General features: G+C 37.4%; 4 protein-coding genes across 7 annotated transcripts; 2 read left to right on the top strand and 2 right to left on the bottom strand.

Annotated features, from left to right (window-relative positions):
* Positions 1 to 5,869: 5,869 nt before the first annotated feature.
* On the bottom strand, positions 5,870 to 34,106 carry LOC308691833 (cilia- and flagella-associated protein 91-like; the record flags this gene model as incomplete). The annotated part of the gene is made up of 17 exons (XM_081367396.1): positions 5,870 to 5,964; positions 9,681 to 9,772; positions 12,612 to 12,760; positions 13,770 to 13,991; positions 14,724 to 14,870; positions 14,959 to 15,030; positions 17,184 to 17,297; positions 17,392 to 17,525; positions 18,096 to 18,278; positions 27,812 to 27,969; positions 28,304 to 28,481; positions 29,058 to 29,242; positions 29,743 to 29,799; positions 29,962 to 30,039; positions 30,801 to 30,958; positions 33,793 to 33,869; positions 34,019 to 34,106. The coding sequence occupies 17 exons, from the start codon at positions 34,104 to 34,106 to the stop codon at positions 5,870 to 5,872; spliced, it is 2,187 nt and encodes a 728-aa protein (XP_081223522.1).
* A 12,634-nt stretch (positions 34,107 to 46,740) lies between these two features.
* LOC308692334 (uncharacterized protein) lies at positions 46,741 to 54,288 on the top strand. 4 transcript variants are annotated; one of them, XR_014030329.1, is made up of 8 exons: positions 46,754 to 47,181; positions 48,124 to 48,189; positions 50,018 to 50,320; positions 50,606 to 50,875; positions 51,666 to 51,777; positions 51,909 to 51,972; positions 52,095 to 53,718; positions 53,969 to 54,288. XR_014030329.1 is itself a non-coding variant. In XM_081368261.1 (7 exons), exons 1-7 carry the CDS (start codon positions 47,112 to 47,114, stop codon positions 52,185 to 52,187), a joined length of 978 nt encoding a protein of 325 aa, XP_081224387.1. In that variant the 5' UTR covers positions 46,741 to 47,111; the 3' UTR covers positions 52,188 to 54,212. The 4 variants fall into 4 exon arrangements, 2 of the variants coding, with proteins under 2 accessions (XP_081224387.1, XP_081224388.1); XM_081368261.1 differs by having other exon boundaries at positions 46,741 to 47,181; positions 52,095 to 54,212; XR_014030328.1 differs by lacking the exon at positions 48,124 to 48,189 and having other exon boundaries at positions 46,752 to 47,181.
* Positions 54,203 to 62,064, bottom strand: LOC308692337 (uncharacterized protein). Its single transcript, XM_081368265.1, has 4 exons — positions 61,786 to 62,064; positions 61,544 to 61,566; positions 61,205 to 61,245; positions 54,203 to 55,588 (listed from the first exon to the last, which is right to left on the bottom strand). Exons 1-4 carry the CDS (start codon positions 61,809 to 61,811, stop codon positions 55,409 to 55,411), a joined length of 270 nt encoding a protein of 89 aa, XP_081224391.1. The 5' UTR covers positions 61,812 to 62,064; the 3' UTR covers positions 54,203 to 55,408.
* On the top strand, positions 61,982 to 70,729 carry LOC308692335 (uncharacterized protein). Its single transcript, XM_081368263.1, has 5 exons — positions 61,982 to 62,908; positions 66,411 to 66,716; positions 67,583 to 67,639; positions 68,288 to 68,410; positions 69,220 to 70,729. Exons 1-5 carry the CDS (start codon positions 62,857 to 62,859, stop codon positions 69,249 to 69,251), a joined length of 570 nt encoding a protein of 189 aa, XP_081224389.1. The 5' UTR covers positions 61,982 to 62,856; the 3' UTR covers positions 69,252 to 70,729.
* Positions 70,730 to 72,089: the final 1,360 nt, after the last annotated feature.

Genomic DNA, 72,089 nt, shown 5'->3' with positions numbered 1-72,089 from the left:
TGACAGGCAAACCAATAATAATTTAAAGACATACACACATACAAAAGATAAGAGGAATAAAATGGATTAAAATGACTAAGACAACATGTAAACCTATTAAAACTCTAATATACATAAAATCAATATAATATATAGAGTGGTTAAAATATGTGTCATGTGTGACAGTGTCACACGTGTATACCAAAGTCGTATACACTTATAGTCAAGTCCCAAAATAGATAAATAGCCCTGGATAAGATGCAGTAGGCATTTTTGAGGAAAAGTACTTCAAGTGTTGTTTCTATATGATTTTTAGGTGCTGAATCCATTTTTGCCGTATAACAAGTTGTAAACATTACTGTTTTGGCATAAACAATAAAAACAAAATGGCTGCCAAAAAAACAAAAACAAAAAAAACGTTTTAATGCATTTATTGCAGTTTAAACATTAAACATTAGAACTAAACTATGCATTCTCAGAATATTTAAACATGTAAACAATGAAAAACAACATTAACATGAAAGGGACAGTTTTTAATGGCTGCTGGAATTATGCCAAGGTACCAAGGTACACTGGGAAGCATATATCAGTGGAAATATGCAATTATGCCCAGCCCGAAGGGGGGGATTTGGAATACACATGACCCCAGGGGGCTGCATATTGAGAATCACTGGGGTGTCCAGCCGTAGGTGGAATATTTCAAACCCAGGGGTGGCAAGGTGGCTTGCCGAGGGAAAGACACATGCTCAGAGAGGCTTACAGTGGACTACACACGTGGGGGTCGCCCAGAGGCCGTGTTAGGTGTCACCCAGCCTGCAGCTCTACAGATGTCTGTTAGCGAGGCGCCATGCGCTAGAGCCCAAGAGGATGCCACACTCCAGGTGGAGTGGGCCGTCACACCAAGGGGGCATGGTCGACCTTGCTGCTGGTAAGCCAAAGCAATGGCATCCACTATCCAGTGAGACAACCTTTGCTTGGCTTGCCTTTCCCTTCAGCTTCCCACCATGACAGACAAAGAGCTGGTCTGAAGTCCTGAAACAATGCATTCTGTCAACGTAAGCATGGAGGGTGCGTACTGGACAGAGCAGTGCCAAGGCTGGGTCTGCCTCCTCCCAGGGCAGCGCTTGCAGGTTCACCACCTGGTCTTGAAAGGGTGTGGTGGGAACCTTGGGCACATATCCAGGCCGGGGTCTCAGGATCACGTAAGAGTTAGCCGGTCCAAATTCCTGGCACGCTTCGTCAACCGAAAATGCCTGCAGGTCCCCTACCCTCTTGATGGAGGCCAATGCAACCAGGAGCACTGTCTCAATTGACAGGAACTTAAGCTCCACTGATTGCAGAGGCTCAAAGGGAGCACACTGCAGAGCAGTTAAAACCACTGAGAGGTCCCAAGAGGGAACGAGAGGAGGGCGAGGAGGATTCAGTCTCCTCGCTCTTCTCAGGAAATTGATGATCAGGTCGTGCTTTCCAATGGACTTACCATCAACTGCATCATGATGTGTTGCAATGGCGGCACCATACACTTTCAGGGTGGAGGGAGACAACCTTCGCTCCAAACCTTCTTGCAGAAGGAAGGAAAGCGCGACACTGATCGGGGTTCTTTCGTGGGTTCTTGAAGTTTAGAAGAACACCAGTTGACGTTCCACTTCAACGCATAGGCATGTCTCGTGGACGATGCTCTAGCGGAAGTGATGGTAGCCACCACCGCTGGTGGTAGGGTACTCAAACCTGCCTCGTCCCGTCCAGGAACCACACATGGAGGTTTCAAAGATCGGGACGAGGGTGCCATAGGGTGCCCCGTCCCTGAGAAAGCAGGTCCTTCCTCAGGGGAATTGGCCAGGGAGGTGCGGTTGTGCAAATTCGGGGCAACCAAAATTACCTGCTCCTCGTCCTCCCTGATCTTGCGCAAAGTCTGCGCAAGAAGGCTCACTGGGGGAAACGCATACTTGCAGAGGCCCCGCGGCCAGCTGTGCGCCAGTGCATCCGTGCCGAGCGTGCCCTCGGTCAGAGAATAAAACAGGTCGCAGTGGGACGAGTCGTGGGAGGCAAACAGATCTACCTGTGCGTCCCCGAACTGATCCCAAATCAGCTGAACCGACTGGGGATGGAGTCTCCATTCTCCAGCGAGAGGCCGAAACCGAGACAGATCAGCTGCACGGTTCAGGTCTCCCGGGATATAAATGGCTCGAAGCAACCTCAGATGCTTCTGACTCCATATGAGGAGGTGGCGGGCGAGTTGCGATATGCGGCGGGAGCGCAGACCACCTTGTCGGTTGATGTACGCTACTGTGGCGGTATTGTCTGATCGGACTAATACGTGTTGACCCCTGAGCAACGCACAGAAGCGGTGCAGGGCGAGACGTACAGCCTGCAACTCGAGGCAATTGACATGCCAAAGACGCTGGGGTCTTGTCCAGGAGCCCGCGGCAGCATGTCCATTGCACATGGCGCCCTAGCCCATTGTGGAGGCATCTGTTGATACAACAACATGCCAGGAAACTCGTTCTATGGGCACTCCAGCCCATAGAAAACTGAGGTTCATCCACTGGGTGAAGGTCTGACGGCAGGTCGAAGTCACTGGGACTCGGAGCATGCCGTGTTGCCATTAGCAGTGACAAGTTAGCAGTGACTGCGCGCGCTCGCTCGTAAGCTGCGCGCACATGGCGACCGAGTCGATTTCCATACCGAGAAAAGAGATCCTTTGCATGGAGCAGAGTTTGCTCTTCTCCCAGTTGACCCGAAGGCCCAGACAAGCTAGGTGCCAGAGCACTAGATCCCTGTGTTCGCAAACCTTGTCTCGAGAGTGAGCTAGGATCAGCCAGTCGTCGAGAGGAACAAGGGCTGCCTCGACAACCTTCGTGAAGACGCGAGGAGACAGGGCTAGCCCGAAAGAGAGAACCGCGTACTGGTATGCCTGCCCCTCGAATTGTGTATATTGGTATGCCTATATATATATTGGTATGCCTCATTTGCATATGTAAACATGACATTTCAGAAAACTTGTAATACAAAAAATGTCTGTCTCTATGTAAGTGAAAAACTGGAAAGGTTTTATGGTGATATCTATAACTTAAAAATTTTACCCTATCCACCTGTAGTGTTTCGGCTGTGAATAATGCACCTATTGTTTCAATAACAATTACAAGAAAATGGGACCCTTATTTCAATGTTATACGGTGGATCCTTATTTAGGAGACATTGAACTTCCTAAAAATGTGGTATAACAACTTTTCCTCAAAAATGCCTACAGGGTTACACAATCTTAAAGATTCGGACCTGACTATTAGAGACGGTCCCTAAATGTGTGAATGTCCAACGTCAAGCCAACTTTATGCCAGTCTATCACAGCGAAACGCTCAGCATTAAACTTTGCACGTTATTCTGCGTCCATCTGCTTGCCTGCGAGTTTGGTCATTTATATCACTGTATTAATACATTAAGCTTTGTTAAGCGTTTTATATGTCCAGCAGGGGAATCCTGAAGTATTGAGGGAAACCCTAATAGCCTGCATGCAGCACATCGCCACAATATAAAGTTAAGGGAACAAAACAATCAAGAGAAATATGGCAACCTCAAAAATGTAACATTGGATCTATTAATATCCAATTACTACTAAATGTAACATTGGATTGTAGCCTACATCTGCATCGGGGAATATCATTATAATCTTGTTCACGGTAGAGAAAGATGCATATAGGCTACACAGGAAGAGAACAACCGTCATAATAATCACAAATACACTTACATTGCTGTAAATTAGTTTTATGAATGAATGGCTTACTCTAACTGTTGCTGGTCTTCGTCAACAACACGCGCTTTTGCACCACCTGCTGGTGGGGTTGACTAACAGCAGATGGAGAGTATGCTCGGCAATCTACTGCTTTTCCTGCAGTTCCTGGATGTCAACGTAGTATTTTCTGTTGAATTTGAACCACTGAATTTGTGGAAGCGAATTTTCAAAGCGACATAAAATGGATCGAAAATTGCCTGTTGAATATTATAGGTTGCATTTTTAAACAGTTTGAATATTTTGGAAGTGAAATATGAAAGGTGAATATGGATTATTGAAATTTTAATAATGAAAATGTGTTTGAAATGTTTTTAATTGAAATATTCACACCTTAAATATTCAACCATGTTGAATTTGAGCCCATAAAAATGCAAGCCCTAAAAATACAATGCATTAAAATGCAAACATGGTTAATGCAATGCCTATTTTTTTTTTCAAGTAGTGCAATTCAACAGACTTTTTTGTTTTCAAAAACATTTGGCATTATTTTACTTCCATGTGATGGGAATACTGTTTCAAACCAGGTTTAATGAAATTGATGGCATATAGTACAAATTTTATACTTTATGAAGAGTCCTGAAACAAACAGTGAGACAGAAGAGGGCAAACGCTGTAAGCAGCTGTGAGCCCGTTCTCATCCTAGGGCGTCATATATTGGCGCTTTTGACATTTCGTCTACATCGAACGCACATGGCACCCTTTAGCGTCAATATGAGACGCAGATAGAAATGGGCCAGAAGGCGCCTCCTAGCGGTCTAACCCTACACCAGACCTAAACCTACCCATAACCGAACAAAGCTCTGTGCGTGTCATATTGACGCTAAAGGGTGCCATGTGCGTTCGATGTAGACCTTAACCGCTCATTTGAAACGCCCTGCAAACGTCAACAAAGAAAGTCAACGACGGGGTCGCGCAGATTATGATATAACATAAATATATATTGGACTACATTCATATTTTAATTTTTATTATTATGTTATATATTTACAATTATATTGCACTATTTTACAACTACCTAAAATAAAATCACTTTACTTCACAAACTAGCTAAGCTGGCTGCATTCACTGAGGTAAATTATAATCATCAAAAATAGTATATGTAATATTCACAACAATAACCGTTAAAAATACTGTCATTTGTATAATAATGGCGAAATGTATGAATACTTACACACATACGTAAACTCCTCCATAGTTAGTTATGACCGTTCTGACTTCCTGTGAAGTGATGTATCGATGTTGCCTTATTCCCTATGCCGTGAGCAGTGCCCTTCGAACTGAACATGTTCGCTCCCTTCGGATTGGAATCTCACTTAAGATGGCGGAATACCCTGTGAAGTCCACTTCGCAGTCCACTTACGGTCAAATGGAATGCTCCCTAAGAATGGCCTTCTCAGCTGCCATAGTTGCAACTCTTGCGTCATCAGAACAGTGTGTTCAACGCATCACCGTTTCTGTTTAAAAAACGTTGTGCAACGTTTTGTCGGGGCTGAACGCAACCCTGGTGTGTGCTGTGGCTGAAACGGCCAGAGACACAATCTGAGTGGAAATTTGTAATGTCTAAATTCCCTGATGTGGGCAAAATACAAATATAAAATATGGGTGTTTGAAAATATATGTCAATTGGCAAATGTATTAAGTTGGGCTAGAGTCAAAAGAAAGTAAAATGAAACTATGATAAAAGTTGATGAGAGTGCAGAGTACCAGTCCTGAATGCCTCAGAGTCTCAATGTCAGTTATAAGCTGCTATCTGAGCCTGTGCCATAAGTGTTAATAAGCTATTTATAGTGAAGCACAGCGTTTCAGTTGAAAATCATAGACATGGAGATGTTAAAAGAAATCATGCAACAGGCAGTTCAGATTTGATACATTTATAGGACAATTTGTATTTAAATGTTTTAAAAGTAAAATTCAATGACTTTAAAGAAGTCTTTAAAATAATAATACAGACCTTAAATGATAGAAGTGATGTTTTTGACTAGTTTATTTTAGGACCAGTAACTTCTTTGTATTATCTTAGTCTCCACCAGGATACAGGGCCTATGGCTCCGGCTACAGACGGATGACTTAGCGCCCTCTATTGGCCAGCCGCCCCTGGTCTCAGGGCGATGGGGGCTGGGAGGCCGCAGAAGATCCTGGACTGCAACAAATAATTGAACGGGCTGCTTGTAGATGCCTTCTCTGGCTCTGGCGAACTAAAAGAAAATGAGCAAAGTTTGCATTTTTGTTGCATTTTTGTCAAGTGGGTTTCAACTAGTGGGCCGCAACCAGAGATTGGCTCTTATGTCTGTTCTGATAGAGTGGTGAGACAGAACACATCTAGTTTACATTTAGAATTTATATTCGGCTAAAATCTTGTAAGGATATTTTACAGAAATTAGTATTAACCTATATTTATACTAATATATATTATATTATATTAGTACTATTATAGGGTTAAATATAACAGGCATGATGATTTGGCACAAATTCATCTGTCACTTGGTAAAAGCAGCCAAATTAGACCGATGCCAAAGGTTGTGTAACATTCCCTTATCCTCAAACTATGAACAAAGGTTTGTACCACAAAGTATTTTTTGTGAGGAATTACTGGTTGTAGAAATTAATAGTTTAATTATTTAAACGGCTTAAAGATATTTAATAATTATTATTACATGGCTTGGTTGAATTCCAATGTAGAATGCGGTCTGTTATTTCTTGATAACAGACCGCTGCAAAGTATAACCATAGACAGCATAGTTCGAATTACAGGGGGTACTGTCCCCCAAAGGGACAGAAATATCAGTTTTGGGGGGGGTCAGATAATTTTTCTGATATTGTGAAAAAATATAATTACAGTTACAATACAAGTCAACTCCTATTTTCACTGTAGGAACATTTTAATGTAAAGCGATTTCAGACACCCCTATTGTGGACCGTACCATTTTTAACCACCGTGGCTAGAAGCAACGGATATAGAGAATGACTTCAACTTCTCAAGCAAGTGTCAACGTTGAATGACAAAACGCTAGTTTCATAAATTATCATTCTTTTCAACATTCCTTATTTGTATATTCAAAAATATTTAAAATAATCTAATTTAATACAGTTATAATTTTGGATTATTTATTTTTAATAGTGGATTCGGGTGACTCAAAGTGCACCAGATTAATGAATTTATCTTTAAAATGCACAAAAAAATGTATGGGGGGAGGGGAGGGGAGGGGGGGGGGTTAGGCTATATGATGATCTACAAAAAAATACACATTTAATTATCTTATTATTAAAATACATTATTATGATAGAAGAAGTGAAGGAGCAGTACCCCCCAATTATGGTGGGGTAATTCGCACTCTGATAGACAGTGAGTATAACCAGAGCCCATCTACGGAGAGCCTGCCCACTCCCTATTAAGTCCTTTTTTACCGAATTTTGGTTGTAGTTCCAACAGAGCTCCACTGGGGGCGATTGCCCATGAATGCAAAATGAATGGGAGTCTATGGGGCTAGACGGCTAAATTTGTCTCTTTCACCCGATTGCGGTTGAGAAATCTCAGATTGGATTGTAGGTTTTGCAAGTTCAACATGGGTTATAGGTCGAAAGTTGAATGAACGAGTACTTATGTCCTTTCTATTTCTTACAAGTTGAGTTGTTGTTGCCCATAACACGCTAGCATTCTGCTAATGAACGCTGATTGGTCAGTGAAGGACTGATTACGACCAGAGATACCGTTTGATTAGCCTAGAAATCTAGACGCACCCTAGCGGCATCAAAATGTATTTTGCAGCCAGGTCAGTCTAGCAACTCTCCATAGACTTTCGAGCTGCAAAAACCTAAATTGGGTCAGGCCAATCACGTCGCGTATAGAGTAGGCGGGGTGGGCTTAACATATGACGACAGAGTTGCGACGGTTACCTGCTGCTACTTGAAAACAAAGAATGACGGCTGCTGGAGAACAGTCTTTCGAAACGGCTTTGGCCGCGATTCTGGAGGACTTGGAGTTAAGTTTTTCTTTGAACCCTAACCCTAACGCAGTCATTCTTAAAAAAAGGAAGATGTGTTTGTTGTTTTGCCGGCCAGATATGGCAAAAGTTGAATCTATCAACTAAGCTCGGCTGTTGGGAAAACGTTCTGGTTGGTTGAAGCGCTGTCCTATTGCGTGCAGAGGGAATTTGAAAGACAGCCGTTTATCCCGCCCCTCGGATTGAGCGTGTCTATGGTGAGTTGCCAGACCTAACATCTTGATGTAGGTCTGGCTTGCCAGGCTACTGTTTGATGGCATCGTGGCATCCGAAGCAGGACCAGAAAAAAACAAACCAAAAACTCTTCTAGCACGTGTGTTTACCTGTGTCAGCTGTGTTGTCGATGCCTCGAGGGAAAAGAAAGTGCAGAGCTCGAAAGCACCAAAGTGACTGAAGGATTGCCGTAAAGCAGTATCTCTGGTCGTACGATGTGTATGACGTCATTGACATTTTAAAAGACTTTTTAAAGCAAATAAGTGACTCTAAAAAATCTAACACCCAGCAATGTGTAATTTCTTTGCATCTCCTTTCGAATGCAACATTAAAAAAACTAGACAAAAAATTATATCCTGAGAAAAGTGGATTTTGATGGATATAGCACCATAGACCTCCATTCATTCTGCACTCGTCCTGTGAGCGCCCTCATATGGAATCAGAGTGGAACTGCAATCAGAAGCCGGAAGTGTACTGAGAGTGAAACTTCTCGCTTTGTTAGACATTCTCTGGTATAACACACCGTTGCCATGAAAAACAGAGCGTTGCTATGGACGCGGAACGGACTATTTTCTTTAGCGGAAGCAATACAATCGTTTTTAAATCAGTAAACTCCTTTTTAAAACAATATTTTGTGTCAAATTATTTATTTATTTTGTAGGTAGCCATGTAATAAGCCGGATAATGTACAGGACCGTACACACGCTCGGGGTTGTTCAGCCTGTTTTTCGCTATAACAACCGCCTCGGTATACATTATCCCTTACTTATTACACTTACTATTATTTTGGAATGATTCATCTAAATTCATTAAAAAATTTGATTTTAAGGACATTTTGTTTATTTTTGTACAATAAACCTTTTTGATTGTGTTGGGTCGCCACTTGATATCCAACGGGTTCTAAAGCAAATACCACTGTTAGATCAGTATGTTAAATAGTGATAAAATCTCAAAATATTTATGTCATGTGGTTTCAAGTAAAAGTCAGCCTAATAATAGAGTGGGTGTGCCACTTCTGTGTTGTATTATAACAGCACCATTCAACAATTAATTGTTTTTTTCACAATTAATTAGAACACTTTCATGTTCCTTTCTGATAATTTATGTAGCTTTTTTGTTGTTTATGAAGGCTGACAGTCATGGTCACAAGTTCACAACCCACTTTTACTGGCAAATTAAAAACTAACCATGGTAAATTGCAAGTATAATTAATTGAATATTTAGAGGCCACAGGCCACATAGCACGACTGTGATACACACACATACTGATAATGTCAAATTCACAGGTCACTAAAAAGTCAAGCTTAACAAATACTGGTCAGGTGACAATTTATGCATGAAAAAGATCTGCATGAGGCTTTTCAAATCTTTTTAAGACATTCATGGAGTGCACTACACTTAGCAGTATTAATGCCAATAAACTGATTAATTTTATTATTCATATTATAAAAAAAAGTTATAAGTGTTGACGCTAAGATGTTTTCAGGTAGCAATGACACCCCTTTAAAGTCCTCGTAATAAGCTTGAAACATACAGTATAGCATGACTTGAATTTTGGTTCATTCTGTTCCTTAAATCCTTTTAATGCTTTCTTTAAATGGCATGAGGGGGAGAAGACAATGACATTGAGGACTAATTTGGCTTGGCCTGTAATAGTTTGTTATTTTACTGATTATCTGCCTGATTGAATAACCCACCTCTTTCTCTGACATCTTTCTTCTGGACCTCTGGAATGAGGAATCTGTAGACGAGTTCTGCCACAATCTCTTCTGACTGCTGACTGCTCCTCCTGCACGTATACACAGACCAAGAAAGACACAACACAGGCCGATTAGAGCTGATTCGTTTGGTTTGTGACAAAGAAAATGCTCTAAAACAATCAATGCTGGCAGTCTCACCGAAGGAAACACAACAATGATCTCTGTAACTTGGTTATTCAATGTTTATTAGTTTATTTATATGACTGCAAATACACAGTATCTGATTCTAGTGATTTCCCACAGCTGTGCTGTCACATCTGACATCCATAATTTATTATTTATTGAGGGAAGGAATAAGTGGACATAGATGTTTTTCATACATTACATATTTCTTAGGCTGTAACTGTGTTTCTCTGCATTTTGCCTTGAAGTATAAGAGAGTTTTTGAACAGGCTGAACACAATGGGTGGAAGTCACCCTGCTGAGTCTGACAAATCTAAGCATGGCGTTGTATATTTTATTTTTATTTATTTATTATATTTTATTTTTATTATTGTATATTAGCTTCCGCCATAACTAAACACTTAAAGAGAGTATGAATGAAGAGATTGTGGTTAAAGTAATAGTAAAATAAAACAAAATGTTTGCGTCTATTCTCAACTGTATGGAAGTAAAATAATGTCAAATGTTTTTGAAAAGCCTGTTGAATTGCACTACTTGGAAAAAAAAAATTGCATCGCATTAACCATGTTTGCATTTTAATGCATTGTATTTTTAGGGCTTGCATTTTTATGGGCTGAAATTCAACATGGTTGAATATTTAAACTGTGAATATTTCAATTAAAATCAATAATCAATATTCACCTTTCATATTTCACTTCCAAAATATTCAAACTGTTTAAAAATACAACCTATAATACTCAACAGGCAATTTTCGGTCCATTTTATTTTGCTTTGCAAATTCGCTTCCACAAATTCAGTGGTTCAAATTCGACAGTAAATTCAACGGAACTGCAGGAAAAGCAGTAGATTACCGAGCATACTCTCAATCTGCTGTTAGTCAACCCAACCAGCAGGAGGTGCAAAAGCGCTGTTGTTGACGAAGACTAGCAACAGTTAGAACAAGCCATTCATTCATAAAATGAAAATGATTACCTGTGTCAGTATCATAGAGGTCAGTATGCGGAAAAGACGATAAAGACACAAAAGCTGTGTTTATGTTTCATTCAATAACTTCATTGTTACTTTTCCTGTGTAGCCTACATGTCATCAGCTTTCTCTACCATGAACAGGATTATAATCGGTTTCCCTCAATACCTCATCATACTCAAGGATTACCCTTCTGTCGGGACAAAACGCTTAACGTAGCTTTATGGACTAATACAGTGATATAAAAGACCAAACTCACACCTTATTGGGGATGTAGGCTGTAGGCTTATATAGGCCACAGGTAAGCATGGACTAATATGAACTTAATGCGCAAAGATACATGCAGAGCGTTTCGTGATATACTGGCACAAAATCAATACTTGATCAATTAATACTAACACTTTCTTTTCTCCTCTCTCTCTCTCTCTCTCTCTCTATGTATATATATATATATATAGTATAGTATACGTATATATATATATATATATATATATATATATATATATATATATATATATATAGTATAGTATACGTATATATATATATATATATATATATATATATATATAGTATATATACTATACTATATATATACTATATATAGTATAGTATATATAGTATATATAATTAGTCCATTAAGCTACGTTAAGCATTTTATATGTCCAGCAGGGGAATCCTTAAGTATTGAAGGAAACCCTAATAGCCTGCATGCAGCACATCGTCACAATATAAAGTTAAGGCAACTAACCAAGAGAAATATATGTCAACCTCAAAATGTAACATTGGATCTGTATATCCGCATCGGGGAATAACATTATAATCTTGTTCACGGTAGAGAAAGATGCATGTAGGCTACACAGAGAAAGTAACCGTGAAGACACTGAATTTAACATAAAACCGCCGTCATAATAATCACAAATACACTTACATTGCTGTTAAATGAGTTTTATGAATGAATGGCTTGCTCTAACTGTTGCTCTGTCTTCGTCAACAACAAGCGCTTTTGCACCACCTGCTGGTGGGGTTGACTAACAGCAGATTGAGAGTATGCTCAGTAATCTACTGCTTTTCCTGCAGTTCCGTTGAATTTACTGTCGAATGTGAACCACTGAATTTGTGGAAGCGAATTTGCAAAGCGAAATAAAATGGACCGAAAATTGCCTGTTGAATATTATAGGTTGTATTTTTAAACAGTTTGAATATTTTGGAAGTGAAATATGAAAGGTGAATATGGATTATTGAATTTTTAATAATGGAAATGTGTTTGAAATGTTTTTAATTGAAATACTCACAGCTTAAATATTCAACCATGTTGAATTTCAGCCCATAAAAATGCAAGCCCTAAAAATTCAATGCATTAAAATGCAAGCATGGTTAATGTGATGCATATTTTTTTCAAGTAGTGCAATTCAACAGTCTTTTTGTTTCAAAAACATTTGACATTATTTTACTTCCATACAACTGATTCATCCTTGGCAGCTCACCAGTGATCTTGAATCTAATAAAACCTCTGACGTATTCAAGCACCAGTGACAAACATGTCTTGAATGTCAGAATCTTGTCAATATACTGAAATCTAAAGGTGCATTTATTTATTTTATTCCTTTTCTTTAGTGCAGTGAAGTGTTCTGTTTTGACAGTTTGAAAAATTTTTACCGTGCTGAAAAGACCAGCATGATTATAAGAGTTTGTGGTTCATTGCAATCAATAAGCAATTTGGTTGTGAGATTTTCAAACTGGTTTAATTGGATGTCATAGCATTCGAGACTAGAAACGTACGTCTCCTCCATGGCATAGGTGATGTTGTCCAGCTCCTCAGCCTTACGGTGTATCTCCTCTCTGGCCTGGGCATCAGCTGTCTGGTTAGTGGAGCCCAGGATGACATCCTCCAGGTACATGTTTACTGTGTCCTGGTGCACCTTGACCACCTGATACCAAAAGATATACAGATTTGCTAATTGATGTTAGAAACATGCTAACATTGTTAATGCTAGACACGTGTTAAATCATGTTAGAAAAAGCAAACAATAATGCTAAATCATGTTAGCAACATGTTAAAACATGCTTGCAATGTTAAATCATGCAAGCAACAAATGGTAAAACACGGTAGCAATGTGTTAATTCATAGTAGAAACATGCTTGCAATGCTAAAACATGTTAGCAGTTTGCTAATTCATGCTAGAATCTATCTAAGATCATTATCACTTTTCTTTAATTTGGCTAGCTGTAGTTTTCATGTTGAAATAGAATATTATGTGACTTTTGTGCTTCGTGACATTTTGAAAAGCCGTGCATGAACCGCACAGTATCATCTCTCATCACACGAGCAGTAGTGCCGACAGTGAAAGTCCATTTCTGATTTTATAGTTGTTTAAACGTACGTCTTGAAGTGTTTTAATTAGTTATACATATATTTTTTTTTTTTAAATCCTTATTTTAGATATTTTAGATATCTTTTTCTGACTGAAGATTGAAGGTTTTGCCTTCTTGACGAACTATTTTATTCCTGTGACGCAAAGATGAATTTTCAGCACCATTACTCCAGTCTTGTCACATGATCCTTCAGAAATCGTTCTAATATGTTGATTTGTTGCTCAAGAAACATTTCCTATTATTATCAATGTTGAAAACAGTTGTGTTGCTTATTTTTTTTTTATTTTTTTTTTGGTGCTAACGATGAAACATTTTCTTTTTAAGGTATATTTGATGAATAGAAAGTTCAAAAGAACAGCATTTACTTGAAACAGAAGATTTTGTAACATTAAAAAAAATGTACAGTCACTTTTGATAAATTTTATGTGTCCTTGCTGCATTAAAATATTAATTTCTTTCAAAAACCCAAACCCATACTTTTGAATGGTCGTGTATGTTCAAGGGATTTTGTCGGGTAGAAATAAGAGCACATTTATTGTCCACTGACACTGATGTTCAAGTGACCTGTTTAAATATCTCATCCTCCTCTCTGCGTCTCCTTTCCTCTATCTGCCGCCTTCCACTCTCCTCAGCCTCACGAATACGCCGGTCTCTCTCAGCCAATAGCGTAAAGGCGTGGATTCGCCTTTCCTCCTGCAGCCGGACCAACTCTTTAGACAAAAAGTCCAGCATGTCCACGATCACTCCCCCAGACAGGCCAGCAACACAGGACTCAATCTGAGACACCTGAGAGAAAGACAGAAGGAATAAGAAGAATCTAATCAGTTTCATAATTGAGTTACTATAGCTTATTATAGTCAATTCTTGCATCATTGTTTTGTTCACAGTGATTGTTTCTTTTAGACCGTGAAACAAATTATTTAAAGGTTCAAACTTTTTTTTGTCCTGAGATTACACTGTTTAAAAAAATTTTTTTTTATAAATATATAAATTAATTTTATATTATTAATATAATTTAATAATTATTATTAATTTTAATTTTATAATTTAAAATAGACTTAAATGTAAGCACCATTCCCTACATTTACATGAAATGTATGCTATGATGCACTTTTTCACAAGTTATCAATCAATTTATTCTAAAATATTCTCCACAAATGGTTAAGATCAGACTGTAATGATCAGAGACTTTGTTAAAAATAGCTTACAGTAGTTTTAATAATTTTCACTGATGGGTGGAGGGAGAAATTTTGAGCTCCGAAAATTAAATACAAATATATGAATATTGTTTACATAGCTGGAAAATCTGAAACTTCATGACATGACCCATGAGAAGCCATGAAAGCCTGAAAAGATCAGTGGTATATGTTAGCAGAGGTGATGTTGTGAATGTCTCAAAACAAAGCCATATTGTGATAGTACTGAGATAAATATGTAGTTTTATCTGTCAAAGTTCTCATGGTACAGTAGGTGTTTATTATCATACAGTATCTGAATCATTTATATCTCCGGTCTTACTCTGTCAGACTGGATGTCTCTCTGTCTCTGCAAGGCGAGTGTGGCCTGTTTTTCCGCCTCCTTTTTGTCCTGTTCCTCCTTCTGCAGTGCGTGCGTGGTACGCAGTTCTTGGATCAGTTCCAATCGTTTCTCCTTTTCCTCGAACATCTGACACGCAACAGACGTCATTATCCATTCACATCAACAACTACACAAGACATCCGTTAAAAAACACGCTCCCCCCACTGAGCCTTACCTGATTCTGGGTGGATCTTCCTCTGAGCACTTTCTGCAGAAAGATGATGGCCAGTTCCTTTTCCTCATCTCCCTGTTATAGATATTGATGTCCCAGAATGATAAATGAGACATACAAACAGAATGACATAATAAATGATACAAAGACCCAATTCAAAAGTTTGGGTCCAGTAAGATGTTTAATGATTTTAAAAGAAGTCTCTTATGCTCACCAATGCTGCATTTATTATTTATTTATTAAATAATACAGTAAAAACTGCAATAGTATGAAATGTTATTACATTTTAAATTAGTTGATTTATATTTAATATATTAAACTGTAATTTATGCCTGTGATGGTAAATCTTAATTTCCAGCATCATTACTCCAGTCTTCAGTGTCACATGATCCTTCATAAATCGTTCTCATATGCTGATTTGCTGCTTAAGAAACTTTTCAAAAGAATAACATTTGTTTAAAATAGAAATCTTTTTTTAACATTAGAAATGTCTTTACTGTCACTTACAGTATGATCAATTTGACAACATGTGTCGTTGCTGAAAAAAGTATTGATTTCCTTAAAAAAATTTCATATACTGTACCAGTTTTGAACGGTATAGTATCTTCAGGTCACTTTGGTTCTATTAAGACCTTTGACCACATTGTGAAAAAAAAAAAAAAAAAACACTTTAGAACACTTTTTTAAAGAGTACTTATTACAGAAATAATATACTTTAAAATAATTTCTGAAACTGAATGTAATGTTTTGCGGAACTTGCATGTTAATTGCAATTACATGATGATGTATTATAGTTCAAATTTATATTAAATGCAATTAGTTGAACTTTAGAGTGCTTTTGACACTAAAGTAGGACTTAAGTAAATCTTTATATGTAATTTCATAATTCTATTGTCTTTGAAATATGGTAAAAAAAAAAAAGAAAAAAAGAAAAACAGTTAAAGTGCATTGCCGAATGTACTGACAAGCATTTATGGTAAACTAAAATGCTTTATGCTTAATGCTTTAATCATCAATTTAGTAATTTCTATTTAACCTTGTATGTCATGTATTTAAATATATTTATACCATGGTCTGGGTGAATACTCGATTCTGATTGGCTGCAGGGTGTCGATTAAAAAGTGATAGAGGACACCTAGTAAAGGAGTTCTGGTGAAACTGACTGTTTACCGTTCGAAATTAATAAATAAATGCGCTGGCTACATCAGCTGTGAGTAACCATAGCAACAGGCAATCAAAGTATCCATTTACAATTTATTGTATCAAAACAAAACTGAAGGGTTCTACGAGCTGAGCGGACTATAAATATCTCCGAAACCAAGTTATTGTTTGCAAAAACTTTAGATTTCGATTGTAAAACTAATTAAAATATAAACTAATGTTTTAAAAATGTGTTATTTGGCAAGTGACCATGGTATAGCGGGTTGATGCCCTTCGAGGTGTCCATTGTCAGGTATTAATGGACTTATATTAATTTAAACTGTTTAATCTTAAAATATGTCAGTGCCATTGTTTTGTTACAAAATGTACACCAGTAATGTTTTTTAGAACCCGTTTATAAAAGCTGTCCAAATAACTGTCTATAAATCTGTCTATAAATAACTGTCCAAACTGAACTAAGGCATAATCCTGGTTTAATCTTAGCCATGTCTGTGGAACCAGGCCGGTTGCATAAACTTCTAAGACTAATCTTACAAGTCAGTCATCAATCTTTTTTCAATTTTTTTTAAAGATTTTTTCAATCTTTTTTAAGTCAGGTCCATAAAATCTTAGATTGGTCTAATTTGATCCCCAAAATTAAGACAGATTACCCATAACTAACTTCTAGTTGGTCATACTACAGTCTTAACATAATGGCTGTGTTTATGCAACTGGCCCCTGGCCATAGAAATGTAAATGTAATATAAAATAACACATTACAGTTAAAATTCTAATCAAGTACTTTAGTATGTGCTTTAGTATGTTAGTCAACAAATCTAAATAAGTGTACTTCATTAAAGCACAACAAAAGATTATTAAAACATCATAAAATACACTAGAGTAAAACTTTTAATTTGACATTATCATGAAAACCATGAAGGAACACTCAAGTAGTGAGTTTAGAGAATCACATAGATGTCCTTGTACCTAAAGCTATCCAAACCGCCCGTATTCAGACATGTTTTGACTTGCAAACTGCACGTCAGAAGGAAGACCTGAATTGTCTAGAGCATGAACGTGGGCTGTACCTCAGGGGGCTCATCCACCGCAGGGGTTAGGGGTCGTGGAGCAGGTTTTTCCTTCTTAAAGAGGAACCGCAGAGGCTTCTTTTCCACCCTGCAGACCTTTTTCTCTTTCAGAGCCTAGTGGGAAAGGAGAGCTCAGGGTGATATCTGCCACTTCATTTTCTCTTCCCACAGAGTGAGTAAGTGTGAAAAGCACCCAGCAGCTCATTACCTGATGAGTCTTCATGAGCTCTAGATCTCTGCGGTCTGAGCGTGTGATGAAGCCTTTAGTCTCTTTAGGTCTTGCTACTTTAATTTGGGGCTCGATGACGGATGGAGAAAGACCTGCCTCCAGTTCTAACAGACCTAAGAAACACAGAGATGATACTGCAGGTCTTTATCCCTTATTTTAAACGAGATAAAAGAATTTTTCGGAAAAAGAAGTCAATGGTGTGCCTGGCAGTGTGCTGTGTGTGAAAAGATCCAACCCCTAAGTCTCTATAACATTTTGATCTGGAGAGATTTTGTTATTTTATTTTTACCCTTTTTTTATCCACCAGGTGAACACTGTTAGCCTAGAAATCATTGTAATTGCTTAGAAAAGTAATAGCTCATCTTTTCTCAATGAGACATATGATTTGATTTGGAAGAAGAAAATCAAAAAATCAAAAAATAAATAAAAAAAAGAAAAAGGAAGAAAGAAAGTGATTTGGAAGAATTAATTGATTAAAGAAAAAAGATTTTTTAATTTAAAAAAGAAAAAAAAAGAAAGGAAATCTTCAAACTTCAAAAAAATTTAACAAAGAATGATATGAAAATAAAAAAATATCAGTGTATATGTGAATAAATTGATAAGACATAATTAACACGAAACGTTAGTGTGTCCTGAAGAGTCAGAAGGAAATCAACCTAGCTGATGTGCAAGCAGAAGCAGACCTTGATACGTGCTGAGAAAGGGACTCTTCACCACATAGCGATTGGAATTTCGCTTGGGGATCTGGCCAGTCCGAGACAGAGGAGCGTATGTCTGAGACCCATAATCAGAATAATCCTTTATAATATCACGTCTCTCCAGCTTTCCCTCCACATTCTTGCACTTTGCCAGAAGCTTCCGCATTGCTGTGAGAAACAGAAAGACGTTAGTTCAAATTATGTCAGTTTTTAAATGCTTATTTTTATAAATGAGGGTAATCTGATTTAAACACATAATCTGATTTAAACCCCAAAAATGTCCTGACAGCTCTCAATACATGCTATGCTTTATTTAGTTTTAAATAAGTGATTTTGGGAATGATGACTTTTTATCCTGACTCATGAAAATAGATAGATCTTCTGGAAGGGGAGGTGGAGTGTTAATTTATGTTAAAGACAGCATTAAGTGTGAACGTCTCATGTTTAATTCCGCTAATGATTTAGAATTTGTGGGGTTGAAAATGATTCTATCTTCTCAAATGTCTTTTATTGTTCTATGTGTATATAGGCCCCCTTCAGCTAATAATACATTCTATGATCAACTTACAGGACTTTTAAAAGAATGTAATCTTAACAAAGAAATAATTCTTATGGGTGATTTTAACCTAAATTCGGAAGATAAATTAAAGAGGAAAAAATTGAAAATTATTGCAGATAAATTTAATCTAAATCAGTTAATTAAAGGGCCAACTAGAATTGCTAAATCTTCTAAGACCCAGATAGATTTAATATTTGCTAATAAACCAGAAAGGATAATTAAGAGTTATAATTTGATCACTGGGTTATCTGATCACAATTTAACCTTAGTTGCACGGAAACTAACGAAAAACAGATTTAAAAATAATATAGTAACCTCTAATGTTTTTCATTGTATACCAAAAGGAAAATTATTAGCATTCGATGTGGAAATAGCTGATCTAAAGTGGAATGATATTTTATCTTCCAAGGATATAGATTATGGTTGTAATACATTTTATAATAGAATTAAGTCTGTAAGAGATAAATTTACTATTAGTGTTCAGAAAAAATTCAAACGTAAGAATGTTTTACCGTGGTTCAATGAGAGTTTATGGAAGCTAATGAAGAATAGGGATTCATTATTAAAGAAAGCTATTAAGACTGGAAGAGACACTGATAGGCTTTGTTACAATGGTCTGCGAAACAAAGTTATTCGAGAGCTGAGAGTAGCCAAATCCAATTATTATCTTCATCTAATGAATGAGGCTAAAGGTAATGGTAAGCTAATTTGGAAAAACATAAATTCTCTTTTACGAAAGGAACCAAATCTTATAGGTGATGTTAAACTTAAAGTTAAGGGAAAGCTAATTGAAGATGATTGTGCCATTGCTACTATTTTTAATAATTTTTTTATTGACTCCGTTAAAGAATTAGGGGATACATTTTCAAGAAGGGAAATAAATATTAATCCAATTGAGGATGTATGTAAAAGTTTTAATCTAATCAAGACAAATGAAACGCAAGTTAATAAAGTTATTAGCTCATTGAAAAATTCAAAATGTAAAGATGTTTATGATTTGGATACTATGTTTGTTAAAACTCACAAAGATAGTTTAACCCCGGTCATCACTCATTTAATTAATTTGTCATTTGAAGGTAGTGTTTTTCCTACTGCATGGAAAAAAGCCATTGTTACTCCTATTTTTAAATCTGGAGACCATTATCAAGTTAGTAACTACAGACCCATCAGCATACTGCCAGTACTCTCAAAGGTTGCAGAGAAGATTGTTTTTGAACAGCTGACATCCCATCTTAATACCATTGAGGCTGGCCTACATTGTATGCAGTTTGGTTTCAGAGTAAATCATTCTACCGAAACAGCTACTTTACATTTAATAGAGCAAATAAAATCTAAAGTTGACAAAGGAGGATTTGTAGGGGCTATATTTTTAGATCTACGTAAAGCCTTTGATACCGTTAATCATACAGTTCTCCTTTCTAAATTGTCTACATTTCAATTTTCACCTGAAGCTTTAGCATGGGTATCTTCATACTTATTAAATAGAGAACAATGTGTAAAAATTAAAGGGGTTAAGTCCTGTGATTTGCATTATACAATGGGTGTACCCCAAGGATCAGTACTAGGTCCTTTACTATTTAGTTTGTATATCAATGATCTTCCGCAACAGTGTGAAGGGATACAAGCACAAATGTATGCTGATGACACTGTTATTTTTACACATGCGAAAACAGCAGAACTAGCAGCTGAAAAGTTAAATGCTGCTACAGAAAAGATTACACAGTGGCTGGAACAGTCATGTCTTAGCTTAAACATCAGTAAAACTAAAGGAATTTTTTTCTCTAAAACAAACGTTAAATCTCCTGATGTTGATATATGTATAAATGGTGAAAAGATAAAAATAGTAAATGAGCTCAATTATCTTGGTATAATATTGGACTCAAATCTCAGATTTAAAAAACATGTAAAGAAAATGGTGAGGAATATTAAAGATAATATGGCAAACTTTAGACAAATTAGACCATGTCTTTCTTTTGATGTAGCTAAGGCTTTTATGCATGCTACAATCTTCTCTCATATGTCTTACTGTTTGACATGTTGGGATCAAGCTGGTGAAACTGTTATTAAACCCTTAAAATCTTTATATAAACAGACAATAAAAATTTTAGATAAAAAACCTAACCATTTTCATTCCTGTAGGATCATAAAGAAATATAATTTTTTTGACTTTGACAATTTTAGACTTTATTCAAATCTGTGTATGGTTCATAAAATCTTAAACGGTCTGGCTCCTTCTGTATTACGTGACTTTATTCATCTTCGCTGTGAAACCTCTGTAAGATCTACCAGACTATCACTTATGAGTAATTGTCTGGTTCCCTTTCGTCGTTCCGCATTTGGGTTATCATCTTACGCAGTGAAAGCCACTAATCAGTGGAATGCTCTACCAGAGGACATAAAAGGGTGTAGAGCTCATGGCCCTTTTAAATTTAAGTTAAAATCATTTTTAAAATTGAACCAATTATGTAACCATTGAGATTGTTGTAGTTAAATTAATTGACTGATTCATTTATTTATGTTTTTTATGGCCCTGACAGTACGTGTCGTGTGTATGTATGAATTTATTTATTGTATGTGAACATAGTAGGTATTGTCTGTGTAATGTTGTGTTAGCGTTGACCTGCCTGGGGGACTACGGATGAAAAATAGCCTTTGGCTAAATCCGGCACAATACATGAAATGGAAATTTTATGTTAAAAATTGTACATGGTCCCTTCATAAAAAAAAAAAAAAAAAACAACAACAAAAAAAACAGAATAAAAGTCTAGTGCTAGTACAGTTTTCCCCATTCAATATGACTATACAAAAACAACAATAATAATTTTGTTATTTTGTTAATAATATGTTATTATTATTATTATTTACAGAATATTTTATTATTTAAATTATAACAATTAAAACAGTAAAGAAATACACTGCTGGCAAAAAAAAAAGAAAAAGAAAAAAAAGTTCGCAAATACTAAATAGGCAAATACTTCAGTCAATTATTGGATCATTATTGCAGTGATTATTATGTTTCTAGCATGTTATATGTTTGGCAACAGGTCTTCTTACCCTAATTGAAGGAGAGTGTATCTTTTTATTTCATAAACAACCATATAGGAAGACACATCATGGCCATATTCCAGGATGACAATGTCAAGATTCATCAGGCTCAAATTGTGAAAGAATGGCAGAGGGAGCATGAAGAGTCATTTTCACACATGAATTGGCAGCTCTGAGTCCAGTTGAAGTGTGAACCGTAGCGGGGTCCCGGGTCATGCTCCCTCATAAGGTTTATTACACACATGCAAAGTTGGTTGAGAGCATAACTGCAATAAAGTAATATAGTTGGGGGCCTTAAGCACATAAATGGGTAATTTCGCGCAAATTCATCTAAAAGCGCCAAATTTGGCACAGATGTAGCTCAGGTCATACCGAAATGATTTAGCTAGGGCGCCGGAGCCAGCGACCCTCGGGGCCAAGATGGCGGCCAAATCCAATATGGCCGCCGCCCGAAAAGGGTTCCGGCTTTAACTTTTGAACCACATGAGTTACAAATACAAACTTGATATGTTTTTCAGCTTAATTGATCATGAGAAACACATAGGAATGTTTATATTTATGACCCAGTATATCTGGACCCCTTGATCCTCCAATTCCAATATGGCCGCTGTCCAAAAAAGCAGTTTGGGCTGTAGTATGGGGCCTTACACACCATTGTTCGCGCAAATGCATCTACAAGCACCAAATTTGGCACAGATGTAGCTGAGGGGATACTGAAATGATTTAGCCAGGGCGCCCGAGCCAATGGTCCCTGAGATCAAGATGGCGGCCAAATCCAATATGGCCGCCGCCTAAAAGGGTTTCGGCTATAGCTTTTGAGCCAGATGAGATACAAATACAAACTTGATGTCTATTTTACCTTCTTTGACCATGGGAAACCCATAGGAATACTTACATTTATGATTGGGTATATCAGGACCCCCCAATAACCCTAAATTCAATATGGCTGCTGTCCGAAAAACGGTTTTGGCTACAAATTTTGAACCAAATGCGCTACAAATGAGGATGTGGTGTCTATTTTATGTTTATTGACCACAGGAAGTCCATTGGCATATTTATATTTATGCTTGTGTAAGTCTGGAACCTGTATTCTTTTCAAGACTGTGGTTGAAAATCCTTTTTTTTTACCACAACTTTGAAGGTTATTCTCAATGTTGATTCATTTCCTTATAAAAGTGAAATGGTTTTCAGTTTACCACAGGTGAATACATTTCAAAGTGTAATCATATAAGAAAGAATAAGACACAAGTATTATTGCAAGGCAATATTTATATTATATCAAATTGTTAAAATAATAATATAGTCAATTTTTCCAAAACTCTTAAAGGTTTGCTTAGCATAACAAAAAAACAGCAATAAAATAAAAAACAACAGTGAATTATCATTATCACTCACAATCACTGGATCTCTCATTGTCTTCACCATCATTGTTTGTACAAGCACCCTCACATGCACATATAGAAGTGCAACGAACTACGGCTTTACAGCACTTACAGTGCCCTCTACATGCTGTCTTGCAGCCACAGTGGAGGAGAATGGTGCAGGCTTTACTGGCGTCTCCGAGATTAGTCCAGTAAGGTTCCCAAGTCTTGCTCGTAGAGTCCCGAAACCATCCCCATGCATTGAACTCTGGGATATCTTGCTGGACAGCGGTTGCCTGATTCCAGTAGAAGCTGGCCTGCAGCAGTGCTCTTTTGATGTGCTGAATCAATGCAGCTTGGGTGGGTGGCAGGTTCTCGAAAGACTTGGTACCATTCGAGAAAAGGTGATGTCTAGCTTCATCTACACGGCTGGAACCACAGCTCTTGCTGTACATGATGGTGACCATACGCTCCAGTCTTTGGACATGGACGTCATTGTTGATCTGTTCAGGCTCCAAGGTGAGGGTAACCAGAGATTCTGTGAGATCTGGTGTTGCCTCCCAAGCTGCCCATGCACTCTTTTTCCCATGGCACAGAAAGGGTGAGGTTGTGTCACAGCCTGTTAAAGCGTGGAAGAGTGGTAAGGCTAGTGACTTCTGGGGACCAAGATCCTTGCCGTCCTTCGGATGAGAAGTAAAACCGAGGTCCTGACTCTCTGTGGTCATTAAAAATCCCATGGCATTTCTCATAAAGAGTAGGGGTGTAACCCTGGTGTCCTGGCCACATTCCACACATTGGCCCTTACCAATCATGGCCTCCTAATAATCCCCTTACATTGAATTGGCTCTATCACTCTCTCTCCTCTCTCCACCTATAGCTGGTGTGTGGTGAGCGCACTGGCGCCGTTGTTCTGTGGCTGCCGTCGCATCATCCAAGTGGATGCTGCACACTGGTGGTGGTTGAGGAGAGACCCCTGATATGATTGTAAAGCGCTTTGGGTGTACAGTAGTACATATGAAAGCGCTATATAAATGCCTCATTCTATTCTATTCTATTCTTGCTGATTTCATGAGCAGGAATGTCCCTATAGTTTTTTCCACCTGCAAAGCCGATCCAGAGCTCTGTGAGGCCGAGTGTGTTGAAGAAGCGGATGGCAAGGATGACAACATCGCTGTCGACAGTCTGGACAAATGCCTTTTTATGGCCATTGGCCCCAGCATGTGCAAGATGCAGGATTATTCTAGTGCTTCTGGATGATTACAAGGCTGAAGGGCAGACATGTCATACCCTGGTCTGTTGGAGAGTACAGCATCTTTCTTGGTGGAAAGGAGGAGTTTACCTGACATGCCATGCTTGGTTATCTCTTCACTGATATATCCAAATAGTTAAATATATAACAATATATCCAGTATATACTGTATATAATAGATATATCCAGTTACATTTTGGAATTGGAGTTCTCCTATCTCCTTTAGTTCTTGATCCGGTTCCTCTGCGTTGGTGAGTTTGTGTTTTGAGGTTCTCCTCTGGATATGTGTCAAACACAATATCCAGTCACGTGACAGATTCATAGCTCATGTGTGACCTCACAAACCCAGCAATATTGGTGTTAACGTAGTCATGGAATGTTTTTTTAAGTAGTTGGCCGGACCATTTGGACCATGAGCTATGAATCTGTCACATGAGCTCATCATGTACAGCAAGACCTGTGTTTCAAGCCGTGTAGATGAAGCTAGACATCAGTCTCTCGAGAACCTGCCACCCACCCAAGCTGCATTGATTCAGCACATCAAAAGAGCACTGCTGCAGGCCAGCTTCTACTGGAATCAGGCAACCGCTGTCCAGCAAGATATCCCAGAGTTTAATGCATGGGGATGGTTTCGGGACTCTACGAGAAAGACTTGGGAACCTTACTGGACTAATCTCGGAGACGCCAGTAAAGCCTGCACCATTCTCCTTCACTGTGGCTGCAAGACAGCATGTAGAGGGCACTGTAAGTGCTGTAAAGCCGGAGTTCGTTGCACTTCTATATGTGCATGTGAGGGTTCTTGTACAAACAATGATGGTGAAGACAATGAGAGATCCAGTGATTGTGAGTGATAATGATAATTCATGTGAGAGACCATGAGAATTCACTGTTGTTTATGTTATTGCTGTTTTTTTGTTATGCTTAGCAAACCTTTAAGAGTTTTGGAAAAATTTACTATATTATTATTTTAATAATTTAACATAATAGAAATATTGCCTTGCAATAATAATTGTGTTTTATTCTTTCTTATATGATTACACTTTGAAATGTATTCACCTGTGGTACACTGAAAACCATTTCACTTTTATAAGGAAATGAATCAAAATTGAGAATAACCTTCAAAGTTGTGGTAAAAAAAAAAGATTTTCAACCACAGCCTTGAAAAGAATACAGGTTCCAGACTTACACAAGCATAAATATAAATATGCCAATGGACTTCCTGTGGTCAATAAACATAAAATAGACACCACATCCTCATTTGTAGCGCATTTGGTTCAAAATTTGTAGCCAAAACCATTTTTCGGACATCGGCCATATTGAATTTAGGGAATTTGGGGGTCCTGATATACCCAATCATAAATGTAAGTATTCCTATGGGTTTCCCATGGTCAAAAAAGGTAAAACAGACATCAAGTTTGTATTTGTATCTCATCTGGCTCAAAAGCTATAGCCAAAACCCTTTCAGGCGGCGGCCATATTGGATTTGGCCGCCATCTTGGTCTCAGGGACCATTGGCTCGGGCGCCCTGGCTAAATCATTTCAGTATCCCCTCAGCTACATCTGTGCCAAATTTGGTGCTTGTAGATGCATTTGCGCGACAATGGTGTGTAAGGCCCCATACTACAGCCCAAACTGCTTTTTTGGACAGCGGCCATATTGGAATTGGAGGATCGAGGGGTCCAGATATACTGGGTCATAAATATAAACATTCCTATGTGTTTCTCATGATCAATTAAGCTGAAAAACATATCAAGTTTGTATTTGTATCTCATGTGGTTCAAAAGTTAAAGCCGGAACCCTTTTCGGGCGGTGGCCATATTGGATTTGGCCGCCATCTTGGCCCCGAGGGTTGCTGGCTCCGGCGCCCTAGCTAAATCATTTCGGTATGACCTGAGCTACATCTGTGCCAAATTTGGCGCTTTTAGATGAATTTGCGCGAAAATGTGCTTAAGGCCCCCAACTAATAACCTAGTCAACAATTACTTGTTTACAAAGTGCCATGGAAGTCAAACTAACTTGTTAATCCTGTCATCTCATGGAATATCTGAAAGCCAGGTTTTTCCTAATATCTGTCATTATTAGCAGAACACATTTTACACATGGGAAAAACCGGTTGTTTAGTCAATAATTCAAGAAGGTCCAGACTTTAAAGCTCTTGATTCTAACTTGTAATTGGAAAAAAGTAACAGTTCCTGTAATTGTTTAATTATAGCATTTGTTACAAAAAGGATAGCCTATAATTAAAACCATTGATGGCTCCTCATTACCATGTTTAGGCCAATGTTAACTTTTTTTTTATGCTTTTTTTTTTTAGTTTTCTAATTTATGTTGGTGCAGGATGATGTTTTCTCCTATTTTCCACAGTTTGTGTGGCTGTTTTAAATCACGCTTTCTCCACAGTGTTTTAAAGTGGTAAATTCTCAATCAAATTCAAATGGGTTGCACATTTCACCATCAGCGTCGCGAAGGGAACAGCTCGCTCAAATCTTCTAAGAGTTTTGAAGCACGCTGGGTTCTATAGTGATTTGCACAATCATATTAATCAAGTGTTAGTGAGGTCCTGACTCTCTGTGGTCATTAAAAATCCCAGGATGTCCTTCGTAAAAGAGTATAATTTGCCCCTTGGCCTCTGTCTATCATGGCCTCCTAATCATACTCATATACTAATTGGCTTCATCACTGTCTCCTCTCCACCAGTAAGCTGATGTGTGGTGGGCGTTCAAGGCACAATATGGCTGCCGTCGCATCATCCAGGTGGATGCTGCACATTGGTGGTGGTTGAGGAGATTCCCCCCTTCTATGTAAAACAAATTATTATTATTATTATTATTATTATTATTAACCGCGCTTCAGTCATATTGCACAGACAATTGATCCGTTTAGTTTGTACGGCTCTGAAAGTGCGATGTATACTAGTATTGGTAGGTTTAGGATTATTTGTGGTGGAGGGGTTAGGATCAGGGGTGGTGTTATTATTACGCATTACAGGTGCATATCGGCCCACTTCAAGCAGTGTTAAGAGGTGCATCAATTTTTGGTCAAAATCTTGTACTGACAATGCAAGAGTTAAGAGACAATTTAAGTTCTGGACTCAGAGGTGCCGATTCATGTGTGAAAATGACTCTTCATGCTCCTTCTACCATTCTTTCAGTTTGAGCCTGATGAATCTTGACATTGTCATCCTGGAATATGGCCATGATGTGTCTTCCTACATGGTTGTTTAAGAAATGAAAAGCTACACACTCCATCAATTAGGGTTAGAAGACCTGTTTAACATGCTAGAAACATAATAATCACTGCAATAATGTAAACTCTTAAGTATTTGCCTATTTAAATCCAAACAGCGACTTTTTTTTGGGGCCGGGCGGCAGTGTATATTACTAATGCAATAATACTATTGTGCATTCATAATAATAATAATTAGCATTTTATTTAACAGAACAACAGTCAACATTGTCATTGATTATTTATCTAACTGTGGCCTCACATATGATGTAGTCTTTGCGTATCTTCTTAATCCGCGCATCCTTCTCTTGCTGGAGCTGGGAAAAGCTCACTTCCAGTCGCTCCATCTTGACCTCCTCCTGCTTCTCCTCCCTCTGACGCAAGAGCTGCACCAGAAGGGTCTGTCGTGCCTCCTGTAGCCTAATAAAACACAAGCAAAACAAAAGTCAGCATGTACGTGTTTGTGCATCGCAGAAGTACAGATAGTACTCTTCTGCGTAATACAACAGGAGATATTTTGAAAGATGTTTCAGGGATATATGTCCATACAACAAAAGTCAATATGGACCTTATATGGATCTAGCTTTTATGAAACTTATATGGTACTTAAGTTGTCATTTTGGACATTGACAAACCCAGTCCCAATCCACTGTTATTATATGGAAGAGAGTGGCCAGGATATTCTTCGAAAGATTCACATTTACTTTGTGAGTAAACATTTTTTTGGCAAACTGTTACTTCAGGTAATGCTCACTTTTCAATCTCCTCTTCTCTGAAGGCCCACTCTTTCCTCTCCATCTCCTCCATCATCCTTCTTCTTTTGTCAAGCTGAGAGAGGTCGTCCAGCGGGGGCAGAGTTGCCTCCCATGCTCTCTTCATTCTCGCCCTCTCGATCATCTCCACTTCCGCTAGCCCTGCAGGCAGCCCACAGCCTGGAAAACAACCAGGGATAAGGCCATTCACACCAAGAACATTAACTACTGTATAACTTATATTTTCTTCCCTATTGTGACATATATCCAAGTGAAAAGGCTTCTCGAACAAGAACTTTCTTTATCGGGAATTGATTGGATCATTGGATGGTTGTGGTTTACTATTGCTGTGATGTCATGTGACTGACAGGTTGTCCAGCCCTCACGCCGGGAAAAACATCATCAGAGAAGAGAAGTTATTTTGATTAAAGTTTAGGGAACATGAATTTAAAAAAAAACTGTAAAATTCCTTTAAAAAGCAAAACTAGAATTGTCCATTTTGATTTCAAGGTGACTTTAAATGCTCAAGCTCTTTAAACTTGGGTGGATTCTGATTGACTGTTAATGTTTTTATCGTTCATCAGCTGGAAGAATGTTCTGAAAGTAATTCCAATGATATTGCTATTCTATGTTGTTATCATTATAGTTGTGGTGTGGACTTCCCTATTCTCATAGAATTAGAACAATTATTAAAACTTTATAGTTTTTGGTATGAACGGATCTCATTGTCAACTATATTATATTTATGTGGTTTACCCCATGTGAGTGTGGCCAGTGTGAGCAGCTCAGGGGTGGCTGTCCCGGGACGAACCACATGGTCTGGAGTGTAGGGGTCTGTCTGTGTCTCACTCTCCCGATAGTCAGTCTGAACTCCCACGCTCCGGTGGAACGGAGTGGGGGGCTGTTTATCATCTCCATTAGGAGCAGAAAGGAGGTCAGATCTGTGAGAAAATTAGACAGACTCATAGAAAGATATAATATCAGTACTTTGTTTAGGCTTGGTTTGTAGGGAATTCCAAACCTGCGCACATATATTCAAACGCACATAACTATAAACAAATTCTTAATGCGCATGTGACCGCCATCAGCGTTTCTCACAGGTTCGCGTTTAAAGTCTGTGTAGAGAGAATGGTGTCGTCTTAGCGGCCCCAAATTTAATAACAAATGATCATTGCGACGGAAGCTAATCAATCAAAACTAACTTTAGCTGGAAAATAACTTTATTAAAGAACCGCTATGAAGCCAAAACAATCTCTGTTACCTTAAATTATACGTTTATCTCTGTAAAGCTGCTTTGAAACAATCTACATTGTTAAAAGCGCTATATAAATGAAGATGACTTGACTTGACTTGAATAAAGTCAAGTATTTGATAGATCATAAAGACTAGAATAACTCTATTGACAGATCCAGGCTGAAGTGACAAGCACCTCATGACTTACTTTGACAAAGCAAATACAACATCAGAAGGAATCTGTTGAGCAAAAGGAATAAGAGGACTGAGAGAAAGACAATGGGAGAAAAAAGGGAGAAGGACAGGGAAAGATTATTTCATTATTTTTGTTTATTATACGCTTTAACTGTTCAAATAATTCTAGCTAGATCAAAATGTTTAGCTGGTGTCACCCACACTCATTTTTCTGCATATGTGTGTGTCTTACCGTTTGAAAAACTTCCAGCGGTCCACTCCTGTCACATCATCAGGGTTCTGACTATGGATATGAACCCCAGACAGAACCCTTATACAGACACAGAAATATAAAGATTAATTCATATGCAATTACAGCATACACATGCCGTTAAAAGTTTGGTGTCAGTAATATATATATATTTTTTTTTTTTTGTAAGAAATTAAAGGGAACCTATTATGCCCTTTTTCAAAGTCTTGATTTTGTTTTTGGGTCTTCTAGAATAGGTTTGCATGCTTGATTTTGAAAAACAAAAACATTAATTTTCACATATTTTTCATTGTTGTAGCTCCTCTCTTCCCAGTCTATCAGTAACGCTCTTTTTAGTTCCTGTCTCTATTAAGAACCTCCTACCAGTGCAATGTGCTCTGATTGGTCAGCTGGACCAGTGTGTTGTAATTGGTCAACCGCTTCAAGTGTGTTTTGGAAAAGTCACGCCCCCGACCATAACAGTGAGTTTCAACACATTACGAACGCAACTCAACCAACTAAACTCACTTATTCTTTTGTTGTAGCAGACCAAGATAACAGATTAAAATATTCTAAATATAATCTACAAACAATGAAGAAGCAATACTGTATCCCAAATAAATAAATAAACAAACAAACAGTCAAATCATTTGGTGGAGAATTTGTGAGGGAAATGTGCTTAAAAATGCAAAATGTCACAATGCAAAAGTGTGGTAATGAAACCAGGCTTAGTTTTCTTCAGTCAAAATTCATTCACTCATTTTTTTGTCCTTCACCAATCTATTATAATATTTGTAAAGTAGGCAACTATTGTTATCATATGGTGTTCAGGTTTATTTTACCCTGTCAGTCGCTGCAGGGCCTGCCTCCTCTGCTCAGCGATGCCCCGCCAACGCCGGTCAATAAATGCAGGCACAGGGTCAGTGGATTCAAGGCGTAAGGTGTAAGGAGGGTGGTGTGCAAGGTTACTAAACATGCTGTTAAACTCTGGGACCTTCCGCTAATAGAAACAAAACACAATTGTTTGCACTCTTAAAATGACATATCATTGGTCATATCATGTATTTTTTGGCACACTTATAATGTTTGTTACATTTTTTGCACAACACCAGACATAATTTAGTGTTTTATGACCATTGTACACTGTTTCTCCGACTCTTAGAATGAAACAGGCTGTCAAAAAGTAGTAGAAGTACAGTACAATATGTTTCTCCAGTTTACTTTCATTAAATGTACTTTTTTTTCAAGGAAGGACGCTTAGTTCTGAAAGTTACAGAATGCTTTTTTCAAACCTTGAATGTTCAAGGGTGAGCGGGGCACAGCCTAACACCCTCCTGTGGCTCCCGCTCCTCCCGCCCGGCCCTAGCAGCAGCCTTCACCCGGGCTGCACCTTGGAGGTAGCCGTAGGAAGGCGCCCCAGCCCGTATCAGGCCCACAGCCTGCCAAATGGCAGGCCAAGAGGCGCTCCTGCTACGGGCAGCTCAGAGATGGGTTGCAGTTCTTCACAGAAGGTGGTTGCAGGGCCACTCCTTCCCCCCTTGGAGGGTCGGGGGAGAATATTTTGTTCTCCCTTAAAGAAAGAACTGACATTCCCATCTCTGAACCCCCAGAGGCCGCGGATGGCAGTATGCGACGCTCCACCTCGCCACTCTCGGCCCCCTCTGTCGCAAGACTCCTGTCAGAGAAGGTCGCCGCGGAATGCTCGTCATTCCCTGGCCTCCTCTGTCGCTGCCCCATCGTGGGTACGTCTGTGGTTCACATGACCCCACTGGTTCAGTTTTTGGGAGCCTGGCTCACTATTTCACTCATCTGAGTTCTCCTTAGACCCTGAGTTCCTTCTGCACTGTCGATGTCGTCCCCTGAGTGCATGCCCGGTTGGTCAGGCTGGATACCTCTGAGTTTTCCATATGCATCCCGCTCTCGGGTCATATGTGTATTCTAAGTCCTCCCTACGGGTAGGCGCTGTGTTTCATATTCCACCTGGGATACGCCACCCAGTGTACCTTGGTATTCTTGCGTTAAGCCTAGCCCTTCGTCCGTACTAGTCTCACTAGACAGGGAGCTCAGACTTGCGCAGGGCAATGGAAGACAGCCGCCGTGGCGTGATTGAATTGGGACCCCCATTTCTTCATGCACTGACGTAACTTGTAGTGACTGAACGAAAGGAAATGTCTCCGTTACGTATACGTATAGGCCTGTTCTATGGGCCTATTTATCCAACAACAAATGCTAACACTATCCTTCTAGCTGTGAATTGCGTCAGATAGTTTCATAAAAAAAAAATCATTCTAAAAAAGAATTGTGCTAAATTCTATTGAATGTGCACTTTAGTGTACTTAAAATCATATAAGATTTTAATTAGGCTACACTACAAGTGCACATTCAATAGAATGATGATTTAAAAATCATGTTTCTTAAAAAGTAATTTTAATACGTATGCTGTAATAATGACAAAGTAAAAGTTTTACTTTACTTTTTATGTGTTGACACATGTACAACCTGATTATAGTTTTAACTATATGGTGTTTTTCAATAAATACAAGATATAATTCAAGTTTCAAAAGATTGGCATTGAAGTATATTTTAGTTCACCGTAAATGTCTGTCAGAACATTCGACAGCACACTTTATTTAAAAAAACAATAGAAATAATTATGAAATTAGCCTACATGCAGGGATGGGCCGTTTTTTCAGATACATGCATTTAAAATACGTGTATTTGAAATACAAAATACTATTTTGTATTTTGTTTTTTAAAGCCTTTGGAAAAAAATCAAATGTAATTTGTATTTAAACACATTTAAAATGAGTATTTTTGTATTTTCAAAACACATAAAATACTTTTTGCCAGTCAACCTCTTTATCGGGGTACTGATTTTGTGCATCAACTAGTTCAGACATTCATTGGGTCAGCAAATTATTTTATTTTTTTTATAAGGTGAGAATGTCAAGATCAGTTCTACTTGTTAATTAAAGTTAAAATAGCCTAGTGCTTATTCACTTCAGTTAACATGAAAGAATAAAAGAGCACAGACAAGTGGGAAAATAGCGTAAGCCAATCAGTCTTGACCGGTTGTTGATTTTTTTTATCAACTAGCTTGTCAAATGTGTTTAAAGCATTACTGCATGTTAGGGCTGGTTGATATGTAAGGGATTTATAATGTAGAGCGAGGCGGTTGTTATAGCGAATACATATAGTATTTTTTAATAGTGTTCAGATAGACTACAATAGACTACATTGTAACCAGAAATAAGTAGCCTATATAAATGGCTGCTGATTTGCATAAGTTTAAGAAAGAAAGAAAGAAAGAAAGAAAGAAAGAAAGAAAGAAAGAAAGAAAGAAAGAAAGAAAGAAAGAAAGAAAGAAAGAAAGAAATGTGGTTAGGAATGAAAAGTCAGTAGGCCCATGTAGTTTCTTCATTCACTGTGACCTGCACTGGATGGCCAATTTTGTGTATTTTCAAAATACAAAATACTGTATTTGTATTTAAATACATTTTTCACACAGTATTTTGTATTTGTATTTAAATACATTTTTTTTCACACAGTATTTTGGATTTGTAATTTTAAATACATTTCCATGTATTATGCACATCTCTGCCTACACGTAGTTGTCAAATACAAATGCATTAAGTTCGCACTTTTCTTTTTGGTCAAAAAATGTGTTTTCGCCAAATCCCATGTCACCCAGAGTTAACCAAACATGAACTTCAGTTGCAGTGGAAGATAAACAAGACTTTGCGAAGAGTGTGTTTCTCCGGTCTCCAGTGTTTTCTACTGCAGCACAAAATCAAACGTGGCTGCAGTGCAAGGATGAGTATCACACCGCCTTACCACTCGATCCAGTGAAGCCTGAGCACGGAAGTTTTCCCTGGCGTGATCCACATCAGCTGACAATGTATATACTGGATCTAAAAACAGCACCATCACCCACAATTCAATACTTTTTTTATGATAAACGGCACAATATATAGGCTACCCATAATAGCCTTATCTCATTTTTTCTAAAATATATTTATATTGTAAAAGTCAAATAATGATTTGCAACTGTGTAACTCACCGTACAAATAATCATATGTCCTCTGTTGTCTGAAGCCCCTTCTGCCCTCATTTTTCTTCTGAAATGTGCGTGTGACCGAGTCGCTCATGTTTGCTTACAACTGGATAACGTTAGGCTATGTGTTTTATTTGTAAGACAGGTAATGGTCACCATGGAGATCGTAAACATCCGATCATGTCACTGCCGCTACAACACCGCTAGAGGGCAGTCAATACAAACCCAATATCCGCATGTCAGAACCGTAATGTAAATATGTTGTTTTTCCGGTCTGATGAATGATGAACTCATCTTTAATCATTTGTAGCTTTATATAAAAGCTTTATATAGATACGTGGTTTAGACATAGACTATTGAAGCCCAACCACTATGTACTTGAAGAGATACATAAAAGGTAAACAATATCTCACTGTGCTTTGATAAATGGTATTCGGTGCCTTTTGATTTTGATCATGATCTGAACAGTATATCAATAATATAATTGTAATATGTTACAGCATTGTTACAGGTCCAGACTTCATGTGTCCTTCTCTGGACAATACTTTTTTAGAGGTTACTGATCAGATGTTTTAATAGGCTTTTTTTTTTATATATACACAAATGTTGCACATAGAAGGCCTTGGGACTGAGAAACCATACTGGGGGATGCAGGGTTTACCTCTTAACATGAAATAAAAATTGCCATATTTACTTTATTAGCGCAAATTGTTTGTTTTGTGGTGAACAGTTCATCCATGCAAGTCAATCCACACAAAAAAATGTTTTTGGCTTAGAAAAAAAAGCCACGCCCTCTATTTTTCCTCATTTAGGATGGATCCCAAATGGCACACTTCATGTGGACTTGCGGTCTCGTGGCCTTAAATTGTGTGTGTCCACCAAGTGTACGAGTCTGTAGGGTGTCCCAAGAGCTGCCTTTGTGCCCTTGATGTGGACTTTGGTGAAGCCCACACTTTCGCAGCCTCCACACGAGTGACCTACCCAGGAATCATTGCGAACGGCCAATCAGATAAACAAGGGGAGGAGTTTCGTAGCTGTTGGACTTTCGGTGACATGATGTCATAAAGCCTGTCCCAAAATACACTCTCGAGTGCCCTCATGCACTTGAGGCCAGCGCCCCTTAGGTCTGCACTTCCTGACGTCACCAAGTGTGAACTCGAAGGAGGTCCACAAGGCCGGAGTGTGCCATTTGGGATCCAGGCTTAGTATTGCGTTTCTCTCGGAAATACGTCACAACACTGAAATAAAATCGGTTGCAACTTCCAGTTCACGGGGACTTTAAAAAAAGAATGGGCCATTTTTATATTTTGCTCAGAGCTTTAACCACTAAAAACAAACAATGTAGCCTACATAATCTAATCAAAACTCTCATCATGAGGACAAAACAAAGTTAAGTTTGTCTTCCCTTGCCATCTCTAAATAATTTTCCAAATTCTAACATTAGGCTATTTATTATGAAATGCTCTTTTGCTGATTAAAACAAAAAAAAAACCTCTAAAGACGCCACACGATACTCATCCTTTGGTTTTTAAAATTATATTTAATGTTTTGGCTACACATCGCAATATGTCACAGAAGTCTGAAATGCAAAAAAAAAAAAGTCCCATATTAGAGCACATCACCCTATCAGTAGGCCTACTTTACTTCACTGTTTTTTTTTTCTGACAACCTTTTACTTTCACTCCTTACATTTTACACAAATATCTGTATTTTCTATCTCTTACATTTTCAAACCAGGCTCATTACTTTAGTTTTAATCTATATTTGGTGGCATCTCTAATAAATCATTAATCGGTTAGTCTTGACCGCTACGACCGCTCGCGCACGCTCAGCGCATCCACCAAAACGTTTATTTAATTCAGAGTAATCAATCAATGCGAGTCGAGAGACTCGAGTGGAAGCGTACAGGTTCGTACGTTCAAATATAGGGTTGTCCGTGGTTTCAGAATTTGTTGTGGGTGTATGTGATGGCACGGATGAGTATTTCCCAGCCTGAAATTTGTCCCAGTCCGGCCCTGTTCTACATGGTGGTTATTCAGCCTGGATACATTAATTTGTTAACAAAATTTGAAATGTAATTTATTTTGGATTGTATTAATATGATGTGAAGTCGTTACCAGAGTGACATTAAACAGGTAGTAATGGCTATTTTTTACTTAAGTACATGTAAGAGCCCATACTTCTTTACTTTATCTTCTTGAGTAAAAAGTGTACTCAGTACTTCAACTTTTACCAGATCTTTGTGTGTACTTTTGCCATCTTTGGAACAAGGTTATTAATGTAACCCAACTTCAGAGCAAGAAACCAGGACACTAATTGATAAAACAAACACTGTCAGAAAGTGCAGAAATTGTACTTTTAGATGTACAACAGCATGTCAGTGAGGCAGTACCTGCAAAGATACACCAGATATACCAAATATTACCCACCTTTAACATGGGTATATTTTAATATTTGTATTTTTCTACCCATGCATTCTAGTTACATTCTAGTGGTGTATGATCACAAGTAGACCCTTTTTCTGTTAAACTGGTAACCATACTGCATTTGAAGTTTGAACATGATCTTATGAGAGTTTACAAGCAATCTAATATCCAAAGAGAGTCTAGAATGTCGTGGACCCCCGGTTGAAGACCCTTACATTACACAGGGTTCCCACGGGTCATGGAATTTCTGGAATGTCATGGAATTTTAAAAGGTCTATTCCAGACATTGAAAGTCAGGGAATTTTATATATTTTTTGTCCAAGTCATGGAATATCAGGGAATTTAGTTTGTTGCTTTAAATTTTAGTTTCCATTTATCAAAATGTAATTTTTCTATACCGATTTTTTTCCACACATCTTTCTGTATTGTGCTTAGGCTATTTTGAGCGCCATATTTATTCCCTTCCCGCCCAATTGGAAATCACTTAGTTAACAGGTACAGGTGACTGCATTCGACTAAGGCAAACATGCCAGGAAAATGTACATTTCAAGAGCTTTGGCTACAAAATGAACAATTTAAAGACTGGGTGTTAAAAGTAGACGACAGAAAAGCTAAATGTAAAGTTTGTAAAACTACTATTCCGCTATCAAATATGGGTGAGGGTGCACTTCGCAGCCGTTCACATTTTGCCGTTCATTATAGGTCATGGAAATTCATCTTTTTAGTCAGTGAAAGTCAGGGAAAAGTCAGGGAATTTGACATTTGGTTTAGAGTGGGAACCCTGATTACATAATCAGTGATTCTGTCTACACTGGACGCAACGCGACACTATGATTTACCGACAATAAACAGACACCTGTTGATACTCGCCTGTTAAGTACTTGCACTAATTTACATGAAGGACAAATTATTGCACATTCGCTTTGATACATCCAGTTTGATAGGCTACACAGTCTAATAGTCTAACGAAATCCACATTTTACTGTACCAATTTTATGGGCCTTAAACTTCCTTTTTGAGCCAATGCAGATGAATAAGCAAAGTTATTTCAGGGCAAGATCTCCCTGATTGTAAAGCAAATCGTGATTGGTTGGAGTTTCACCCGTGGGAACATTAATCTTTATTGAAAGTGGGTCATATATGTAGTCGAAATGTAACAAAAATTTCGAATTTGGTGCCTCCTGGACCGAGGAAACACAGAAAGTAACTTTAGTGCGCATTTGTATGAAAGACAACAACTCCCACAATGCACCACATTGACAGCTCCGCAAGCCACTCCCACTAATCCAGAACACCACCATATGCGCGCGCCCGCGCCGCTTTCTCCATCATATGCGGGGCGAAATGGTTCACAAAACAAATGTCCGTGTCCTCGTCTGATTCAGAGATTTCGTCCAGGAGAAATTGGCATCGATGAAATTCTTTGAGCAGACGGACTCTATCTCTGTGTCCGTAGGCGCATAGGCACCAGCAGTCCCCCCTAGCTCGAGCCGCGAGCTCCTCGTCTGCGACCCTAGGCTAAAGAAGCCGCAGCAGCCGCCTCCTGTTCAGCTGCTCTTGGCTATATTGCGGCTCGTATAAGTAGCCACGCACATCTGAGTCAAGCATCAGACTTTCAAAATCCTCTTCTTCCATATCATAATGAGTACCTTCCGCCATTGTCATAACTTTACATCTGTCTCAACAGCGCCTGTCAGCTTAGCTTCCAAACAAGATGGTAGATATTGCTTTTAGTTTCTGCAAGTGAAGTCCCACCCACTGATCTGTAATAGGTCTTTAGGGTGAGTGAGTCCCACCCCCTGGAATAATGAGGACGAGTGTTTGTGGTCTCAACCCCTATTCAGAGATATTTGACTTCCTGCTTACAATGACGCAAAATGACGATTTTTACATCATTGTAAGCAGGAACTGCAAAACTGAAATCCTTATTTCTCCCATCACAGGGAAATATTAGGGAATAATGCATGACCATTCAAAAATATGACTGTGTTTCTAACTGTACAAAGCTTAATGCAAATGGGTGAAGTGACCCTTTAAGTAGACGTGGATGGAGTCCACTTATTTGTGAACTTGTGCAGGTCTTGACCAAGCGGCAACCTTCAGGTCTCTCTCTTGTATCCAACACGGAAGTGACTTAAACTGCAATTCATTGACTGAGGGACAGAGAGAGTATTAGAGACAGGCTCCAAAAGAAAGTGAATCCCATATACTCCCCATGTTAATATACCCAAATTTACAGCAGAAAAAAAAAAAAACATGTTTGCAGCCTGGTACAAAAAGTGGTTTTGGTCTATATAGCTAATTTTGCCCTTCATGACAACTGTGAGGGGGGTTAATTTTTAAAACTCACCCGTTTAAGTTATATTAAGGCTTAAAGTTCTGCATAATTAAGGGTGTGGCCACTTGAGTGACAGGTGGATTGCCGCTGCTGTCACTACTAGCCGCTTGTCTGCTGTCTGTTAGCCGCCACGTCACCTCAGCTAAAAAATGCTCTTCAAAAATGCTCTTCAGAAACCAACGGGTGAAGTCACGGACACTACGTCCATATTTTTTTACAGTCTATGGTCTTGACTCAAAATCCACAAATGCGTGTGAGGATCTACAAATGCACTGAAAATTGGCACAGTTGTGTTTGTGACATAAAACACATTTATACATATTTTTTAATTTGCAAATCTTATTTTATTTATTTGTGAATTTTATTACTTTTTGTGAAATCTTTACATTTATTTGTGAATCTCAATCTATTTATTTGGAATAATGCAACAATTCTTTGGTAGGTCAGTCTAAAAAACAGAGCTTGCAATGCCTGATGCTTGTCAACAGATGCTGCCAAAAACAGTGAAACAATATTTAGCTAATTCTACTAAACTAAAAATGTCTTTCTTTTACTTGTGTAGCCTATAAATAGTTTGTGTATCATTTTGAGTCACTCAGAGTCAAAGTGTCAGTTCAAGCGAGCAGGGACTTCGCTAAGAGGACGAACATTCATATATATGTAAATATGCAATAGTTTAACAAGAAGACAAGGCGATGTAGCTGTTGTAGAAAAAAAATTGATATAGAATAGGTGCACTCACAGCAACAATTGTTCTCCCCTTTGCCATGTTTAAAGTTTTTGGGCATGCCCAATTCGGAAACTAATTTTCCCAGTAGTAAATACGACTTGAGAGGGCATTCATGTCCAATTTCTGACTAGGAAACTTTACTGTCACACACACACACACACACACACACACACACACACACACACACACACACACACACACACACACACACACACACACACACACACACACACACACACGTGTGTGTGTGTGTGTGTGTCTGTGATATATATAGAATAGAATAGAATAGAATAGAATAGAATAGAATAGAATAGAATAGAATAGAATAGAATAGAATGAGGCATTTATATAGCGCTTTCATATGTACTACTGTAGACCCAAAACGCTTTACAATCATATCAGGGGATCTCTCCTTAACCACCAACAGTGTGCAGATGATGATGATGCGACGGCAGCCACAGAACAACGGCGCCAGTGCGCTCACCACACACCAGCTATAGGTGGAGAGAGGAGAGAGAGTGATAGAGCCAATTCAATGTAAGGGGATTATTAGGAGGCCATGATTGGTAAGGGCCTATGGGTGGAATGTGGCCAGGACACCGGGGTTACACCCCTACTCTTTACGAGAAATGCCATGGGATTTTTAATGACCACAGAGAGTCAGGACCTTGGTTTTACGTCTCATCCGAAGGACGGATCAGAGTCAAATCAGATTATAAACACTGTAATGTCATATATTGTATATCATATTGATATCATACATTGCTATAATAGATTATTGTTTTAAGCTACCAGACCTTCAGATTGACAGCAGAAGGTCTGGACTCCATAGCAGCTTTCATTGGCAAAGGACTGCCCAGACTGACATGTAAAGCAACGTCATGTTTTGGGGTGTGAAAATATAAAGTCGATGTCCCTACAATAACAGACCGGTGTTCTGACTATTTGCGCAACCTATCAGATTGGGCTACCAGCGTTACATTCATGTGGTGTGATGTGGTTTGAGGCTTTATTAATGTCCAAACCTACCGAAACCCTAACCCTACCTTTAAAGCAATGGAAATATAGTGTTGGTAGCACCATCTGATAAATAGCATTTTTTGTCAAGACACTGGCATGTAACAGTCTTGGACGGGTATTATCTTGGACGAGTCTATGCTGTGAAATTCACATTCTTCACATTCTTTTGAAAATTCACTATTTAGTTGAACACCACTGCTTTCTTCTTCCATTTGGGGATTTGGCGTCACAACGGCTTTGTTTCAAGGTGAACCGCTAAAGAACACGACACACACGTCTTCCGGCCAGTAGAATTCAGATGACGACTTTGAAACTGCTGAAGTGTTTCCAATATTATGTGCCATATGCCTCAGACGTGCAGCCAAAAGTCTGAAGCTGAGACTATAGGCTACCAGGCTAGCTAGCAACTTTTTCATTGACGTCAACCATTCATTCAATCAATTTATTCAAAAACGCTGATTCAGTCAGGAACAAAACAAAGGTGCTGTGATTAAACTGATCTTTGAACACCACCTTGGAAGACTCAACAGACTACCAACACATATCTGGTGTAACTGACGATTCACTTTTCATAGATATTATTAATCAGCGCTGAAGCTTACTGTAAGTCATCTGAAATCCCCTTAACCGTGAAAAGTTTGAAAAGGTTTAAATGTTCACACTTACATATAATCAGATATAGTATGAAATATGCATATTTGGCGTGCTGCGAGGGCTCCGAGCCCCCCCCCCCCCCCCCCATCCCAGGCTGGGATAGGACTAATTGCGAGTGAGGAGTTGGGGTGGAGGAGGGATGCTTTGTTGCGTCCCTCAGAGGTTTGTTGGCTCTATATATAAGCCTCCTCTTGCGCTGATTGGGTAGATTATCTGTGCTCCTCCCGAGCTTTGTTAATAAAGCGAACATGGCTTTTTTTCACTTTCTTGTGTTCGATAGAAATGGACGCCACATAGGGTAATACTTATAGATAACAAATATATTTCACCCTCTGCTGGAATAAAAGTGCCAAATCGGTAACTTCTCTCCATGCAAAGACTTGAATAAAGCAATTCAGTATGAATCATTTTTTACCCACCCCTTACAATTTTTGTAAGGGGTGGGTAAACTGGAACTCTGCCCCCCCCTTGAAATTCACCCCCCTCCAATTTCAAGCCTTGCTTTTAATACTAGATGAGATGCATTGATCTCCTTTGTGTTTTCTCTTTCTTTATGAAAACACCTTCGTTTTCTAACACACTCAAACGTATAGTGAAGTGAATGTCTGTCACACTTATTCAGTTGTATTTATTCTTAGTTTCAATTTCATGGACTTTTAGTTTGTTTTCATTAGTCACGTGTACCTTTGTTTGAATTTCCCGGCACTCAACAGTTTCCATGGACACTAATCATCATCACAGCTGTTGTTCATTTAGTTCATCATCATGTGTATATTAGTTCCTCACCTTCACTCTGTGTTTGTCTGGTTTATGTTTACGTTAGTGGATCAGTTGTATTTCATTGTCAATATTTGTTGGATTACCTTCTGAGTTTGTTTTTAAAGACTTTTAATCTAATGTTCTCCGTCGTCGTCTGACAACTGCATCTATGTGTGACAGTTTCATAAAATTCACTGATGTGCGAACAGTGAACCTGTGGCTGTTTTTTTCTTTTTTACAGCATGTGGTTGGGTTAGCCTGCAACTGCTTCCATCCTCTGCTGGCAGAGAACTGGCGGCTCTTTTCTGTTCTCAAGATAGAGTGAAGAGAGGTGGTGAGATACATGATCACACGTTCACACAACCGAAAGTACCTCATGCTCCTACACTGCATTTTGCCGCAGATGATCTGATTTGCCGTAAGTGACACAGTCTTCGCAGTAACATTTTAGTGGATTGTTTGTTTGTGGCTTGTGCTCTTAACTTTAACACATTGCACACATTAAATAGATGTTTGTGTGGGTGTGTGTTGAGAGAGAGAGAGAGAGAGAGAGAGTGTGTGAGCGTGTGAGAGTGTGTGAGTGAGTGATAGAGATCGAGATCGAGATAGAGATCGAGATAGAGATATACCCAACACATTATATTAAACATAATAAAGCATCATGTTTGGAAATTCAAAATCCTACTTCAGAAAATTGGCCATGCTTCCAACAATAACTGTGCTCAGAGTTATCAAGATCAAGATATCATAGTCTACATTCAAAAGTAAAATATTTCAATATAAGCTTAATGGCCCCCTGAAATCAAAATGTAAATGTTTTTTTAGCTTTTAGTATGAATATGTTTGCCTTGAGGTTATGAATAAGCTGATGTGTTCCAAAACAATGACAAAATTCACATTTAGGAGATTTAAGCATTCAAAACTTACAGTCTCTCACTTCCACTAAAATGGATCACAGATTTTTATGACATCATCGCAGACTTCAGCTTCTCATCACATCTTCTGTCCAATCAAATGCTCTCTAGAATCTAAAGCGTCCCGCCCCATGCTATAAATACCAGCTGGCAAAAGCGACCTGTCACGGAGCAATATGGATTGGAGACGTGTGTTCGGTTGCTCAAACGCTCGAGTTTTGTTCCGTTTTCCAACTGTACGTTGGTTAGGAATGAAATGGTTAGAATTTATTCTCACCTCTACTATTGAATCCAATGTATCTTCAGCGCTTGGATTCACTTCCATGGTGCTGTCAAGTATGAATTGCAGTCTGTGAGGTAAACTAAACACTATTGGCTATTTGAAAAGTGGGATGAGCCATTCAATGTGTCCCGCCTTAGCTTCCTGTTTCACTGTAAATTACGTCAACGCATCATACAAAGCTGCATGTTTCAAGGCACTTCAGTGGGCCTTTAAACATTTCTCATCAAATTCTTCCAGGACCAAATGTTCTGAGCTGCTAGTTTTATTACTATGTCAATTTACTATTCATTACAAAACTAAGTTGATACTTAAAGGGATATTTCACCGCTGGAAAGATGAATGTGTATTTAAATTGGGTCATTTATGTAGTAGATCAGTAGTTGGTGCCTTCTAGACTGAGAAAAGCCAGAAAATGTATTTTTGGCTCATGTGGATGAAAGACAACAACTCCCAGAATGCACTTGCTTTCGCTGCCCTACGATGCCACTCCCAAGCCACGCCTACCGGTTACAGAGGGCAGTATCGGAATAAATAATACATACTACATACATAATACTAGGCTACTAGTTGACTCGAAACTGAAAAGACGCCGTTTTATCGTACGATCCCGACCCCTATAGACGGGTTGAAAACATGCGGAACGAGCTCCTACTACTGGCTGTAGTTTCTTGCCTCTGGCCAAAAAAGACTCCGATGACGCAAAATGACGATTTTTGCATCATCTGAGTTTTTTTTCCAGACACACAATACAGAAATCTCTCGTCTCAGGGGGACACGAGGGAAGGAAGCACGGTCATTCGAAAATACTACCGGGTTTCTACTGATACAAAGCTTAAAGGTCCCGTTTTTCGTGTGTTTTTGAAGCTTTGATTGTGTTTACAGTGTGCAATATAACATGTGTTCATGTTTCGCGTGTAAAAAAAACACAGTATTTTTCACACAATTTACTTCTCTGTATACCGCTGTTTTCACTGTCCTAAAAACGGGCTGATGACTTCCTTGTTCTATGAAGTCCCTCCTTCAGAAATACGTAACGAGTTCTGATTGTGCCAGCGGTTCCTGTGTTGTGATTCGACAGCAGCTTAGCGCACGTTGCCCGGAAAGGTCACGCCTCTTACCATAACGTGGAGATGCATGCGCATGCGCATAAATTGTAACCATTGATCTCTAAGTACAGTGTCCCTGGGAAGGCCAAACAAAGGTGATTGGACTCCGGGATGAAAATAATGGCGTCTCGACGACATGGCGACAAACACACTCCACAAACGCAACTCTTCCTCTTCTCCGTGGGAGCGCAGCAAGACCACGGCCCATTTTTTTGTGTATTCCTGTGGGCGGAGGTTAGTCAAAAAACTGCTCTAGTGACGTCATTACAGAAGGAAGTAGAGGGATGTAGTCCAAACCGGCCGTTCACTGTAGGCGACTTCTGTTAAATAAAATATCTCGCTTGGCATTGAACTTTGAGCTTTATAATTTTACAGATATCATTTATACCCTAACAACAACATTACACACTAACTAAAGTTTGAAACATGGGATCACAAAGAACGGACCTTTAATGCTAATAGGTGAAGTATCCCTTTAAATAAACATGTACTATCAAACAGCAACCTCTGAGCAATATAGTTTCCTCTGGCCCACTTTAGCACTGGTGATTTCTGGGAAGATTCCTAAGACAAATGTGAGTTTCTCCCACTGATACATGGCATTCAGAAGACGTGTATTTATGTGTGTCTCCAAAGTACAAGTTGTCTACAAGTAAAGTTTAAATGTACTAATGCATCTCCAACACTGATATTGTTCTGATTACACACATACTGTAATATGTAATATACCATCATATCTTGTGTGGCCACTTCAAACTTAAAACCACTGTATGGAGACCTAGAAGACCACAATTGTTTATTCAGGTCAGAAAACCACAGTAAAGCCCATATATTGGTCTCATATTATAATTGACTTTTAAACAGATTTCCAGTTGAACTTCCTCAGCAGCTGCTGCCAGCTCACTCTCAAACGTTTTCATGGCGATGACTGTTCTTTCCAAACTAATAATAACCCAACTAATAATAAGTGGAACTGTTTAAAGGTGGATTTTTTTTAGTAAACATGGAGCTCACATGGTCAAGTTGTGTGGTTAAAGCTCTTTTTAAAGCTAATGTATACATTCAGCAGAGAGGTAAACAAAGAACTATTAACAACAGTTGGGTGTTTGTGTCAGGGGAAGACGTTGATAATGGAAGTTTTGTTATATGTCAGCAGAAAAAAGGTCATTTCTGACTGCATTGCAGATTGCAAAGAGCGTGTGCTTTTCTAATCTGTAGCACTTCATCTGACATCTCACCGCACCAACACATTTGATCTGACAATGGCTAATATCCATGTGTGATTGAAGGGGGGCATGGCTAACCACATCCTGTGTGACTGCATCTGTCTGAAATATGCACAACATCTGCAAAATAATTAACTGACTGTGCTGTTTTTCATAACCTCATTCAACATGCAAGGATTGTCCAGTAACTGAAATTTTGCTTCACCAAAATTCAACCCAGTGAGATCAGTACCACATTATTTTTGTTGCAGCACAATGGTTCCGTATGTTGAATAAAACATATATGTTTTTATTGTGGGGATTCATAAATATTTTAAATGTATATATTTTATGGAAAATGTCTTAATAGTTATAAATAAAAAGGGGTTTAAAGTTTAAAGTCTCTCTCTCTTGTTTTATTTGCTGTAATGGACTATTTTTCTTACAGGAAGTTGTAAAATATCATCTAAAGCTGCATTAGCATTGGCACACAGTTACTTACCCTCGTAAAATTAATGAATAATGAATATATGAATATATCCACACAAAACAACTGACCTCCAGTATGTCTGAAAGAAAAACATGAAAAGTTCATAATGCTCAAGTTCATGGTTAGAGCCCCAGGTGATACTTTAAGCAAAGTTTCATGTTGTGTCAAGCCTTCTTAGTGTTTTAAAAATATCGATTTTTGATGCTATCATATTAGTTCCCCAAGGCAATTCGACCGAAAATGAAAATACGGTCAAACTTAAAAGTGGAGTTTCCATTCTAATTATGCTTTTACACGAAGGTTTGCCTCGGGTAGATTAACAAAAAGACCAAGATTAACAAAATTACCCTTTAATATAACATTTAGGTGAACAAATATTGGTAATATTCAGCACATGCTCAGATCACAGGCCGATGAATTCGGCCTAGCCGCAAAAAATCAAACATTTCAACACATCCAAACGCTCAAATTGGTTTCGATATTTCCTCATTCTCGGATTATCAGAGCTCCATGTAGCTACTGTTCTTCACTGGAAATGAATATGTGTCATTTGTCAGAGATAGTGAGAGAAATAATAAATTGAAATGATCCAAACAGCCTTTTGATCTCTCTTTTGGATAACAGCAGATGTTATAAGGTCACATTACTCTATTCATTCCACCAGCTCGATAAAACACCAAAATTAACCAATAAATATCACTTTCTACACATCACACACTGCCAAACTGCAGTCTTCTTGCACTAAGAAAACGCTCTCACATGACTGCCGTGGTTAACAAGACAGGAAGTCAGCATTTTCATGTGGGAGAAGAATATGAAATGATAAAAAAAAAATGGAGGAGTGTACAACAGCGTCACACTGCTGAAGGAAACAAAAGGAGGAGAACTCAGAGAAGGGAAAGAGAGAATGAGTGAAGTTTGATAGAGAGATAAACAGATGTGAAAAACTTCTGAAGCTCCACAAATCAGCATGTATTACTTTATTCTTAAGACTTTGATAAAGTCAGTCTAAGTTTATTGTAAAAAAGAAAAAGAGAATGCTTGGCATTTCAGTGCTTTTGAAAAAGGTACTTTGACTACAAGTATAGAAGTGCGCATAACCCGGGAGTACAGAGAAAAAAGTACATTTAAAGGTGAGCGAAGAGGAGTCTGACCGGAGATTTGTACTGTAGCGATGGCGAACAGTAAGACATTGATGGTAGTTGTCCTCCTAAGTATCTTTTTGGCAAGAAGTCACACAAGAGGTGAGTTTCAATTTATTTTCATTTTAATATGATACTCTTTAGATCTTTAGGCCTATATAGACGAGCTGCCCTTCCGTCTTCCAACAACTGGCATCCGTTGTTCGCAGATGCCACTTGACTTGATATTTTATTTCTTATTAAATTCATATTTTTATAAGTGTCCCTAAATACTTGGGTATTTGCTTAATGGTGAACATTTTAGAATAGTTTTAATCAGTCAGACAAAGTATATTGAAAGTGTGAAGTGAATCAATATGGCTGAACTTGATCAACTGGAAAAAGTCTACTTTTTTTTCTTGAACTTGAAATGCAAAGACATTTACAGTGAACTTATGCTTCAGTGGAGCTCATAATGGATGTACATCAGAATGAGGAATCTGATCTCACACGTGCATGTGAAAGCTTTGTGTTTGTTTCTGTATTTGTTTGTTGCTATTTTGAGAGGACATGCCATGACGAAGCGCTCTTCCTCTCAGGGGGGATTCTTGGGGGCAGATGAGTTGCTGAGGTTTTTGAGGGTGACAGAAGCAGCTGAAAAGCAACTGTAAATGTAGAACAGTAAATGTAGCCATTTAGTTGGAACCAAATGACATTTGTGGTCTGACTGTTTACAATAATGCCATTGAATGCGGTAGATAGGGTGGGATAGCAGTCGTTGCTTTAGACCAGGTGTTCAAACTACGTATTCTTCAGAATTAGGACATGTTCCTCTTGTGCTACAGTAATAATGTTTGTCTAATCTTTGGAGAAAACTGTACACCTCTGACTAATAATAACAAGAAATATGACAAATAAATGTACTAAGCCTTCAATATCCCCACACTTACTTATGTAATGTGACGAAAATTAACTGGAATACACACTTGAGTGAATGATTCTGTTTGCATGTGCTGAGCGCTCACATTAACCGGTTACTAACATGCTGTGCACTAACTGTCCTAGGAGAACAAGACTTATCAAAACAGAATCAGCAGAATCAAGATGCTGTGATTGAAAAAAAACTGACAGGTCAGACAATATACACTTTTATCATTTACTTTCTCATTTATATAAATAAACTGGCACTTTTCATGAATAGGGTATAACAGAATACTGACATAAAATCGATTTTAGGTGAAAGAGGATCTTGACCTTAAGAAAACATGAACTCTTTAATCACTATTTTGCGGGGGAATACATACATTAGATGTTTTTAAACTGAGATAATTACTCAAAAAAAAAAAAAAAAAACACCTCTCATGCTTTAAAAAAGTCCTGAGACGCTAAAGTTAACTCTATTGATGGAAAGTGCCAGCTGTGTTACATCTATTGTTAGATAGAGCTTCTGTATGTGTTGTAACTATTTTTAGGTTTAAAAAAAGGAAATGACACACCAAAGGATAAAACTAGTCTGTCATGGCAGGGAGAGATAAGTTTAGTTTGTAGAGGGAAATAAAAATGTTGTTAACACTTTACAATATGGTTCATTAGTTAACCGTAGAACTAACTTGAACTAAGAATAAACAATACTTCTACAGCATTTATTAATCTTAGTTAATATCATTTTCAGCATTTACTAATACATTAATAAAATCAAAGGTTGTATTTGTTAACATTAGTTAATGCACTGTGAACTAACATTAACAAACAATGAACAGCTGTATTTTTATTAACTAACACTAACAAAGATTGATAAATACTGTAACAAATGTATTGCTCATTGTTAGTTCATGTTAGTTTATACATTAACTAATGTTAACTAAACAACCTTATTGTAAAGTGTTGCCATTTTTTTTTTTAAATGCATCATACCCACATTTTACTCTCCCGGTCAAAAGTTTGAAATAATTACGTTTTTTTTTTTTTTTTTTTTTTTTTTTTTTTATGTTTGTGAAATAAGTCTGTTATGCTCACCAAGGCTGCATTTATTTGATTAAAAATACAGTGAAAACGGTAATGCACTGCGGTAATGTTAAAATAACGTTTTTCTATTTTAATATATTTTAAATTGTAATTTACTCCTGTAAAACCATACTAATATGCTGATTCATCATTTATTAATGAATACAAAATTATTAATCATGGTCATTATTATTATTAGTATTAATAATAATGTTGAAAACATTATATTCTTTTCCAGGATTATTTGGTGAACAGAAAATTTAAAAGCAGCATTTATTTGAAATAGAAATCTTTTGTAACATTATAAATGTCTTTACTGTCCATTTTGATTAATTTAATGCCTCCTTAAAATAACAAAAGTATTATTATTATTATTATTATTATTGTTATTATTATTACTTTTAATTCTTACTTTTGAATGGTAGTGTATCACAGTTTACCCAAAAATACAGTATTAAGCAGCACTGTTTTAAACATTGATAATAATAAGAAATGTTTCTTATTAATATTGGCATATTAGAATGATTTCTGAAGAATCGTGTGGCATTGAATACTGGAGTAATAATGCAGAAAAATTCAGCTTTGTCACAACAGGAATACATTTCACTTATATATGAAAACAGAAATATATAAATATTAAAATTATTATATTAAAATTAATACAAATAAAATACCAATTAATACCATTTCACAATATTACTATTGTTTATACTATTCTCTGTATTTTTTATCAAATTAACACAGACTTGGTGAACATAAGAGACTTTTTTTAACAACATTAAAAAAATATTATTTCAAACTTTTGACCAGTCATGCATGTTTTGAATTATATTTGAATTTACTTGAATATGTTAAATGCAGATCACAGTTTTATTGATCTATTTAGTAAACAGATATTTTAATCTAATCCAGTTATTAATCTAATTTATATACAATTAAAAAACATTTCTTTCAGATTTCAAAGAGCAGATCTTTGTGGAGGGCAGCGATGAGACTTTATGGTGCGCCAATAATGTCACTGATGTCAACTGGAATGAATTAATTTATATTGTGTGGAACATCAGCATGCAGGGCAGAAAATGTTATCTTGGTTTGTCACCCAAACTGGACGACACTTGTAATGATGGAAAGAGGCTGTACAACACTTCAAATGGAGTTTCATTATTCATTCCCAATATTACAATGGACGATGAAGGATTTTACTCTTGTGATTTATCACTAAAAGGAGAAAGCAGAGCTATAAATGTCTCTGTAAGCGGTGAGTTCAATTTCAAATTATTGTAACACTATTGTAAAAACTTTGAAGATTTGAAAACGCAGGTTAGGTGTAATTCCACTAACTGATCACTAACTACTGATGTTATTAACTTTCATTCAGTGATAGACTACATCTCTCTGTTTCATTGTAGTCATCATGAACCAGTGAAGAATTCAATTTGCTGTACAAAAAAAAAAAGTATTTAGAGTTAGCAATGAAGACAACAATATATAATGATGACATCATAACGATATTCAAATTAAATTAAAGTTCTATGTTTTAAAGTGACCCACCTGGAAACTTCTCTGGACAGTGAAAATGGTCAGAGGATTGCTGTCTGTAAGGCCACATATAAAAAGACGGCACCCACTCTCCACTGGGAACCTGCCTTGAACTTTTCCTTCAACAACGCTTCTGGCAAGAAGGCTGACATGTTTTTTATTGAGAATCGAGTAAATCTTCCTGATTATGTGACCATCAGTGACCTCAGCTGTGTGGCCTCATACCCCTCTCTGCAACAGAAGAGCACACTGCATATTAGGCCTACAACACCAAGTGAGTGTAATGTATTTGAAAAGGAATTTACAATTTTACTTTATTTTTTATTTTTATTTTTAAGTGGATCAGTAGTAAATTGTGTTTTGAATTCTCATTTAATGCATGTATATACATTGTTGGACATGTTATTGGACAAATAAACCAGTGAGAGTGTGAAAGTGTTTCGGAAAGGTTACTACCTTCTAAAAGTCCACAGTGTCAAATTTGCTAATATTTTGCAATGAAATATGAAGCAAATTTGACCACATTTAGTAAAGTGGCTTGTATTAAAAAGGAATAGGTTTTGACAGTTTTACAGATTAATGGAATCGCTTTACAATAAAGTTTAATTTGTTATGAATTATTAACATGAACTAACAATGATCAATACTTCTACAGCATTTATTAATTTTAGTTAATGCTGATGTATACTACTTTTTTAAAGTTGTATTAGTTAATTCACTGTGACCTAACATGAATAAACAATGGACAATTATATTTTATAAACTTACATTAATAATATTTCACTCATAGTTTGTTATTCACTCATAACTAATGTTAACAAATTAGACCTTATTGTAAAGTGTTACAGACTTTATTGAATTTTTTTTAACAAATGGGGGTGAAACTTGTTTTTCTGCTATATTACATATAACGTTACCACTTTATTTTACAGTGTTCTTGTTACGTTACATGTCTGGCTATAGTAATAATAGTAAATTATGCCAAGGACACCTTCAAATAAAATGTAACCTGTGTAACATTAATTATTATTACAATGGAAATAATCTCTCTTCTCTCTCTTCAGACAAAAAATCAACACCATTTTGGCCAACAACAATTATTGCCATATCATCTTGTGTCATTCTTGTGTCTCTGGCCGTGGCTTACAAACTACGCAAACAAATCAAGCACATAAGGTGGGTTATTTTACCGCCTTGATTCACTGCTGTTGAATCGCTTTGCGTGGTATGATGACTAATTAATACAGAATGTCTGTACAGAAATACAAAAGAAATGTCTGATCGATATCTAATTGTCTTCTCTTTAGTTCATTGAAGATGCTTTGCTGCAAATCCAAAATCTCACCGCCAGCTGAAGACAAACCACCCCAGGTGAGACGTCTCTGTCAGACCCGTTTGTTTTGTACCGTACACTAAACTCAGTTATTCACTATGTAAGGTCCATTGTAAAAGTGCTTTGTATTGCTCACTAAAGCATATGTTTCTGTGTTTAGCCTACTGGTGTGGAAGAGGTGGAGCCTTATGCAAGTTATATCCAGCGAGTCAATTCCATCTACAACTCCTCAGCTGAACTCTGCAATGCCTGATCGGCACAACACACACTCACTTTTCATGATGAAACAGGATACCAGAAGAGCACTGAGACTTAAGAGGGCAAAGACATGTCCGTGGTTAAAATTGCATATGAAAAACAATACTAGTGGAAAAACAGTCATCTCATGAGAGCATCCCCAAAGCAAACAGCGCCTGACTGAGGAACAAAAGTCACACTGAGTCAAATCATGAAACCTAATGACAGAGGAACATTTGTCTTAGTATATGATGAAGAATGACTGGGACAACTTCAGAATCAGTGATATCACTAATATGTAGATTTGTAGACACAGTGCCTGGTTAGATATTAATCATTTGTACAAATCATTCTTTTCACATTTGTACATATCTTTCCTTTCAGAGAGTAAAAGGTAAAAATCTACCCGCTAATAATACTAAAGTTTTTACATATTGCACAGAATTCAAATTATATAAATACATTTTATCACTTCACATTTTAGTATTGCTTATGTTCGTGTTTAGTCTTTGAGTTTAATACATAAACCTTTTAAAAAATAAAGGTTCCAAATAAGTGTTTTTTGTAGCAATGTCATAGAAGAACCATTTTTGTGCCATTAAAAGAATGTTCCAGTGAACAATTCTTAAAAGATACAAGTGTGAAGAACTTTTTAATCATCTAAATAACAGTTTTCCACCGACTCACTCTTAAAAATAAAGGTTCTTTATTGGCATTGATGATTCCGTAAAGAACCTTTAACATCCATTGTGCCTTTTCATTGCACAAAAGGTTCTTAACAGTAGAAAAACATCCTTTTTATTTTAGATTTTTATTGATTGATAAAATGTTCTTCACATTAAGAAAAACATGCTTAGTGTTAAGAACTGAAAGGTTCTTTGAGGAACCAAAAATGGTTCTTATGGCATCCATTTTTGTCCATGGATGTTTAAGGTTCTTCGTGGAACCATCTATGACAGTAAGAGGCATTATTTTTAATTTTTTAAACCAATGATGTTGGATGTATTTGTAAAAATTGGCCTTTTCTAATAGGCCACAAATGATCAGTGTTAAATATTGAGTATGTGACTTTTTACCTGCTTTTAACATGTCCCCCTCAGTGTTACGCACGAATGTCACATTGTGAGATTTGTGGTCAGGTGATGGCGAGTCAGACACACTCAGTCACACTGTCCCCTTGATTCAGGGTGATTCAGTGGAACGATGTGGAAACTTAGGGGTAATTGTACACTATCTGAATGCTTGTAACTGGAAACAGAAGATCAGGTACGCCCTCAGTTATCACACAGATACTCCTCCAGAAACTGAAACTGGTGGGATGCCGACCAAAATCGTTTTTGATGATGTCGTGGGATTCCCCAAGAACTATGACAGAGTGAATTTTCATTAGATTCAAGTTTAGATTTTAAAGCTTTGTACTTTTGTCTCACAATCTACTTCTACTATCACACTCTACATGGCACACAACACGAAAAGCAGATTGCTCCCTCAAGTGGATGTTTATTGGTAGTATCATTTTATTGAAACCCCTATAGACCTTATTCACAGCATCTCCATCTTTGATTTTTAATGGGAATGAAAGCGAGGCTGTGAGGGATAGACATATATCTCTTCCGTGGGTTGTACTGTTATTTAATTTGTTTTTGGATTGTTCTGCTGACAAAACACTGCAAAAATACCTTTCCAAGAAATGTCAGTAAAAAAAAAAAAATCCAGACAACATTATAAGTGATCTTGGAGCTATACAGCTTTTTAGCGGATGCAATTGAAAACACTGTATAAGTCTTTCCCTCACAGCCTCGCATTCATACCTGTCGACGGAACGGCTAAGGAAAGGCACTATATAAATAAAACTTCTTCTTCTGTCATGGCGCTGCTCTGAATAAGGTTTATTAAAGCTAAACATTAACAGGGGTGTAAAACATAGCAAAATATACATATTCGGTAATCATGATTAAATCTTAACTCTATTTTTATATATTGAGTAAATTTCTTGAGGCTACTTCTCACAATTTTTACTTCAGAATATTTCTCATGGTAGATTTATTTTTGAGAATTGATTCATGTACAGGTACATTTCTTGGCTTACAAGCTATTTGGACATTTCTATCATTATTAAAAAAAAAAAAAAAAAATACAACTTACATTGCATGTCACATATGGGGAAAGTTGCCACAACATACTCTGCCAATAGACAGTCCATTTTAGGCCTTTTAAAATTTAAAAGTACAAACTGTTGATGAAACTAAAATAAAATTACATTACTATTATAAAATTACAACATACAAAATGCATATGAATACTTGCCCTATTAATGCCCCTGGCATTTATTAAAAGTATGTTCCTTCGTTACATGTAATCAACTTTAGTATGTATTTTTTATATGTAGGCTACTTTTGTATTTTTGATTATATGTCAGTGTGGTTTTATTTTGTTTCTCTTGTTTACCCAACATATGATGATACTAGAATTTTAGTTTGGATGACAGAATTCACAAAACAATAACTTAAGATTTTTGAAATCATCATACAAAACATAGAAAACACACATTTGTTTAATTGGACCTGTAGTTAGTTACAGGACACATGTGACAACTAGCCCTGTTGTTGTTTCACTCAAGTTTTTAACTTTCTTACAACTTAAAATGTTGCGTTATAATGATTTGCCTGGATTTAACTTGTTGTGACAACCAAATATACAAGTTGACACTTAAGACAGCTTTATTTCAATAATACAGCTTTTTATTTCGAGTCTTATTTTTCTAAGTCAAACAAAAGTTTATTTTTTTACAGTGTATGTAAATGAATAATTTATTCATCACACCAAACACATTTGATTCTTCTTTGATGATTGAGAACTTCAGGAGTCATTAGAAAAATATAAATCTCACTTGAGTTTCATTATTCAAATTTATATAACACATACACATACAGTAAGATAAACATAATATGCAATTTTATTCACTGTGCGCACATAGATAAAGGCAGTTATTACTTACAATGCATCAAAATATCAAAAATCTTTAATATGTTATACTTCATGTTGTAAATATGCAGTGGGGGAGTAAAAAAAAAACAGATCTGAAATGAAAACCTCCATAAATTAATTAAAATGAATAATAAAAATTCTGAGTATCAACCTATACAAAGTCAACAAGTGCTCAAAGTTGTGTTTGTGTATCTCAGGTGTCCATTCCGGCTGAATGTGCTCATTTCAGCCACATAAGCATTTCAGTGCTCAACCCATGAGCACATAATCATCTGAACAGTCCTCACTGCTTTTTTGTTTGGCCATGTCTGTTGTCTTTTGAGGGAGCATTACAACGGCATAATCACAATCGTTGTCCTCCAAGTCTCGAGTAGGCCTTTCTGGATTGATAGTAGTGTGGTCAATAGAGGCATAGAGGACATCTTCTGTCTGTGCAGAGAGAAAACACAAGCCTGCGAATTATGATGAAGAAGTCTTTTAACTGGTATAAAATTTAAAAAAAAGTAGTATTCATTGTGTTAGTGTGAGACAAATGTTTATGACAAATGACTCTACATATAACAATGGGGTATTGTCAGAGAAACTGTGAACTTTGAGCTAGAATCAAACTGTTCAACATTTTCTTATTAAAACTTAATTTATTATTTATTGTTTGTTTACTACAACTTCCCTGAAAAAAAGGAAGAGTTGTATATGGAATTTTTTTATTTTTTTCATATTGTGTGGCTTAAAGAAGCAGAATAAATCAGGGTGGTGTCACATGTGGTTAAATGTCTTTACAGTAAGTTTCATTAGTTAATAGTTAATGCCTTAATTAAAATGTTAACTAAAATACAATGAGTTACTCATTTGTTACAGTATTTATTAATCTTTGTTAAAGTTAGTTAATAAAATTACAACTGTTCATTGTTAGTTCATGTCACCTCAGGTTGATTAAATAATGTTAAAAGTAATGTATCAGTAAATGTAGAAATTGCCATTAATAAAGATTAATAAATGCATTTGAATTATTTTTCCTTGTTAGTTCCCCTAGTGAAAAGTAAACTAAAATGTATTTTAAACACATTTGTTTTATGCTAACTATATTACAAATGCATTTACATATTTATGTACTAAATATACTCTGCAATTGTACTTTTAGTATACTAAATAGATATACTTAAAGAGTCTGCTAAATTGAAACAACTAATTTTGTACTTAATGCACTTTAGTTTAGGAAGTAGTGCTTAGGTGCAACTAAAGATATACTGAAGTACATTTGATTGTGCTGAAGTGAAACTATTGCAAGTATACTTACACTTTAAATATCTTGCATTTAAATTATACAGTGATCATACTATCCTTACTAATAGTGATATTAAACACAGGCTTAATGTTAATAAATATGCATTGTGCAATAAAGAAGAACTCCAAGTAATGTTTAATTATAATATTTATATCAGTAAGTCTCAAGCAATATGTCAGTAAATATATGAATGGGTTTGTATTATAGTTAGTATGAAATAAATGTAGGCATATTTTAAAAAACGTTTTGGCATAGGTTTTTTCTACGGTGGCCGAGAGAGCTCAATGCGCTGCAACTGAAGAAAACACATGCAAATAGAAAAACACCTGCAAATTAAGAAAACATCTTCATTAGTTTCACAACACATGTGAGCTACAAAAACTCACAACACAACCAAATACAGTTACGCACTACAAAAGTTCACAACACAACCAAATACAGAAACACGCTGCAAATAGCACAGACCACAACGGAAATGTTTCCAGGGGACCCCAATAAGTGACGAACTCGGCTGGGACATGCTTATTGCTCGTGAGCGTCCCTATGACCATACTCCCTTTTTTGAAGTGAACACTTTGACACTAGTGTGCCATTATGTAGCCGCTTGGAATGTACTTGGTGAAGGGAGCAATGAAAGACAACGTAATTTCCTCATTTATAAAACAAATGTTATCTCGATTTATGCAATCACTTCCTGGAGCGTTAATGAAAGATCGTGTCAGGTAAAAGGGAAGCAAAACACTCTGCAGATGATATTTAATGTTTTGTTTGCTGGCTTTATTTCTTACACAGCTTCAAGTTTAACGCACTTTCGTGTTATATACAGGCCGTTTCGTGTTTATTTTCACGCACTGTGCCTATATTGAGACTTTTCTCTGCGATTTGCAGTCTTTAAATCCATATAATTTGTGCTATCATTGATGGAAAAATCTGTTTGCTTATAGCAGTACTTGTAACAGTATAGAAAAAAACACAAAGGAACCCCAGTTTTGCTGATGGCACAACTGGTAAACCGAGTACGTTTGTGTGGCAGCGACCCTGGTTCAGTCCAGTATGTAGTGGTTACATTCAATGTACATCTGTTTCCAACATCTCACTGATGTTCTCTGGATAAGAAAGTTACTGGTATACTGTCTGTAAAATGTCAGTAAAAGGCAAAAATTCTTAAACTGTGCCATTATTTATACAAATTACTTTATTGTAGCCTATTTGAAGCACACGATAATGATGCCATTAGCACAATGTGTTATGAGGTCTTGGCTGTGCAAATGTCGGCAAGCCCCTATGTTAACAAGCACACTCTCAACATCGTAACCTACCCAATGCCCCATGTAAGCCATGTAGTCCTTCGTTCCACATGGAGACAGAGAGGACAGTACTAATCATGGGGATAGGTCACTTCAGCCAGTCTTTTGACCTTGTTTTTAGGTGTGTATTTTGATCTTAACATCTTTAGGGCCCGAGCACCGATGGTGAGAGGACCCTATTGTTTTTGCTCCGTTTATTCTTCTTCTTCTTCTTCTTCAAAGTGAATCGCTTTTTAGAGGGCCTAAAACATGCTCGAAAACTCACGAAACTTTGCACAAGCTTCAGAAGTGGTGAAAATTTACGTGATATGGGTTTCAGAATTGTGTGGGGCAAAATGGCTCAGTTATTGCCCCCACATTTTGCCCCGGCCCCTGGTTTCACGTACAGGTATGAAATTTGGTACATACATGTAATGACCCCAATACCTACAAAATAGCCCTGAACACAACAGGAAGTCAGCTATTTTGAACTTCCTTTCAGATTTTGGGCAGTTTTAGCCATTTCCTGATGTTGTACTTTAACGAACTCCTCCTACAGTTTTGATCTGATCCTCTTCAAATTGGTGAGTGTAATCTTAAGGCCTTTGCGACGTTAAATTGTGAAGATCTTGAGTTTTCGTCGAAGGGTGTGCCCTCGGCGGGCCTGACGAACGTACACCCAATTTCGGCCTTTTGGTGATATATGCATGATCAGATAAGTTCTCTGTCAATATTGCTTGCAGTTCCGATGTTGCTAGGCAACCACAAACAGCCTGCAGTAACTCAGGCATACGATGTCCAATCTGCCCCAAACTTCACATGTTTGATAAGAGTCCTGTCCTGAACACATGACCATGCTCATATTTGGTTATAGCAATAGTGCCACTTGCTGGTAGCAGGAAGTGTGGCAAATATAAATTACTTTGACATAGTCCTCCTATATTTTCATACTGCCGACCGTGCTCTGTTTTCCTAAAGGTGCCGGGTGGCGGCGGCACGGGTGCGAGGGCCCTTTTCATCGCTGCTTGCAAATTCAAAATATATTTTTACAATTTACATAATAAAAATACAAAGAGAGAGAAAAAATACAGTTAGAAATACAAAGTGTACAAAAAACATAAAAACACACAAAATATAATATAAATGAATATAAATCTTGTTGCCTTAAGCTCATTCAGGTAACTGCACTGAATACAAAATAATTAAAACCATCAAGAAAAAGCTAACTTAAAAAAAATGTTTTTAGGTTGGATTTAAAAATGCTTAGATTTTGTGTATCTTTAAAATGAGAAGGAAGTGCATTCTAGAGTCTAGGAGAATATGAGAAAGCCCTGTCCCCTACAGATCGTAAACGTGTCTGTGGAACAGCCAAAAGACCAGGGGTGCGCAAATGACGCTTAGGGATATATATATACAGTTAAAAAAGCACAGACAGATACTGAGGGGGCAGACCATGCAGTGTCTTATATGTGAGCATAAGAATTTTAAAATCAATGCGGAACCTGATCGGGAGCCAGTTCAAGGACTTCATTATTGGAGAAATTTGTTCATTTCTTCTGACTCCAGTCAGGATCCTAGCAGCATATTTAGCGCACATTGCAATTTGTTGAGTGTGGTTTTAGGAACCCCAGCAAGAAGTGCATTGCAGTAGTCAATGTGGGAAAAAGCAAAAGTATTGATTAGCCTCTTAGCCACAGGAAAAGATAGCATAGGGCAAAGTCTAGCAATATTTCTGAGATGACAAAAGGAATTCTTAACAAAATTGCACATGCGGGTCAAAGACAAACTCTAATCAAATATAACTCGTAAATGTTTTTATTTCGTTTGGAACTCCAAAACAGAGCCATCTATGGTTAATATTAGTGAACCAGCTTTACAAAGCTGACGAGGAGAGCCAATAAGCAAGACCTTAATCTTATCACTATTAAGACACAAAAAGTTTTGGGTCATCCATATTTTTATCTCAGAAATACAATGTGAGAGAAAAGAAACATCCACATTTTGACCAGGCTTAGAGTGAATATAAATCTTGTTGCCTTAAGCTCATTCAGGTAACTGCACTTAGGGGCATGGTGATCTTCTCAGCTGCTTGTAACAGAACTTCAGAAGAGCACCCCTTTGATTTCTCCTGTAAGGGGCATGCTGCCCTTCTCAGATGCTTGTAACAGAAAAGTACCCCTTCACTGCTACCCCCAGCCTCTGCTATTTCAGAGCAACATGCTGCTCCTTTCCGAAATATCCTATTCTTGTCTGTCTTACTTTTCCAAATCCAAAAAAAACAAAACAATCCAATTTTACACAATGTAAAATTACAGCTCAAAATGAATGAATCAACTCAACAATTACATGGCAGAAGCATTAAGGGAACAGTACATCCTGTATGTCTATGTATTCCCTAAAGGCTTGAGGTCAGCAGTCTTCTTTAATGAGCCAATATCCCAAGTTAGTAATCGTAGTAAGCATTTTTTTCTAAATTACTGTATTAATTATTTATGAATTTGACATTGACTGAATAACATTGCACTGAAGTATAATATTTCTATTGGGGTAATCCAGACATCATTTATATGCTTTTATCAATGTTGTAAAATATATAAATTATGAACTTTACATTGATTGCATTCAAGGTTTCTATTTGTTTAATCTAGGCGTACTAGCATCATAAATTTATCATAAGTTACGTCAGTTTCACCTCAAGTCATTCGCTTTGACATACTTTCCCACCTGGATTCTATTTCTGTCACATTGGTAGCATCATTTGGAGAAACAGGAAAAAACACTGAGACTAAATGTTTATCATTTGAATACTACATTAAAAAGACTCATTCATAGGAGACTTCATGAATCCCCGAAATGCAAAACAAGCCAACACAACAACTGTTTATGAGAAGGAACCAAAATTACCTATGATGAAACATCTGACAAAGATCTAAACTAACACCCTTCTGTTTTAACATGATGTTATCAGATGTGCGAGTTTGAACACCAGTACAGCAGATGTAAAAGTGCTACATACTTTATTCATGTAGGCTATAAAATTAAAATATTATTTTAACTGTACAGTTTAAATGCATTATTTTGGTAGAACTCTGATATGATTTCACGAGAGCGCCACGACGCATGCGAGAGAATTGAGAAGATGACGCAGATGGGTCTCGATGTTGTGTTTAAAATGGTTCTAAAGTGTGCGAGCCACTGTAGCCACTTGGACTATTTTAAAAGTTGTCTTTACTAACTTTCTGGGCCGGCAAGTTTCGATCCCATAGAATCCTATGAAGGAGTGAGCCAGCTCTCAGATTTCATCAAAAAGATCTTAATTTGTGTTCCGAAGATGAACAAAAGTCTTACGGTGTTGAAACAACATGAGGGAGAGTAATTACTGACAGAATTTTAATTTCTGGGTGAACTAACCCTTTATGAGTCAAATAAGCAGTCTATTAAACTCCTAACATTATAAATTATTGGCATTCTTACCCGTGTGTCTGCTGCTGTTGCTCTATGTTTGTCTTTATCTTCTAGACAAAACATACAAATTACATGTCAATAAATAGTCACTTCACAATGTAGCCATTCATTGTACACAATTAGTATCATACAGTAGCTGTCCTTTAATGTACATCCTCACAAAATTGACTGTCAGCGACAGAAGTGCGAAGTTTTGTGTGAACCACATGAACTTTGACATAAAACTGAATGTGTGCTTGAATCTCTGCCAAAGGTTTGCCTACTCAAATAAAAAGGCACTTCCTTATTTATGCATTAGCTGCAACATGCTATTTCAGAGTTTATTATTATCAGAGTAAATTCTCTTACCAGCGCTTTCAAGTTTCTTCTTCCTGAGGATAAAAATATTTAAATTATATAAAGTCACATGCACAATGCAATTTTCCATTTCCGAAACATTTAGAAAAAGTAGCACTCAGCCAATAGACTTTACAACATAACTTAGATTACTTACTAATTCCCAATAATAATAATATTAATAATAAAACAGAACCTGAATAGACTTCTAGTACATAATCTCAGTAAATCATCAAGCTCTACAGATGCCCTACCTTTGCTTGCAACTTAAATTGCCCATAGTTCCAACAAGCTCAATATGGTTTGTTGTCGCAGTATAAATACTAATGCTACAACCACCAATTGTAGACTGCTGAAACTGCCAGTGTGGTCTAAACCCAGAGTTTCAAACCTGCCAATCAGACAGAAAAAAATAAGAAAGGAAAGATATAGTAAAACAAGAGAGGGATGGAGAGAGTCATTCAGTGTAAAGCAGTCAAACAACAGACGGCTTGTATTTCCTGTGTTCTGTGGTTTCATTTGCCTCCGAGTGCATGAAAAAGTGTGCGCGACTGTGTGTTTACACATTTATTAGTGGTCATTATGCTATCTCATATCTTTCTAATTTGTGTGCTATTTGTTATTCCACGACAGCTTTTCTGATCTGGTTTTTTTTACTAATCTTCCACATGTCAAATGAATGCAAATAGCTGTCACCAGGAAAACAGGCAATACAGTGTCTGATATATTCTTTCATTTAAATGAGTTGTTGGAAAACAAGTTCCTCAAAACTATCTATGAATTGTTGTTAATTCCTCTTTATATGTATGTATGTTCACACACATGCATGTTTAAATGCTAATAACACAATTAATCATACTGTTTAAGTGTGTTCAAAGTGTGACCTGTGATGTTTGGTTTCTGACAGTTGATGCTTGTTAGGCACAGGAAGTTAAGCATTTCCTTTAAGACCACACCATACATACAAATAATAGCTTAGTCTCTTACCATGATCTGCTTTGTGTTATTGACCTTAAGTTGCTTTATAATATTTAAAAATATTATTGACTTTCTTTTGCAATCTGCTTATAAGTGTATGCCTTAAGCTCAATGAAGCACATTCATTTTTTTGTATTTTTTTTATTGTGATCAGATGAGCAGTATGAGACCACCACAAATGCATCAAAGGCAGTGTATCCAGTAAAACCACCTGCACTTTGTTGCACTTTCTGCCATCAGGATGTTACAAAAGTAGAACACAGAGCAAGACAGCTTCAAGACAGCAAGTATTGGGCAATTTTAGCCTTGATGTCAGACACATTTCTTTATGGTGGATTTCAGAGGGGATGAAAAATTATCAGAGCATCATCTTGTTTACTCTCTTGCAGCTTACTTTGGGTAAGAGTTATAACCTTATGTATATTTTTTTAAGTTGGGTTATGGTTAAACATTAAATATTATTTTATGACTGCCTGTCAATCTGTTTTATGAACCAATTGCTGAATGTAACTCATAGGGTTTTCTTAACATTAATCATTATTCAGAACACAAAGTATTATTTTTACTATAATAGGATGCTGTTAAGTAGTACTAAATGTGATTTATTTTCCAAAGAATTAAACAATAATCAGGCTTTATTGGTGAAAGCAGGAAGGCAGACGAAGAAGATCCAGTACAAAGATTTTATTACAATTCAGAAGACAGGCAAACAGGTTGAGCAACACACACATACACATAACTGTGATCGGACAGAGACTGAATGTGAGGGACCAACTTATATAGCAAACACAAATGAGGATGATTAATGGAACACAGCTGACACATGTTAACTAATGATTATGCAGAGGAGCGAGAAAATTGAACAAAGTAACACATGCTGAACATGAAAACAAACTAAAAGTCCATGATAAAGAAACTAGGCTGAACATAATAGGACAGAAACATTCTTATTGTATAATTTTGCAGACATTATAGGAACATTACTTTTTAATGTTCTCTGAATGTTCTGAAACAAGTATATATATATTTTTTGTTTAAATCCGAAAAAGGACTCCAGAATCCTTAGCTAAACACCCACCCAAAGCACAAAACAGGGTGGTGGATTGGACCAGGGGGAGGGATGGAGGGCCAGGCCCATGAAGAGGATGAGAGCCTGGACCATGGAGCAGTGGTGGACCTGGACTGTGGAGCAATGGACGAGACCATAAACAATGAAGCAGTGGCGGACCCGGGTCGTGGGGCAGTGGACGAGACCATGGAGGATCAGGTGGCCATGGTAGATCCAGCAGTGATGGGGGCCACCAGGGTGGAGCTGGCGGAGGCAAACACCACCACAGGGAAGTAGGTCGCCATGGCAGACCAGACACATGAACGACCTTCATTACCGTGAATTGGAGCATAGAACTCTCTTGGACGGCCTCTGTGTCCGTGGCATGGAGCACAGAGAGTTCATGGACAGCCTCCATAGTCTAAATAGAGCCTTCTTGGTCGTGATGGCAAACAGAGAGTTTAGGAAAAGAGGAGTCTTGGGAGTAGTTGTAGTGGTCACCGCTGCTTCTGAGGAAGTGTATGCAGCCCACAAACACAACATAGCAGTGGCACTATGTGGAACTTTGGACTTTACTTGATTGCCTCTCGAACTGACCTTAACTCTGGATCCATTATACTTGTGATCAGTCTCATTCCTCCCAAGACTGGGAGGTTCGTGGTGAACCAAGCTCTACTGCCGTTGGAGTTTGGTATGTATCAAACATTAAGTATGGGACATACCAAGCCTCAATCAAAAAGCTAGCGCAGACGAAAGCTGACTGTGTTGTCGCCTCTCGTTGGCCGTGTCTCTGCCAAAAGGCTGCGCTTAACCACACCAAAATGACTAAAGGCGACTGTCAACTAGCATGTGTGTTCTGAGCCTGTGTGCAAGTAAATATCTGTCTATATCAGCAGATTTCAATAGTCTATTTTCGTCATTCAAAAAGGAAACCGTTAGGCCTGCAGATATACAAACCTTAAACAAAGCAGCACTTGCTTAGCATTTTGAATATCAATCAAGCTGATCACTTCCTTCATTCCAGTCGGCTCATGTTATTATGAAAATATTTGTGCATTGAATGCTTATGTAAGATGATGTAAAATTATGCCAGCCTTCTGTCTGTACCGTCTTGGCTTTGCTCGCTTTCATAATTTTCGCTTTTATTCTTGTGCACTGACTCATTCACTTAGCTGAACAGCCAGTCAGAGTACTCTCTCTCTCCCCATCGGCCCAACACCGATTCAACATACTGAATCGGCCCAAAAAAAAAACATGACTGCATAAGAAAAACTAAGCCGACCAAAACTTAAGAATGATATTGCCCAACTGTTGGCTTGGTGTGTCCCGGCCTTTATGACTGTCTTTGGTTCACTGCAGTTCCCTTTCAAAAGCTACTCTCAATGCTGCGCTGATTTAAGCACAATGGGAAAACATCTTTGTTTGACCGGTTGTGAACATTGGCAAACACGCCAAGAATTGGCTTAAATAACCTCTGATGATGATGATATTCCATCCCCGGCCCAAGCTTTAAACCTTCATATTTGGCCCCTGAGGGGGACCAGTTTAGAGATGCTGGATTTCCAGCAGATGTAATAGAGACTATTCTAAGTACTAGAACTCCCTCCACCAGACGAATGTACGCCCTTAAGTAGCTCGTCTTTGAAAGGTAGTGTATTATACATCATGCAGACCCAGTTCACTGCCAGACTGTTTAAGTGCTGAAGTTTCTGCAGGAAAAGTTGTCAGCATGCATATGTCCTGCTACTCTCAGAGTGTTTGTGGCTGCCATTTCGACTTGCCATGCTTTGATTGATGGGGTTTCGGTGGGGAAACACCCTCTGATCGCCTGCTTTATTCGTGGAGCTAGGTGACTGAGACCACCCGTCAGAGTGAAAGTTTCCTCATGGGACTTAGCTGTGGTCCTTAAGGGGCTAGTTGACAACACCTTTGAACCACTAGAGTCAGTGGCGGTCAAGCTTCTGACTCTAAAAATGGTTTTCTTTATGGCTATATCGTCACTAAAGAGAATTGGGGATTTGCAGGCTCTGTCGGTTTCGCCATCCTGCTTAGACTTTACCTCTGGACTGGTCAAGTGCTGCATTGCCGCACTGGGGACGTGTTCAGGATGTTGTTCAGACAAAGTGACCTGAAAGCACACCTGACATCTGATAAGGTCATCATCAGAGGTTATTTAAGCCAAATTCTTGGCATGTTTGCCACAAATGTTCAAGTTTCAAGTTTAATTTATAAAGCACATTTAAAACAACCTTGGTTGACCAAAAGACTTTTAAAAGTCTTTTTAAAAGACTTCTAAACTCAGACACTGTGGACACTGTTTTGATAGATGACAGCAATTTGTTCCATAACCTGGGGTCCATCCCTGCATTGAGGTGTTCACAGCATCTCGTTACCGATTTTTCAGGGAAACCTGTAACCTGAGACGTTTTAAGGAGAAAATACTCAGAAATTGTTTTCACTGATTAATTTGCACATGGTTTGTCTTAAAGCATAACACCACCACATAGACATAAACTACATTAAAATCTTGATTTTCACCACAGGGGGTCTTTAACAATTTTCAGTCTTGCAAGCATCCACTGGATTTGTCCCATAGTTTTAAGTTTCCACAGATGTTTCCATCCACGCTCATTAACTAACTGCTACATGTTGTCTCATTGACTCCTAACATATACCGGTGCAAAAGCTTTTTAAACTCTATATTGAATCATTTCAACATGTTTGTCATTGTTAAATGTTTTAATAAAGAAATATTTAGGAATGTTGTTCTAAAATGAATGGCTTGACTGCAATATGTGCCATTAACATGCCTGCTTTAATTGGTTAATATCTTGATTATCTCTCTTGTACAAGGTATACACACATCCATACGGAAGGGACAGACTGCAATATTTCATTTCCATGAATTTTCATTGGGGACCATTCATTCGATCGAATGGAAATACCACACAATCAACCAAACCATCCTGCTGGCCAGGATCAAACTAAATGAAAAGAGTTCAAAAATGTTCAGCAAGAGGACTGGGATGCAAATAATGGAGAATGGTACACTTCACATTGAAGATATTAAAGATGAAGACTCTGGGAACTACTCTTGCACCATCATTTTCCATGATCAAAGGATGGAGACAGAGCAGATTTTTCTTCAAGTACTTAATGGTACGTTCTATATCTTATAAATGACTAAAGGTCATTTCTCAAGATAATCAGACAATAGGATGATGGAATAATTATCTTTGGCAGAAGCTATAGTCAATAACAATATCATCAATGCATTCTGTAAGCAAAAGTAAAATGTAAAAGTCTCCTCTTTCTGACACACCCATTTCAGGTCCTAGAGCAGGGATGGGCAACTTCAGTCCTGGAGGGCCACTGTCCTACAGAGTTTAGCTCCAACCCTGAAACAAGTAATAAAAACTCGGTGAGTGTTTTAGCGCAATTTTCTCACCTCATGGGATCACAACACTAAGAGATAGTAAATCTTTTCCTGGATTTTTTTTGTGCGTTCCCGAGATTAGACCTTCCTTAACATAATGCCGAAAACCCGAAGTCTCTAGGTGGTCTGGTTGAGGAGTAGATAGAAGTGCAAGATTGGTGCGCACAGACGCACATAACAGAAATCATGAGTTAACAATCGCAATTTCCGGTGGAAAATTGCGCTAAAAATCACCTGCCTGTAACTTTCTAGTAATCCTGAGGACCCTGATTAGCTTGTTCAGGTGTGTTTGATTAGGGTTGGAGCTAAACTCTGTAGGACATTGGCCCTCCAGGACCGAAGTTGCTCATCCCTGTCCTAGAGTTTCTTCTAATGAACTGATGAGTTGAATCAGGTGTTTTTGATTGGGGAGACAAAGAAAATGTGCAGTGTTGGGGGTCCTTCAGGAGCAGGGTTGGGAAACAATGCCTTACAGAATGTTCACGTTAAATTGTAAACAGGGTTGGGAAATTTATGAGCAGGGTTGGGAAACACTGCTGTAAGGAATGTGTATTCTTTGGTAATGATCATTTGTTTTTTTCTGCTGAAGACTTGAAGACTGAACAACCAAACAGCACACTCTACACCACAACATCGAAACCATCAGGTACCTTTTCATTCACTTAATTTAATGTGAACATCAGATTAAAGGCACATTCTACTCCTCATATAACAAAGAACATGTTGATTTAGCCTTTTCACACTTTGCTTAGTCACCTAGAATTTCATAACAAATACTTTTAAAATGATGCTGGGCATTGTGCAAGATGCAAAGCAATATGTCACTTCCCCACGAAGAAAAAGTATAGTTAAACATTTTAAAGAGGTCATATTAATAACTAATTAATTAATTAATTCATTCATTCATTCATCCCAAGGCCTGAATAACACTGTGACATTATTTTAAAGTAAGGAACAGCACGAGGTTATGTTTAGGAAATATCTTTCATATTCCCACCCCTTTACCTCACATTAACTATGCAAGTCATGTTTCTGATCACCCAATAATAGGCAACATTGTTGTGACACTTTTTTATTATTTTTTACACACACACACACACACACACACACACACACACACACACACACACACACACACACACACACACAAATACATTTATAAAATTACAATATAACATGGCCTTAAGCAACAGAGTAGCAAAAATACAAAATCCACTTGACTACAATGTACTGGAAAATGCTACATATATACATACATCATACAGATCTTGTTTTCTTTCTTTTCCTTTCGCAGTAGAAACCCACGTTCCTGGCACAGCATTGATCACAATAACTGTGTGCTCGGCACTTGCAATCCTCTTAATTGTAGCCGCTATTTTCATCTTTAAATGTAGAAAAAAGTGTTGCTGCACTTCAGGTTAGTGTTATTGTATTTTTATTATTTCTCTCTTGTATATTAATCATATGACTACTTCAAAAATGTTTTCAATGCATCACTTACTCACCCTCATGTCATATGAACCCTACATGTATATATCTTTCATTCCTCTTTTATAATTAATGTCAATGTGAAATAGTGTGGTAATGCAAAACTTCATAAAAGTACTATACAGAAACTTGGTTAATATGACTCATTCAATAGCTATATTCATTTTATGTAATAAATATAACACGTTTTGTAATTTTGTTATGATAGAAATTGGGTGTCTGAACTATAATCTGTCCAGTGACATATGAGGTCAACAAAAATATGCAGGATGCTCAGATTCATTGAAAATTGAGTGGGAAAGTTCTATCAAAACCCACTCAACAACTCTATCAAAATTTGTTGGTGTAGTTACTGCATTGCCTTTAGGTGTCATGTGGGTGTAATAAAGCGCATGAAGAAGTGGAGAAAGAAAAACAGTCTTTAATAAATTTAACACAGAAAACATTGACAATACTGAACAAACAACTGAACAAAGCACATGGGGTTAAATACATGTGATTAAGGATAAAACAGAACAGGTGTGGGAACTAATTTACAACCAGGGAAACAAACAAGAGAACTAAAGCAGGCAAAAAAGGAACAGAACACATTGAAACAAAAACAAAACTGAACATACAGTACATGTGACAGGACAGTATTTATTTAAAAATGCATAATCAAAGTACATATAAAATGAAATTAATAATCATTTGAAATGCCACTACCTAATCAGATTTTGCTTTTGCTCTGTTTTGCAGAAGAGCCCATCTACGCAAATAAGACAGCTTAAATTTCAAGGAAATAAAAGGTCACAGGTGGGCAGAAGGATGTCAGATGACAAAACCAGATAAAGGCCCTCTAATTTGTTGATGCATTTCTGCAGGCCAAAACGGAAGTTAACACCACCCTGGTTCCCTCAACAAAAAAAAAAAAATGGTTTATGGTTAAGTGATTATTATTTTATTTTTTTATTTTCTGTTGCTGTTCATATGTGTTAAGTGTATATGTTGTACATTTTTGATAGTTCACCGCTGAAATCTGTGCTTACCACTGACAGTGAAATTGTTGTGTAAAATGTCAGAACACATTTTGTATTTGTATTTGTGGTATCTATTAGCAACATAACATTTTTTATTATTATTTTACTGTTCTGTGGGTCCCACTTTATATTAAGTGCATTTAACTATTATGTACTTACAACTAAATTAAAAAAAAAAAATCTACAATGCTATTGTGTACTTAATTGTTTTTCCACATTGTACTTATTTTTGAAAAAATCTGCATATAAATACATCTGTAATTAATTTCTGTAATTACATCTATAATTACCCTTCCCTTACCCACCCTTAAACATATACCCATACCACTAAACCTGTCCATAACCTTACCCGTATCCTACATCAATAGCAGCACAAGCGTTTTGCAACAGACAATGAATTCAATCAAACAACTGTTCCTATTTGTCTAAATGTAAGTACATAAAGACCTATAATATAATGTGTGACCGTTCTGTGTGGTGCTGCAAGGAGTGTGTGTTTGTGTATTCTAATTTTTTTTTTTTTTTTTTATTCCAGTTGATTCAATGCAAATACTTCAAATGCTGAGAGTTTTCTTTGAAAACCTAAACACTTGATATTAAGGTTTTCTATCATTGTACAACTTTTTGAAAGAGCAAATGGCTTGTTTGTCAAACTGAAAAGTCTCTAAATCTCTAAACAGTAGTTCTGTGGTGATCTAGCAGTGGTTAACTGACCTCTTTATAACTATAGAGAAAATGCGGCAGTTGTGCGCTTTATTAAAGCTGTGCAGATTATGTTGCACATTTAACCATCAAACTAAACAATGAATAAAACTAACAAAGTGACTAATGACTAGTTGAGGACTTGCAAAAAAATGTGAATACTGTATGGCCAATGTGATAGATGAGGCCAACAAGTTTGTGACATCTGTGGTGTGTTGTGGTCAAGGCTGCTATGCAGAAATTGGTGCACATGCTTTTTTGTTGTCATCTCAGTTACTGTAAACATTTTTTTTTTCTCAATGTGGTGTTTTATTATTAAAGAAATCACGCTTAAATGTGTCAATACGGAACGCATTTGATGGCTGACAAAAATACCACTACTGTATTTGTTCATTTTTACTTTTCTACTTCTGTTATATTTTGGTGATTGAGCAGTGTTTATAATAAGAACCTTAACAGTGGTGTGGAATCCTACTTGAGATAGGCCAAGGCAAACAGATCATGCAAAATAAAACAAATCTCTGGACAAAAAAAAAAAAAAAAAAAAAAAAAAACTGACCCCATTTGTAGATTATTTTCTTTTCAATTCAGATTTGAGTAAAATTGTCAGTCCCATTTTGAACACTAGAGGTCAGACTGAGAACAGTCCCGTTAGGGCTCTTTACAGTTTCAATTTAAGTTTCAATTTGTATCAAATTAGGATTATATCTACTGGTTTCAAAGACAAGACTTAAACCTAGTCCCAGATTAAATGCATTACTGGGATGTTTTAACTGAAAACAAATTGCACGGTCATATCTTAAAATTAGTTAGTGCCATTGTTTAGTCTCAAGATGCACACCTAGGCCTTAATGTGTTTTTCTAAGGCACATGTATAAAAGATACATACATGTCCTAATTAAACTAAGGCCTTATCCTAGTTTAATCTAAGCCCTGTCAGCGAAACCAAGCCCTTGTGTATTAAACTAAGGCATACACATTAAGTTAACCTCAACCAGTGCTAAAGAAACTACAGTTGAGCCAGAGGTTCCATTATGCCTGCCTGTCAGGGTTCTGTCACCTTGGTTGCATTCTTGGTTTAGTCGTAACAGCAGGTTCCTGACACTCATGTATTGTTTGTCTTATCCTTTGTGTGAATGTATGGCTTTGGGTTGTCCTCTGGGCTGTCTGGGTTCTGACACTTCAGTCTTGTTTTGGTTCAGTTTCAATGTCGGGTCCAGACATACTGTCAGTCTTGTTTTCTGTTTGAGCACTTGGTGGATGAAAGTTTGTTTGTTGCACTCTTCTACGTGTCTTATCGTTAGCCTCATAGCATAATTGCCTATGTTCTATTTAAAAAAAAAAAAGACTCATAGGCAATTATGCTATGAGGCTAACGTTATGTGTTTCTGTGAGCCCATGGCTTCTGTCATGTTTGTTTTCTATGTGCCTTTTGCACTTGGTTTCTGTGTATCATGTGCCATTCTGTCAGTCTCTATTCTTGGCCCTGCCACCTTGTTACCTGGTCGGTTTATTTGCCCCTCTTGGTCTCCCTCCCTATTTATTCCCCCTGTGTGCTTTGTCTTGTGCTTAATCGTTGTGGATGTTTTCCCTGTACAGGTTTCTGTTGTGTCCTGCCTTGCCCTGTTTTCCTTGCCTGTCCAGCCAGCCGTGGTTTGCTCCAGTCCTGTCACCGCCGACCCTGGACTGTGTTTTTCCCCCACAGGGTATATCTTTGTCTTTTGTTTTGTTTTGAACTTTAAATAGAGCCCATTCATTTCTCAGTCCTCGCTCTCTCCTTATCCAAGACCTGACACCCATATTACAATGCATTAAATGGAAAAATGGGTCACACTTTATATGAGGTGTACTGACAATACTGACAATGTACTTTTTGTATTCATGTTG

This window comes from Scardinius erythrophthalmus (assembly GCF_964197995.2).
Source record: "Scardinius erythrophthalmus genome assembly, chromosome: 6".
In the NCBI taxonomy this organism is placed as follows: Eukaryota; Metazoa; Chordata; class Actinopteri; order Cypriniformes; family Leuciscidae; genus Scardinius; species Scardinius erythrophthalmus.
Note: the sequence above shows the minus strand (reverse complement) of the source record. Positions and strands in the feature narration are given on the sequence as shown.

Bases quoted from the DNA above. Each gene is read 5' to 3' on its own strand.
- LOC308692334 (XM_081368261.1), top strand. From the start codon at position 47,112: ATGGCGAACAGTAAGACATTGATGGTAGTTGTCCTCCTAAGTATCTTT. The intron at 48,190-50,017 runs GTCAGACAATAT...CATTTCTTTCAG, and splicing joins GATTGAAAAAAAACTGACAG to ATTTCAAAGAGCAGATCTTT. The intron at 50,876-51,665 runs GTGAGTGTAATG...CTCTCTCTTCAG, and splicing joins TATTAGGCCTACAACACCAA to ACAAAAAATCAACACCATTT.
- LOC308692337 (XM_081368265.1), bottom strand. From the start codon at position 61,811: ATGGGCAATTTAAGTTGCAAGCAAAG. The intron at 61,567-61,785 runs GTAGGGCATCTG...TTTTATCCTCAG, and splicing joins AATTTAAGTTGCAAGCAAAG to GAAGAAGAAACTTGAAAGCG. The intron at 61,246-61,543 runs GTAAGAGAATTT...TGTTTTGTCTAG, and splicing joins GAAGAAACTTGAAAGCGCTG to AAGATAAAGACAAACATAGA.
- LOC308692335 (XM_081368263.1), top strand. From the start codon at position 62,857: ATGAAAAATTATCAGAGCATCATCTTGTTTACTCTCTTGCAGCTTACT. The intron at 62,909-66,410 runs GTAAGAGTTATA...CTCTTGTACAAG, and splicing joins TCTCTTGCAGCTTACTTTGG to GTATACACACATCCATACGG. The intron at 67,640-68,287 runs GTACCTTTTCAT...TTCCTTTCGCAG, and splicing joins CACAACATCGAAACCATCAG to TAGAAACCCACGTTCCTGGC.